This window comes from Telopea speciosissima, chromosome 11, assembly GCF_018873765.1.
Source record: "Telopea speciosissima isolate NSW1024214 ecotype Mountain lineage chromosome 11, Tspe_v1, whole genome shotgun sequence".
Taxonomy (NCBI): domain Eukaryota; kingdom Viridiplantae; phylum Streptophyta; class Magnoliopsida; order Proteales; family Proteaceae; genus Telopea; species Telopea speciosissima.
The window spans coordinates 2,171,172-2,243,260 of record NC_057926.1 but is presented as its reverse complement, the minus strand read 5'-3'; the positions used below and the strand labels follow the sequence as shown (position 1 = coordinate 2,243,260).

The window sequence follows — 72,089 nt, the reverse complement described above, 5'->3', positions numbered from 1 at the left end:
AAATGAAGATCGGGAGGTTGAGGAATCGAGTTGGAATCACGAAACGCTTCCGCTCCGGACCAACGTAGACGGAGAGACTTTCGCGCCATTGCTGAACTAAGGGTTAGGGTTACGCCATTACAATGAGGAGAAGAAGAAGCAGAGTAGGGTTTGGGTTTTCTGGGTTTACTTCGACAGAGAGAGAGCGAGAGAGAGATGAGAGAGAGAGAGATTTGAGTAGAGATTGAACTCACCTAAAGATAAACTTGAGCTTCGTCAAGGTTCTCTTCTCCTCTCCCCACAACAGAGAAATCACAGTTTTTTTTCCTATATGTCTCGATCTTGGCTTCATTTTAATTGTTCTCGTTCTTTACATACTGTCTGTAAAGAACATTCTTTTAATGAATATTCTCTCCGGTTCATTCTAAAAGAACAAAAAAACAAACCGACAACCCAAACAGATTTTCATGTCTTTTTGTTCTCAAAGAACAGAAGAATAGCAAAGAACGGTGTTCGGACCATTACCAAACGTAACCTAAGGGGGAAAAAGTGTAAAATGTAGCCGCACCTATGCTCTACCACCTTAAACTAACATCTAAATTTTAACTGTTGAATTATTATATCAAATCATAATCGTTCATTCTTTTTACCCTTTAACTAGCTAAATTGGTAAAGCAACTTTCGAATGAGGTTAGGACGATCCCTACCATTCTCTCTTCTTTGACAGTGATTGTTGTTCATTAGTGTTGTTATTCCTCCAGTGGTGATTGTCGTTCGTCTTTTGGAACAAGGACAAACCCTCTCTCTCCCTGGATAAAAATCGTCTGCAATGCATGATCTGTACAATGCATTGCGGTGCAACCTCCATAGGGCGCCATGTGGAGGAAGTGAATCATGCAGTTGAAGATTAAGTGCTTCATTTCAAATGCAAAAACCCATTTGACTACCCGATTTGAGAAATGACTTGTCCGACGACTAAATTGGGTCTCGTGAAATCCTAAACTGGTACCATTGCTATTTTGTTTATCTGGTATGCAGCCGACAACGGTCGATTACTCTGCGACTCCTATGCCGCTGCCACCGATGAGAACCAAGCCATGTTTTTTAACTTTGTTCGTTTTGTGATCGACAAAATTGGGAAGCCTCTACAAGCTGTTTACACCCTAAAATTTTAAATTTTACACCCCACTTTCAGTCATTGATCGAAACACTATACATGCTTTAAGGCCTTGCATTGCATGTTACCATCAAAGAGGTTCCTTTTGAATTTGAACAACAAAGTGGGAAGGTGGTGCAGGAGATTGTAGACAGTTACTTAACCACCTAAAGATAATCAAATTCAAATTCAAATTCAAAATGAGAAGTGGAAGCTGTTGGAACTACCACAACTGCCAAAGGAGCAATTATAAAAGAAGATAATGCGAAGAAGAATAGGCTCTCACCAAACAACACTCTTTACAATTTATCTTTTATCTTTCATCATCTCATCTTTTCAGAAGTAGATATTTATTTGGTAATTTTTGCTAGAGTTGGATTCTGACCCCCAATGTCTCATTGGCCTGTGTTTCAGAAGACAATCATCAAAATCAAGTTGCAAGCTTCGATAATTCATTGTTAAGCAAGATGCGAGCATTTCAACTGATGCGCTACTGACAACAAAAGATTTGGTGTGATTAGTGTAGTTTAGTGTAGTTCAACATCAAGTTGTATGTGTTCAACGGTCCATAGACAGCCAGGTGTAAGCGTTTTTAATGGCTATGTTATTACCAAGTTATCAATTTGATTTTCAATCTTCTTCCTTTGCTTCTTCCATTACGATTTTCTTTTCCTTAAAGTCCTTGGAGCAATCGAGGCACTACAAAGATTTCATTTTCATCTTAGTTAGAAGTTGGATTTTATTCCATCACATCTCCTTAAGTCATACGACTCTGGCACGCTCACGCATCACAATTTGCAGCGTTAGTGCCGAATTTGTGGGTAAACACAAGCGCCTGGACAATTCCTTGGAGGAGCTAAAGAGGACAATACGGAGGCCAGTGGAGTCACTTGCCACTCACCTACGCAGGTCCTTAAAGACTTCAATAAGATGCATCGGCTTCGAATTAAGCTCCCTAGTAGAGTTAGGGTTTGATTCTAGTGTTTTACTCAAATGGAGAGCTGATTTTGGTGCCTCCTTTGTTCTGTTCTCTCCCTTGGTACCGCTAAATCCTTGATCTTTGATTGTTGTTGGATTTCAACAGCTTTTGAAGAGCCGTATGGGGCGGCAACATACTATCTTAAAATGAACTACTTTTGAGGATATGGGAAATTGAGGTAATTTTACTAATACATCTTCCTCTATTGATGAACACGACAAAGAATGAATCCTAATTTTCATCTATTTACAGATTCAAAAATGATGTAATGTTTAAATTTTTTTAATGTTTTGAAAGCTCCTGTAGAAATAAATATTATTACTTGCTTAATTGAGTATAATTTAGCTGGAAGACTTTCTTATTTCATCTTATTTTTATATTTTTTCTTAGCTTTTGATCTATTATTTATTTCTTTGATGGGTCTTGCTCTTGCTTCTAAGTTTGAGTGTGACCAAGAATTAAAGAAAAAGACTCCTCCGATACTATCCCTTTTCATTCATCTCTTTCCATGTACCCGGTTCAATGCTTGAGGTTGGGGCAGAGGATTTGCAAGACGAGACGAAGAGGAAGAAGAATAGTCGACCGTTGCAACGCCATTTCCCAATGAACAATGCCCAAAGTCTAGTCAATTTCTCGGTACTTTTAAGGAGTGGGTGGAAGAAATAGACATTCGATCTGGACTGTTTAGGCATCAAAACAGAGTATGTGCCCATAAGAAGAATTGAATAGAAATACAAGAAATCAACAAATTAGAATTAGGTCAAGTGAAGAGAAGATCTTATTAACTCATCAGAGAGCGGTAAGATGATTTCAGCTTCAGAACAGAGGAGAAAAGAGAGGGAAGACGATTTCAGCTTCAGAACGGAGGAGGAAAGAGTTTCCTTAAGTAATTTGAAATCCTAACCAGTTTAGTTTTGTCTGGAGCTTAAAGATCGTAGGGGAAGCATTTAGAGTGGGAGGGAATTTTGAGATCGTAAGAGGGAAGTCAAGATAGGGGAAGAGTTGTCTTCTCTTCAGGGTTCGTGTCACACCCTACTCCCTAAAACTAAGGTAGTGTGACTAAAGCGTACGCATATGCTCTACTGAACCACCAGGATCACTGGCACAATAGCTAGCCCTCATGGTCCACAATCACAGAATCAACATCAGAGTAGCAAAAGATAAAGTAATATAGATAAAATCAGAGCTAAAATCTAAATGTGGTAATGTATAAGTAAATGTGTGTAGTTTATCTGTCATGTACAACCCATTGTATAATCATGTATATAATAATAATACCAACATTTTACTAAAAAATATATATAATAATACCAACAAGTATGCATAAGGAAGGGTGTACATCAAAAGAATGTGAGGGCCACGCCCACCAATACATCAAAATGATATAAACAAAAGTAAAGGACCTTGTCCTCGATCACTATGCCACGTAAGCACAATCATCACATCTGCAACCATCTACATGTGCCTCTGGCTCTAGAGTCCACTAGTCCTCATTGTAGTCCACAGCGGTGGAGGTAGTCTCGGTGACCATTGGCACGGACAAATTTGCATCACAATCTAAAAGGGGGACACCACCGAGATAGGGGAAGAGTTGTCTTCTCTTCAGGGTTCGTGTCACACCCCACTCCCTAAACCTAGGGTAGTGTGACTAGAGCGTACGTCTATGGCTTACTGAACCACTAAGATCACTAACACAATGGCTAGCCCTCATGGTCCACAATCACGGAATCAACATCAGAGTAGCAGAAGATAAAGTAATATAAACAAAATCAGAGCTAGAATCTAAATGTGGTAATATATAAGTAAATGTGTGTGGTTTATCTGTCATGTGCAACCCATTGTATAATCATGTATATAATAATAATACCAATATTTTATCAAAAAAAATATAATAATACCAACAAGTATACATCAGGAAGGGTGTACATCAAAAGAATGCGAGGGTCATGCCCACCAATACATCAAAATGATATAAATAAAAGTGAAGGACCTTGTCCTCGATCACTGTGCCATGTAAGCACAATCATCACATCCGCAACCATCTAGATGTGCCTCCGGGTTTGAAGTCCACTAGTCCTCATTGTAGTCCACAGCGGTGGAGGTAGTCTCGGTGCCCATTGGCATGGACAAATCTGCTTCACAGTCTAAAAGGGGACACCACGTGGTGTGAGCTTCACTAAGATCAATGAGGGATCAAAACATGCAAGCATACACAAATAAATCATGAATGCACATAAATATGAATGTATGAATGAGTTCATTTTATTTTTCACCTAAGCAACAATTCTAAGTCTGGGGTATAGTACTACCATAGTTAGTAAGTTCGGGTATGGCAATAATATGGGAATGGATACGTACGATAATTAATCGGCTCACACGACAATAGTGCGCTTTCAAATATCTGACGCAATAAAATAGGTACAGTAATTAATTGGTACGTGTTTAATACGTGTTTTAATATAATTGCCCTGAAATAGTACAGGAGCAAAAATACGGGTTTATCCTAGTAAAAATCAAGGAGAAATCTATTTTTTTTGCAATTAAATTCTAATCTTCTCATGCATTCATGAACACTTAAAACCAATATGGCTTTCCAATTTGAAATTATTTCCCATTCTTTTGGATCTCTACATCTAATATTAATTAAGTTTAACCATGTCTATCAAAACAAATGTTGATAGGTAATCCATCAACCACAATCTACCATAGCAAATAATAGTATGTATCGGTCAAAAATAATAATAATAATAAGTAGACAACCAATTAATACAATGATTAATACATAAATATGTATTAATACAGCAATTAATACGGCATTTAGGTTTAGGTTTTAGTTTTTTATTTTGTTTAATTAAATTAAAATACATAAATATGTATTAATATAACAATAATACGACAATTAATACGATGATTAATACGGCTGCTTTTAAAAGTTGCGTACAGAATTAAGCTACCCCATAGAATATGGTAAGAGTCAAGAATTTGAATTATATGATCGGGTACGGCAATTAATACGTAAACTTACTAACTATGAGTACTACTGCAACATAGTAGGTAATATCCCTAGTCCCAGAATCGTCCTCGGTTACCCAACAATAACAAACCCTAGTTGCAAACGAAAGCCTGTCGGTCCCCGAATGCGCCATAGGTCTCCCAGCAAGCCCCAACAACTTCATCCTGGGGTTCGGTCCAGGAATCCTCATCGATTACCCAAACTCGGTCTGCCTCCGGCAACAATCACATCATACAGCAGAAATGGTATCTCAGAAAGTCTCATCAAGCCTACTATTGTGGGTTGTCCAACACCTATTCCCCTGTTGGCAAGGGGTTGTAGTACATGGTAGTCTTATCCTAACTGACATACGACTATATGGCATGATTCGCATACATACGTGCATGTTTAGGGGCTGAGATCATGGTATCGGAAACCCATCAGCCACACCATCCTCCCGTCTCCCCTAACATATACACCGCAACCCATTTCTAAGCCTAATGCATACAAGTATCTCTAATGTAATAATTATCCGCTAATATAGTTCGTACGGCGAATATGGTATTAGAACCACCTCGTCCACGTCATAACCCATTTCCAAGCCTAGCCTAGATGCCATGAGCCTACTTAACCGTATGGCGATCACGGGCCCGACATTCCCCTCGACTGTCGGATCCCATTTCACACAACTCAACCATAACATTCGAAAATACAGTAATTTATTAGCATACATAGTGAATTTGAATTAATCAAATGATTATACATAGTGAGAATTATAAATATAGAAATTAAACATACATAGTTAGCATTAAGTATGCACACACAAATAGGAATGAATGTGAAAGCAACATACAAGGTTATCATGCATTTAAACACTCCCAAAAGAATTCAATCAACCCACTCACCTAGCCTGTAAGGCTTGACGATTTGATCCAATCCTTATTTCCCGTGTGCCCGTACGTCCTTTCCGTAAGTTGAAGTTACTCTACAGAGTACAATTAAGTAGCTAATAATGGTGCATTAACCCTCAAGGTCTAACCCCCCCAATCAGTCCTTGAACTATTGTTGATCTGCTCTGAGCGGTAGATGGAGGTAGCAGCAGCTCCTTAAGACGCACGGTTGGTCACTAATTTGTCGCTGGACCTGCCACTCAAGCCCAGTTGCTGTATTTTTAGTTAGACCTCGAGCTCCCATCTTGGTCCAAGTGTTTTTGGGGTATTTGGGGGCTTGTGGGCATGTATCTCACACCCAAGGGGAGGTGTCCCACCCTAGGGTTGCTTCCATTTCAGGGGGATTGGTCCAATAGTATTAGCGTTATGTACTAGGAGAGATCACCTCTGTGTCTCCTATAGAAAGTTTTTCTTCAATCTTTGTTTCCTTCTATTATCGCATGTGATAATGGAAACCATATCATTGTAATCTCACCATTATCACATGTGATAATAGCTGTATTCTCTCTTGTAATTGTGCTATTTAAGTAGCACTTCTATTATGAATCAATTAAGCAATTCAAATTATCTTTTTCCAAATTTAACATGGTATCAGTTTTTTGAAGATCTTGGACCTTCACACATCCGTTTATGTTTCCCTCTCCCTTTCACGTTTTTCAGACTTCTCCTCCATTTGATTCATCATGCCGGACATGGAAAATCTTCCCGTTGAGATCTCTAGTGACCTGTCGGTTGGTACATCACAGGTTCCTATGATTTCTGCCAGTCTTGATCCTTCTTCCCTAAATCATCTCCACCATTCTGACAACCCTGGAGCTTTACTTATTTTGATGCCTCTCAATGGCGACAACTACCCTACTTGGTGTCGTGCCATGCGCATGGCTTTCTTTGCCAAGAATAAGATGATGTTCGTGGATGGGACCCTCCCACGTTCAACTTCACCACCTTCTGCCATTCAGACTTGGGACCGATGTAACTTCATGGTCCTTTCTTGGCTTCTCAATATCCTCACTCGCACCATTGCCAACAGCGTGATATATGCTGAGACGGCTTCTTCAGTCTGGAAGGAGCTTGAGGATCGTCCATGCATACCAGACAGTGGGGCTTCAAATCATATGATTTCTAATCTTTCCCTACTCACCAATGTCACTCCTCTTTCATCACCCATACCAGTCCGCTTACCCACTGGCATTAACATGCCTATTACTCATTGTGGCACACACAATCTCACACCTGATAACATTCTTCGTGATGTATTGTATGTGCCTTCTTTTTCTTTTAATTTATTATCCATTAGTAAACTCACTAATCATCTCTCTTGTGTGGTTCTTTTTTTTCCATCTTTTTGTGCCATTCAGGACGTTCCATCGAAGAAGTTGATTGGAACGGGAACGCTAGGTAACGATCTCTATCACTTTGCTTCAGGCAGTCCTGGCTCTTTGCTGTCATTGCCTCTCACCTCATATGCACTTTCTTCTACTCTTTGGCATATGCGCATGGGTCACCCCTCCCGTGACCGTTTATCTTTATTATCTAATAATTTGTCTGATGTAATTTCTACACCTGGACATTGCGATGTGTGTCATTTAACTAAACAAACACGTTCTCCATTTCCATTAAGTACTTCTCGATGCACTGCAATTTTTCAGCTTATTCACTGTGATATTTGGGGGGGTTATCACACCCCATCAAACACTGGTGCTCACTATTTTTTTACCACCGTTGATGATTTTTCTCGATGTGTCTGGGTTTACTTAATGCGCCAAAAGTCAGAAACTTATGCCCTCCTTATTTCTTTTTTTGCAATGGTTAAGACTCAATTTGGCACCACCATAAAACAAATTCGGATTGATAATGGGAAAGAATTTTTTTCTCGACCCTTTCAGGACTTTCTCTCTAAGGAGGGTGTTCACCATCAGCATTTCTGTGTTGGTACTCCCCAACAGAATGGGGTGGCCGAACGAAAGCACCGGCACCTTCTCGAGGTTGCCCGTGCATTGCATTTTCAAGCACATGTACCTTTATCTTTTTGGGGAGACTGCATTCTCATAGCCGCCTACCTCATCAATCGGATACCCACACCCAATCTGGGGGGCAAAACACCTCAAGAATTATTATTAAATATCCCACCCTCTTGTGACCATTTACGTGTTATCGGGTCCCTTTGTTACGCCCACGATCACCATCCTGGTCGTACAAAGTTTGATCCCCGTGCTATTCGATGCATTTTTGTTGGTTACCCTTATGGTCAAAAGGGGTACCGGATTTATGATATTGCAGCCCAACAGTATTTTGTTTCACGTGACATGGTCTTCCATGAAAATATTTTTCCTTACCAAACCGCACCACCAGTCCCTGATTCCCATTCAGTCCTTCCCCTCCCCTCTCCTGACCATGGTCCCTCCATCGATGGCATTCAACACCCTCCACCACCCGCATCACCCATGGTTTCACCATCTCCATTAATCCCTACTTCTCCAACACCTGTCGCTCAACCCACGGCTTCACCCTCTCCACCCGCAACCACCTCTCCCACCCCACCCGTGGACCCTCTTGTGTTGTGCCGGTCAGATCGCTCCCATATCCCTTCTACTCGTTTGAAGGATTTTATGAGTGGTGCTGTTATGCAAGGTTCCTCGTCTATCGCCTCCGGTTTGGTAGGTCACACACCCTATCCCCTTAGTAATTTTTTATTTTATTCTGGCTTTACTAATCAGCGTTTTGCTTTCATTTCTGCAATTTCTTCTGAATATGAACCCACTTCCTTTCAAGAAGCCATTAAACATCCCCACTAGCAACAGGCCATGAAAAATGAGATTTCAGCCCTGAAACAGAATAACATTTGGTCTTTGTAGACTCTTCCTGCAGGTAAGCGTGCGATAGGTTGCAAGTGGGTCTATAAGGTCAAACGACGTGCAGATGGGTCCATTGAGCACTATAAGGCACGTCTCGTTGCAAAGGGTTATACTCAATAGGAGGGGTTGGACTATAATGAAACCTTTGTACCCGTTGCCAAGCTTGTCACTGTATGCAGTTTGCTGGCTGTAGTTGCTATCCGCGGTTGGCATCTACGCCAACTCGAAGTCAACAATGCATTCCTCCATGGTGCACTTGACGAGGATGTCTATGTGCATCTTCCCCCCGGTTATGGCAAAGATGGGGAGACTCATTTTTGCAAACTTCAGAATTCTCTCTATGGTCTCAAGCAAGCATCTGGGAATTGGTTTGCCACTCTCACTAAGGCCCTTCTAGATGTCGATTTTATTCAATCACAGGTCGATTATTCCCTATTTTTTAAGGTCGGTTTTGCTTCTTACACAGCTGTCTTGGTTTATGTCGATGACATAATCGTGGCAGGTAGTGACCTAACTGCCATACAACGGCTCATTTCATTCTTGGATAACCAGTTTCATCTCAAAGATCTGGGCAGTCTAAAATATTTTCTGGGCATTGAAGTTTCCCGCACCACTAATGGCCTCTTCATAAATCAGCACAAATACGCCCTGGATATATTATCTGAGATGGGCCTACTAGGTGCTAAGCCCGCCACATTTCCAATGGAGCAGAACCATCATTTAGTAGTTGATGTTGGCACTCTTCTACCAGATCCTTCGCCCTACCAGCCGTACTGGGATGCAGCACTCTGTTTGACCATCACTAGGCCAGATATCACCTATGTCGTCAACACTCTGAGTCAGTTCATGCATCAACCACGCCAGCCGCACTGGGATGCAGCCCTCTGTTTGGTTCGATACATAAAATCATCTCCAGGAACTGGCATTTTCTTTTCAGCAGTGAGTTCACTTGTCCTCACTGCCTTTTCAGATTCAGACTGGGCTGCTTGCCCCTCCACACGCCATTCAGTTACCGGTTATATCACCTTTCTAGGTGCCAGCCCGCTCTCTTGGAAGTCCAAGAAACAGGTCACTGTCTCAAGATCATCGGCCTAGGCTGGATATCTTTCCATGGCCGCTGCCACATGTGAACTTATTTGGCTTCGCACCCTCCTCAAAGACCTTGGTGTCATGCTTACCACGCCGATGTGCCTCTTTTGTGACAATCAGGCTACCCTACACATCGCCACCAATCCTGTGTATCATGAGCGGACCAAGCACATAGAGCTTGATTGCCACTTGGTCCGCGAGGGCATTCAGTCCGGTTGTCTAAAGGCTTTTCACGTGTCCTCCAAGTTGCAACTAGCAGACATCTTCACAAAGGCACTTGGGCGTGATCAGTTCCTATTTCTCCTTTCCAAGTCGGGCGTTCATAACCTACACGCTCCACCTTGAGGGGGAGTATTAGCGTGATCTACTGGGAGAGATCACCTCTGTGTCTCCTATAGAAAGTTTTTCTTCAATCTTTGTTTCCTTCTATTATCGCATGTGATAATGGAAACCATATCAATGTAATCTCACCATTATCACATGTGATAATAGCTGTATTCTCTCTTGTAATCGTGCTATTTAAGTAGCACTTCTATTGTGAATCAATTAAGCAATTCAAATTATCTTTTTCCAAATTTAACAAATAGGTTTTCAAACCCCAAATTTACCAAATTTAAGCCATTTACTACCTATGGTCTTTAAGCCTTTGGTGGGGGTGTGTGTTGGGGTTGGGATTGGAGTGCAAGAACTCCATTTAAGTTCCCATATGGGTACCTACCTAGTGTCCATAGGTTTATGCCCCACCCCTTAATGAAATCCTTAAAACCCCAAATATTGGAGCTAATCTCCATTCATGGTGACAAGGCCTTGGTAGGGGGTGATGTTGGGGATGGAAATGGAGTGCAAAGGATTCCATTAACATTCTCATACCAAACTTGCTTTGTGACCCTAGGTCCCCACCCTTAATCCCCAAGAAAATCCCATGAAACCCAAGTTCAAAGGAAATAAATGAAGAGAGAGGGAGAGTGGGAATGCTTACCAAGGTATGTACACAAGGGGGGCGGGGGTAGCTCCAAGCTCCTCCTCTTGTTCCTTTTCTCCTTTATTTCTTCTTCTCTTCTCTCCCTCCCACGATTTGGTTGCTTGAGCAAGTGAGGGGATGCTAGGAAGCTCATATCTATTTATAGACATGGCTTCACTAGGGCCTGTTTGGATGCACACACCTCCAAACCACGTTAAGTGCTTAGTTGGCATAGGTGGACCTGCCAAAATGGCACCACCAAGTGTGTGAGGACTTGGCAAGACCCACATAGCAAAGCCATTAGCCATACATAGGGGTAGGTCCCACTTAAAGTCTAGTGGGGCTCAAAACCTTTTAATGCCATTTTTACCCCTTTACTAGGCTGACAACTAGTTGTGCGACACTCAGTGGCCAGTCGCTCAACCCTTGCTGCACCTGCCTCTCAGGCCAATTTGACCCCAATTGAGCTGGGACTCACTTTTGTACTCATGTACGCTCCCAAAATAGTGTTGTATCACATAATATGTACTAAATATTGTATGCTACTATACTCAACATAAGTTAGGTCATTAGGGATCAGTCACTTACCACTAGTAATGTAACGACTCAGCTCCTCTATTGGCATGATATTGTCCTCTCTGGCCCAATGGGCTTCAAGGCTTTAAAACGCATCATGCCATGTAGAGGAGGCCACTCTTTATCAATAGCTCAGGATCTCCCTCCCTAGCCAATGTGGGACTAAGTTTGCACCCCCTCACCGATCTTCCAAACCCCCTAGTACTTAGCTGTGTCTTGGTGGGGGATACCTCAACGATCTCCCAGGTGGGTCGGTACTAGGCCATATTCTTGGGGAGTTACAAGTCATCTGGAAGTGGGTTTGGGTACCTCCTCCTCCTACCTTCACACCACAAGCACGTACTAGGAAGGCAGTCTACCACTCTGCCACAATCTACGAATGCCACGGGTATCTAAGCTATCAGGGTCCACAGTGTATTGATGTTGACAACTACTGGTGTAGTACCTACACTGCAAAGTCCAAATTAAACCTATTTTGGGTACATGTGTAACATTCCCCCCACCTTATAAGAAATTTCATTCTCGAAATTTGATGTACCTAGTAGTTCAAATAGTTGAGGATACGTCTCCCGCATCTTGTCTTCGCGCTCCCAAGATGCTTCTTGATCAGAGTGATTGCTCCAATGCACCTTCACCTAGGCAACAATACGATTATGGAGGTTATACTCTTTACGATCCATGATCCCTACGGGCAACTCCTCAGGTGGCTCCTGAGTCAAAACATGTATTGAGTCGTGAATGTACTTGTATAGCATCGACACGAGGAATATGTTGTGAACACCACCTGCCAATGATGGGGGCAATGCCAACATGTATGCCACTATTTCGATCCTAGCTAGAATCTTGTACGGTCCAATGAATCTAGGACTCAACTTGCCCTTCTTGCTGAACCGCATTACTCCCTTAGTTGGTGATACTCGTAGAAATACTTTATCACCAATTACAAACTCCAAATCCTTTCGTCTCAAGTCGACATAGCTTTTTTGCCTTGACTATGCCCCCTTGATTCGGTCTCTGATCAAATCCACCTTCTCACAAATGGGAATGAACTCTGGCCCCAACATTCATCACTCACCGCCTTTGTCCCAGTACAAAGGAGTACAACATCTTCTACCATGATGTGCCTCGAACGGTGCCATGCCAATAGTAACTCGGTGGCTATTGTTGTAGGCAAACTCAATGAGTGAAATGTGCTCATCCCAATTACCCTTCAAGACACACAGTGACTAAAAATTGAAGTTGAACTTTCATCTCCACATATTAAACAAAACATATTGGGCTACCAGGCCACACAATAACTAAAGAAGGTATCAGTATTAGTACATAATCTTCTTTTTTATTTTCTTTTGGGTAGACACTGTTAGTGGATAATTAATTACTCTTTTGTTTTCTATTCATCTAGAACTCCCTTGTGGCCATGAAACAAGTAAAAGATAGGTCAGGTAGTGATTTTACCTTAAGCATTCACCACCCATGAGTATGCAATTCCATTGTAATTTAACACAACAAGAACGAAGAAGTTTATTTTGGTAGAGCCTAGAATGTAGAAATTATGGAACATAAATATTGGATACATAATTTACACACCACCTTATTTTATTGGGAAAATGAACTCAATATTAGTATGGTTGTTTCAATGACCTAAGTGTACAATTAAAAAAAAGAGATAATTACTTGGACACCTCTTGTACTATGGTTTAATTATTTATTCTCCTCAATTTTTCAAACAATTGCTTGAACAGCCCTGTAGTTTACCATTTTTTTCAAGTAGGTCATGTCCGTTAGTTTAGTGATGATGTCATCGGTTAAATTTTTTGTAATGCCTAAACTACCCTTAAAGGGTATTGAAGTGACAGATTTACCCCTTCTTCTTCTTCTTCTTCTTCCTCTTCTTCTTCCTCTTCCTACAACCAAAAAAAACCGGTGAATAATGAGGAGCAAAACCAAAAAGGGAGAAGAAGGGAAAGAAAGGAAGAAAGGAAGAGAGAAAGAGAGGAAGAGCGTAAGCAAGGGAGATAGAGCAGAATCGGGTAAGAGTGAGGGAAAAGGAGTTGAAATATTGAAGAAAGGGTTTCAATCTTGTAGCAGCAGTTTGGAAGTTTTGGTGCACTAGGGCTGAGGATTTTGAGCTGGGACTGGAAGAAAAATCAAATCAAATAGGTTTGTGATTCGTCAAGAGGTAAGGTTCTTTTCTCTAGTTATGTTAATGTTAATGCTCTGGTCTTGGGTTCCTATTTGAGGTGGTGAAAAAAATCAAAGAAAAAAAAGGGAAACCTGGGTTTGGGGTTCTTTGTTCTTTCTTTTGGATTTTTGAGTTTTGTTCTTAAAGATTCAAACCTGAAATGGTGAAATAAATAGAAGAAGAAAATGGGAATAAATGAAAGGAAGGAAGAAGAAGTTGGGGATGGAAGTGGGAGCCGCTATTGGTCTGGTCGCACAACAGTGCTGGCCAGCCTGTTGGCTGACCTGAAACAGATAATTTCCCTCCCTTCCCAGTTGCCATCTCTGTGCTTATATCGCTTTCCCTCCTTTGTGAGGCACCTTTTTCCCTTCGAAGCCTCTAATCTAAATAATTTCTTCCCCAGGAAAAACCCTTATGTTAGATCTCCATTGTTCAAGTTAGCCATGTGTAAGATGGTTGGGGTCTTCAATCCTTTAGTGGGCAATGATTTGAAAAGAGAAATTTTCTGAAATCGATTACGGTTTGAAATCAATTAGGGTTTGAAATCAGTAGGGGTAGGGGCGGTGGGGTTGCAAGAAGAAGAAGAAGAAGAAGGGTAAATCTGTCAATTTCACTGTTTTCTATTGAATAGGTGATTAGGGTAAAATGGACATTTCTAATTAAACACTAACAGCAGACTAGCACCGTCAGGTTTCAGGCGGTGTCAAGTAATTGTTTGAAACGTTGGTGATAGTAAGTAATTAGGCCATAGCACAGGGGGTGTCCAATAATTTTCTCTAAAAAAAATACAGAAATGTTAACTACTGGGAAAATATGGACAGAAATATGGAATATAAGAAATCATTTTTTGTACTTCGAGGATGCTTAGTATTGCTAGCAAAGTAGGGCTTGTGTTTTCCCATTGATTGTTGCTTTCATCCCATGGTTCTAGCAATGTGTATTCAGTTATTGAAACTGTCATTGGATATTAAGGTTCAAGGAATAACTATGTTAAAAGTCTACTAAGTTCTTTGAGAAAACAATTAAACAAGCCATAGTAGAGGGTGGGTTGACCTCTATGGCCCCCATTATATTGTTTGATATAGAAACGACAGAGAAACTTGGGTATTGAATTTGAAAAATTTTAATGCTATTATAAGGAAAGATTCTAACTCTTGGATAGTAAGTCTTAAGAATGTTTTGAATTTGACAAAACCTGAAAGAATTGATTAGGAAGGAAGATTAGAAAGGGTTATTGGATCCAAGATTGCATAATTATAAGACTAAGGTTTCTTTTCTACGTATACCAATCAACTAGGTATAACATCAGTATATAGCACTCCATGGAGTGATATGAGTAAAACCAAAATCTAAGGTTCATAATCATTTTTGTACAATCTTGAATCAACGTCTCAAACATGAGTATAAACTCAATCAAGAACTTTAAAAGTTAAACCACAGGCTAGGAATTAGACAGGAACTTTGAAGAACTGATGAATATTCACATATTTTTCTTTTTTCGGGATAAGAAATAGTAGATTTACCCTCCTCCTCCTCCCCTCACCCCCCCCCCCCACCCAAACAAAAAAAGGACCCGGAGTAACGGTGTGAGTTGGCTGAGTAGTTGATAGAGGCTAATCTTTTTTGGACCAAATTTCCCTTCATCCAGTGCGAAGCGAGAATATCTTAATCCATGTGGTGGTTGGATGAGACTCTTAGAATAATGCATTTCAGACACCTCGTAAAATAGGGAGTAGAGGGAATAATGACACCCCAATGATTAAATTCTCTTCACCTATTGGGAAAAAAAATATTCATCATTTTTTTAACAAATATATATTAAAAATTTATTTTAGAAAAGAAACAAAGATAAGGGTGACGGTAAATCGGGGGCGACACCCTTTTCTCGTTGAAAAAAGATCTCCTCCATTAAGAAAAAAAATTTAATTTCCCTTTGAGAAAAGTTATCTAGATAAATTTGGGATAGACCCTAAGGTCTCCTTCCTACATATCAAGTTTCAGTCCAAATAATTAAATGATAAAATAAAACTTTGACTTCATTCTTCTTAATGGTGGTTCTGTTAGATTTTTTGGGGTTGAGAGAGGTCTTCATCAAGGAGATTCTATTTCACCAATCTTATTCATTATCACTGAAGAAGTTCTGTGCAGGAGTCTTAGCACCATGATAGCTTAAAAGAAAATTTAATCCTTTATAGGTCCACAAGGTACATCTGTTCTTGTCCATCTGTTATTTGTTGACGACCTCTTTATATTCATGAATGGTTCTCTCAGGTTTGTCAGAAATCTTGAAGACTTTTTTATTGATGTACCAAGAATTTTTGGGACAGCATATAAACCTTGAAAAAAAGTAAGCTTTTCTTGGGCAATTTTTTTTCTTTCAAGAATGAACCAAATTTCTGAAGCTATTAGAGTACCTATTTGTCGATTTCCGACTCGTTATCTAGGAGTTCAAATTTTCAAAGGTAGAGTTAGGAAGGGGCCTTTACTCCCTCTCATGGAATAAATAAGTTCTTGATTGTCAAACTGGAAAGGAAAACTTTAATCTTCTGCAGGAGCAATGGAACTTCGAAAATCAGTAATAACCAGTATTTCGATTCACAATTTTTCGGTGTATTGGTGGCCTTCATCCTTAATCAAGGAGACTCAAAAGTGGATGTGCAACTTCATTTAGATGGTAACATTGGGGGTTCCAAAGCAATTACAGCCAAGTGGGAATCTCTATGTAAACCAAAGGAAGAAGGGGGTCTTGGAATTAGAAAGTTAAGAGAAGTTAATACAGCTCTTATTTATAACCTTTGTTGGAAAATCAAAACTAAAGATACTCCAATGAGTAAATTTTTCCAAGCTAGGTTCATCAACCAGGATGGTAGTCTTAAAAGGTATTACAAATTATCTTCTATATGGTCAGGAATTCGGAAAATATGGAGCTTTACATCCCAGCATAAGAGATGGATTTTGGGGAATGGAAAAAACATTAATTTCTGGAATGATAGGTGGTTGTCTTCTTCAACTAATGCTGAACTATCGGGGCTGGATTCTTTCTTTTCCCAGAATTTTAAAAGCAAAGTTTCAGATTTCATTCTTGATGGTCAATGGCGGTTTCCTATAGTCAATTGGACTTTCCTTACATGTACTTTCAATGAGATTTCAAAGATCTCTATTCCAAGGCATGACATGGAGGATTATTGTGTTTGGGATCTTTCTTCTTCGGGTTCCTTTACAGTTTCATCGGCTTGGAACAATCTAAGGAAATTTAGCCCAAAGATGTCTTGGTCTTCCATTGTTTGGAATAATTATCTCCATCCAAGACACTCTGCCTTTGGTTGGAGATTTCTAAACCTCAAGCTGCCTACTGATGATTCCATTTCAATCAAAGGAATCCCTTTGGTCTCCCGTTGTGAGCTTTGTAATCAATCATAAGAAACTCTCAATCATCTATTCCCGTAGTGTTTCTTTTCAAAGTCAGTATGGAGCAAGTTCATGGTTTTTTTTGTTGGATTAATTGGTAGCCCCATAAATCCTTTGGAGATCTTCTTATATGGTGGAAATCTAAGGTAGGGATGTAAACGGACCGGATTTGGCTCGGATAGTGCTATATCCGCATCCGCATCCGATTAGCTTTCGGATGGATTCGGCTAGTGCTAAACAGATACGGACACAGATACGGATCGGATATTTTATCCGTTTACATGTAAATATAGCTTTTCGAATAGCTATAGCCTATCCGTATTTATATCCGTTTAGCTTTCGGACGGATTCGGATAGTGCTAAACGGATACGGACACGGATACGGAAACGGATTTCGGCTATTCATTGACATCCCTAATCTAAGGCCAATTCAATTAATTTAAAAGAGCCTTGGCTGGCGGGGCGAGGGTTCATTCTAATCCCATTATTTATTAGGTTAGAAAGAAATACTTGATGATTTGAAGGAAGAAAATCTTCAGCAACTCAAATTGTTAGGTCAGTTGTTAAATCAATGTCTGAGATTAGTTCTACACTGTAGCTTTCGGTCAAATCCTCTATTGACCTAATTTGTTCAAGAAGCCTCAACTTGTCTATACGTCCTCACTTACCACAACGTATCTTGGAAGTCCACTGGTGCATGCTGAATTCAAATTGGATTAAACTCAATGTAGACGGTTGTTCTTTAGGCAATCCAAGAAGAGCAGGTTTTGGAGGAGTATTCAAAAATAACTTGGGACAGGTTATAGCAGCTTTCAATGAGTTCATGGGAAACTCTACAAACTTCAAAGCAGAATTTTCAGGTCTTATAAAAGGCATAATCAAAACAAAGGAATTAAATCTTAATAGATTATGGATTGAATGTGATTCTGCTTCTGTCATTCTCTCCTTTCAAACAAATTCACTACCATGGTTTGTTCAATAGGATTGGCACTTCATTCAACCATACTTAAGAACCATTACTTGGAAGATCACTCATTGCTATAGAGAAGCGTACATAGTAGCTGACTTTCTAATAAAAGAGTCAACAAAGCATTCAACTTCGTCATCCAATATAGTTTTTCCTTCACACATAAAGGAAGAACTTTTTTTCGATGCTACAAATAGACTGAGATTTCAATTTTGTTAGTTTTCAGTTGGATTTAAGAAGAGTCTGCAGATGGTATTGCTGAAGGTGGACTCTTCTTAATCTTTTGTTCTTGTAATCAGGCAGGGTATGCCCTCCTTTCCTCCTCTTAATTATTTTTCTTTTTGATACAAATTGATCTTTAGCCAAAAAAAAACTAGAGACTACAATAGATGGTATGGACTATGGACATAGACAACGTAAAATATAAGAATGCATGGATACAACTGGGTGGATAAGAAGTATTACTTAATACACATTCTGGGAAAAAGAATGCTACTTGGTCCCGTGGCTCCTGCACAGACATAGGAGTGCATGAATTTACCATTCCACCCCCTATGATATAAAAAACCCACCCATGTTGATGCTCTTGTGCACACCCTTATGGCCACATTCTGATGCAGGCATTACACGACCAGAACGACTAGACAACGATCTCTTACCCTTTCGTTTTATATGCTTAATATATGGCTTAGAGGCTTTTGGGAAAGCAACTCTTGCTCTTCATGCGATTGCTTGAGCATAGAAACATGGAGGTGACTGTTAGGCTGTTAGCAAGTATTCTGCTTGACTTTTCTGTTTTACAGTGATTGTAAAGAAATTGATTCTTTGGATGGGCAAAGAGGCTCAATATGTGTTAGGAGTTAATTTTTGCTCGGAAATGATTAATGATACAACCTAGGACAAAGTACTTCATTTATTCATGTTGGATCTCTTTTCTGTATCTATGCTGGATCTCTTCCACCATAGCTATGAGTTCTGCTAGGATGCCATCGTCACCAAGCCAAACTGCCGAAGACCGGAATTGCACCAGATATTCGGACACTATTCCATAAAACACACATCCACGTGGCAGCATGTCATTGGGATCTAATGGTAGTGTTCTTGAGTCTGCCATTATTGGCCAGCACATTTGTCCGAATTCAGCCGTCTCAGGACAACAACATGGGGTTACAGCTATCAATGCTCATCAATCCGTTCAATTAGGCAATAGTTACACATCTCCTAGTGGTAATCAACTTCCTTATCTCTAGTTGGATACTGCATCTAAAGCTCCACAAATATCTATATTTAATGTTCCACAAACATCTACATTTAGTGCTTATCAATTAACATTTGTGGTTAGCGGTTACAATCCTAGTGAAGCAAATGTGGCTTTAAGTACAATATGTCATTCTGATTGATTAGTCATGGTAAGAAAAGATAGGTGGCAAAAATCCAAGTGAAGCAAATGTGACGATCCAGATTGTCAAGCCTAGTGCTCCAATGCTCATAGTGGCTTAACCAAGTGTGATGAATATGGTTAATATATCTTCTTGTTTTGTTAACTGGACTTTCAGTTTTGTTTCTAGGGATATTAATGGTTGTGTTCACTCCCTAGTCCGGAAGGTCTCGTCTATGTTATGTAAGACAAGACCATATTTCACTCCTTGGTTTCTAACCAAGATGTTTTTGAAACCTTGTGTAACACCTCTTTTTATCTGAATAGAATTTCTTTTTACCAAAAAAAAAATATTAATAAATAACATGCATCTTACATTATTAATTGAATATTTCCAATGGGAATTATTTCCCATGCAATGGCTAGCTAATGATGGAACCCACCAAATCTAATAAATATTCTAAAAAATCTTGTCCATGCAATACTGTTGGCCGGCTATTTGGAGGCATGCAGAATAAGGTTGGAACAATGTGCATAATTAAACATGACCAATAATACATGGTCCCAAATATGAGCTCAAAATAGAATAGTAAAGCCAATACAAGATACGCATGTTGACATCTAAGGCTTGGCAACCCAGTCATAGGAAAAGCCCGGGAAACAGAAGCTTCTAATTTTATGGTCATTATACTCAACCAAACTGAATTGAAACAGTAACTCGATCTTCAATTATAGTGGCTTAAAACTAATTAAGGATCCCAAATAAGAAAACCAAAAGATACTACTAATTACCCTTCTAGTGAAAAGTTCCTCATGATAAAGAAGTATACAAGCAAAGAAGCTCACGATAGGGGTACAAAGATTTCAACCTCTCTAAGTATTTGGATCGCTAATTAAATACCTGCAAAATCAACAAAAATGACCAGCAACAAAGTGCTTCCAAAGATAAGGAGACAACACCAATTCTGACCACCTCTTGAACGCAAAGTTAGTTCTTGGAATTTGGGAATATTGTAGTATTTAGGAGCTAAATTTGGGCTCTAGCTTGTTATTGGTGAAGCCTGATCTCAACTTAATCAAAGAAGAACTGGGGGCAATTTTGTATTTTTGGGGATTAAGGTTTCTTTATATTGTACTGCACAAGACGCTATATATAGGGGGTTAGGGCTTGTAACATTATCTATTATTGAAATAGTGGAATCTCATCTTATCGCTCAGTCGTGGACGTAGCCCATCTTGGGTGAACTATGTAAATCTGTGCTTTGTGCATGTTTTTCTTTTGCAAATCGTTGTTCTGCTGCGTTGTTAATTCCTAACATCTCTTACCAATGCCATGGAAAGTGGAAACAGCTCCACCAACACAGACTGCTGTCCCTACTACCTTAGCCATGCTTCTCAGGCTTCTAATTCTATACTTTTTTCTAATAATCTGATCAGTTTATATAGAACATAACAATGCGTTATTAAGTAGAACACTTTATGTATTAGATCGACTTCAATATTTTATGTATTTGCTGCTAAACAATTGTTTCCTAATCTCCTTGATCCGTAGTTCCATGGCACAAAACATTTCTTAGAAACTGGGCTTGTAGAGTCTATTCTTGATTTCTTCCTTCCTTTGTGGGAAAGATAGAATTGCAAGACTATAAAATTTTTTTTTTGTCAAAACCTATGAATTTATTACAAAAAATCAGCATAAAAGAAACTCCGACTGTGAAGAAGATTTACAAAAAAGAGGAGGCCTTAAAGAGCCAGACCCAAAAGATACAAGATCTAGAAGCACAAGAGGCTAGAGAATGAGTCTCCTTAACAAAAGCACGAGATACATGAAAACAACAAAACAAAGCGTAAAGAACAAGACAAACAAACTATATTAGCTACAATGATGGCGGTAGCCCAATCAAGAGAAGTTGTAATGCCTTTTAAGGCCTGAATAACCGAAAGACAATCGGAGATGATGACAATGGAGGTGATCGACAGATTCGCAGCCAATAGGACAACATCTTGTATAGCTTCAGCTTCCATGGCAGAGGCCGAAATAATAAAACCAGCTCCATATTTTTCAGCTAGGAAAAATCCATTTGTATTCTGTAGTATAACAGTGTGGGCAACTCTTCGAGTAGCAGCATTCCAGGCACCTATAGGGAGGGAAGGAACAACAATCTACCTAGTAGAATCTCGAACACCAATGCTAGGTGAAGGGAGGCTAGTATGACATTCATCTATTAAAAGCTGACAAGCAGTCAAAGTAGAACGCAAATCAGAAGTGATAAAATTGAAAATAGCTCTGTTTCTAGTTTTTCATATTTGCCACATTAAAGAAGACCATTCAATAACGAAATTTAATTGATTGGGCATGTTTCTATAGAGACAAACTAATTGGAAAATCCAATCCGTAAAGTGATCGCCTTTAAATCGTTGGCAGTCCATTTGCAAAGGGGAAGCGTGCCAACAAGATGCGGCAAAGGGACATAAGACCAAATCATGTAAAATAGATTCCTTTTGCCCCGGGCAAAAATGACAATAAGGATGAAGGGACAAATTCCTTTTATGGAGAAGTTGTTTAACAACCAAAGAATTAGTGCAATATCTCCATAAAAACAATTTAATTTTGGGAGACAATTTAAGACTCCGAAGCCATTTCCATTGGTTGGAAACTAAAACTTCAACATTATAAAGAAATAGAAACCCAACCAAAATTTTAAAAAAAAAACCTAAAATTCTATTATAATGAAATAAAAATTTAATTTCTAAAACTGAAAAAAAAACCTAGATAATGACATCAATAAAAAGATGATCTTCTATTCAATATCTCTAATGGGTTCTACAAATATCTTCTAATAAACTTGATCTTCTCACAAGGCAGTTAATCTTGAATTATTTCCCACGCAATGACTAATAATGGGTCCTACTAAATCTATCTAATTAAATATTATAATAAGATATTCTCCATGCGAAAAACTGTTCCTAGTACCCACCATATAACTATCAAAATCATCTACTAATAATACTACTAGCCGATGGCTATTTTGGGGCAGAATAAGACTGGAACAATGGGCTTAAACATGACCAATACATGGGCCCAAATATAGGCCTGAACAGTACCATGACCACTGTTCACGTGATACAGTTACACTTGAGTGGCATTTTGTTGTAATTCTCATGAGAAACCTTATGCCACAAACCATGGGCGTTGGTCATCAACTCTCGAAAATTTCTTTTTTAATCATTTTTTATTTTCCTCCCTGCCGATTTGCAAGAACCACATTTTCCTTTAAGCCATGATGAAGGTATTCATATGGCCATCATTGCACTTGGATGGATGACTAGGAACAGTGAATGGCATTTTCAGCCTCCTCATTAGTGGATTTCACATATACGTTATGTTTTGGTCCGACCCTCTCCGGTTTGGCAATTTCTGGGTCCAGGGGTATTCTTATACTTCCTCAGGTAAGGGCTTCTCTATATAATTTTCTTATCTCTAAGAGGGCTGTAAGAGTGGTTTTGTAACATTTCCAGAGAATGGTGAAATTCGTTTTGTTGTTCGGCCGTGGATGTAGCTTCCATCTTGGAGGTGAACCACGTGAATCCTGTGTTTGTGTGTTGCTTGTTCTTCTCTGTTTTTCGTTTTTCTCCTGCAAATCGCCATTCTGGGCGTTGTTTTCTTAACAGTTAATTGGGTGGTCCACAAGCGATCCAAAACAGGTTTTCAAACCCCGGATCCACATCAGGGTGGTGGCTAGGGGTTAACGAAAAACTCTGGTTTACTTCTGATTGTCTAGACCCTTGTGTAGGTCCTGAGGCTTTGGCCTTCTGCTGTTGTTATGCTAGTAATATCTAATGGCATGTCAACCACAGTTACTTATCATCCTCCACACAAACTCCTCCCCCCCCCCCCCCCCAAAAAAAAAAAAAATTTAATGTAACAAAAAGTGAACACCTTGACTACCAATGAGCAAATAAAAGCATTTAGTAAATTGTGTATACCACTCTTTCTAAGTTTGGAAATCAATTTCCCTAATCCTTTAGAAAATATACCTCTAATAAAAATCAATTGAAATATCAAAACGGATTTATATTTTACCTTGTCCAACAAATGATTAGTTGTCTGAGGTGGGGCGCATTTGACATCAAACTATGTGCATGCATCCAGCAAATATTTGTTGGTTTCCTCGCTGGAAAGATCTTTTGGTATGCTGAGGTTGGCCATCTTCTCCAACTCTTCTATCATGTCAATCCTTCTGCAATAGTCAAACACTGTCAATCCTTAATGAAGTTCAAGGTTTCACTAAACTGGCTTCCCAAAAAATCAGCCCACATACCTGAAAGGTGGAGTAAAGTCGATCTCTGTTGGATCACAATCCAACCCATTTGCATGTATTGAATTTTATAGCCACCTGTTAGCTCCTTGACCATACCTGTCTCCATTAAATTGAACTGAAACATGAAAAACCCAGGAGAAAAGTAGAGGCTAAAATAAACCACAATTTTAAATCACTAATGTGCATATGCTTATGCCACACTTACCGCTAAACATTTTCTCAATGAGGTCATTCAAGTCATTGTAATCTTTAGAAGCCATATAAAAATCACACGTAGTGAACTCAGGATTATGAGTCATTCCCTCATTTCTAAATTGCTTTCCTATCTCATACAGACAAACTAATCCACCAACAACCAGCTCTTTTAGATACAACTCAGGGGCAATGCGCATGTACAGCCTCAAGTTCAGATCATTGTGATGGGTAACAAATGGCCGAGCAGCTGCTCCACCAGCAATCATGTTCATCATTGGGGTTTCAAACTATGGTAAGGAGTTAGTATAATTATATTCCAAACAAAAGAACAGTAAGCTCCAAAAAAACAGTCAAAACCATGACATAAAAGAGAGCAAGGACCAAAAACAAACCTCCAGGAAATTAAGATCATCAAAAAATTTTCTAATATATGAAATAATCTTAGCTCCGGTCCTAAATATCTGTCGAACCTCCGTATTCAACATTAAATCCAAATATCGTTGACGATATCGAGTTTCCTACATTAAAAAAAACACAAAGTAACTGAATTAACAGATGATATAAAATTTTGATCAGATGCCCACAGCATCCAAAACAGAAATCAATAGGCATACACATGCAAGAGAAAATATATTCTTTCATGCAGCAAATGGTACAGTAGCACATGAAACTATTGGAAGCCTCAGTTAAATAGCATACTCACCCATGCAGGAGAAACTAGTTGGAATCAAGAGGCTGACATCATATACATTTTTTTACTTCCATTTGTCTCTTGTCTTTCTACTTAGAATTGGATATGTAAACGCCCCATAATATCTGGCCTCGGCACAAATGTCTTTTCAGCCCCAGTGAGAGTGTATATAGATCACTGGGTTGGTCCAAAGTTAGTGTTTTTCCAATGCTGGGCAACCCCATTGCTATCTTTTGCTAGGGTTGGAAATTATTAAGTCTTAATAGTAAAAATTTCTGTTGATAAGTTTAAGAGGTTAGAATCAGAGATTTCATTTGAACCTTATTGCACAACAAAAAGAGGTTTATCTACATAGCATTAGTAATCAAGATTTCTTTGCTAATAAAGATTACTAATCAAGTGGGGTCAATGGCTAGTGATTTTGGTTTTTTTTACCCTTCTGATAAGCAAGGTAACTAGTTTATTAAAATGTAAAAAACAAGACAGTACAGTGCTGTATATTTTTTACATAATTCTGCAACAATGACAACAATTTAGTCCCACAAAATCAAGTGAATGTCATCACCAGAGCTATCAATTCACCAACTCTCTCCAGACCAAGAGCGGAAGGAAGCTATCATGATGAAATTAATCCAGTGGTCTCTTCTTCCATTTGAAGATATATTATAATATAAAAAAAAAGGTGTCAACTTCTTTCCATAATCTCCAACAAACCACCAAAGACAGAATCAATCACATAATCCTCGACTTCTTACCAATGGAAATCCGGAGATTAATGAAAATGTCATTTAATGTTTCTCACAAATAACCATACTAGAAACAGAATCATTTCAAAGGTTAAACTAAATTAAATGGTCAAACTACTGATGTAGGTGTAGATATTTTGAAAATTCTCATTAGATAGACTTACTAAATCCCCTTACAATGTTTCACCAGAGACAACGAGCTCCAACTGCAATAATGTAAATTATTTTAATACATAAACAAGATTGACATGGAAATACACACAAAGATCCATGCAGAGTGAGATACACTATATAGATAGGAATTTTTTTTTTTGGGGGGGGGGGGTGTGGAAATAATATGATTCAAGAAATTCATGGCAACCATTGAAAAAAGACAATGTGGTTTGATGAGCAGCAAATAGCTAGAGAGCATTCTGGAAGAGATGAGAAATACTAGATACCTGATCCCTTAAAATATATGTTTCAAGATTTCTGACATGTCCTGGGATCCAAACATCAGTTTTCTGCAGACAATTGGAGAAACAATCATTATCAACAACATCAACCTGTTATCCAACTACTTGCAAACACAACATCAACACATGAACATGTAGAAATAATTCTCTTTGAAGATTTTTTTCACCTTCACATCGGAAATATCTGCACCAGGACTTGCTTTTTGCCTCGGCATCATATGAAGACAATGGTATAGGACAGTAAACGATCTGGAGAAAATACTCAACTCTCCCCTTTTACTCTTTCCTGTAGGAAATTAGCCAAAATAAATAAATAAATGTGAGCACTTTCCAAGAGCAGAAATATGTCTGCACTCTGCAGAGACAAAGAGTCACCACTAAAAATCAGATCATTAATGCAAGATGCAACCAAAGAATATAAAATCAATGAACCACTAGAAGGAAAAGGAAGGCCAATCTCAGTTAAAGGTTAAGAGTATAGGGGGAACATCCAACAAGGGGGACAAGGAAGAGAGAAGGAAAGTGTCCACTCATCTAGACCACTTGATGATGCAAGCAATCAGAGAAGAGGGCACATTGGGCTGGGTTTATACATAAATTGGGTTCCTGGCCAATGGGTTTTCGGTGTAATGGGCTTCTCTAATGGGTCAATATTATGGCTAGGAAATAGGAATATGAAATTTGTTTTATTTAGGCTGCATCTAATTGCAAGTGAAGCAACATGAAGGGAAATAGCTTAGTTGCAATTAGTTGATTTATCTCAGTACCTGTTCGTCTAATATAACACTATTATGGTCTGGATGCACCACTTTTCTGATAAATTTTCTCTTTCCGAACCTCATTTTCTTCGAAGGTCTCACAAACCCACCCCTTTTCTTCAGCTTTTCCAGTTTTTCTTTCCTGCCTTGTAAATCAGCTCGAATAACTTTATCTCTCTTTTCATCTGACAGTAAAGCTAATCTTGCAAATTTCTTTGGTCGCACTTTTCCCAGTCGCTCGTGTATCTCATTAAAAACAGGTATAAGGCAGCTTCTCATGAAACATCCTTCACTGAGTTGCATTGAATTTGACTCAGGGAGGGATGGGGCATCCTTCAACTCAAGGTCCAAGCAAAACGGGGAGTCCTTCAACCACATCCTTAGGGAATGGCCTTTTGCTACAAGTAGCCCAGTACGTGTTTTACAGGGCAGGAAAGGGGACCCCATCTCCCAGAGGTATGCCTTCAGTGTCTTATTGAGAGAAACCATATTGTATTCTGCAGTCCCAGTTATCAAGACAACTGATTTTGAAGACTCAGGTGAGCCCTGCAAGGATGCATCCTGCCAGAAGAATGCCAGTAATGTTAATCAGTTGTATCTTAAGTATTAGATTCAAAACTGTAAGAATGTAAACTATTTGAAAATTTCAAAAGAATAGGACAGAATATTATGTAGATGAGGTAACAGAAAGCACACTGAGAAGCCTAACAAAACAGGCCGTGACCAAGTTGAATTTTGATGGATCTTTACGTGACCCACGACACCCCTGAGTTAATGAGACTTGGCCAAATCATGTCATTTTAACATTACAATATACAACTTTGAAGAATATTTTATTTATTTGTTTATTTATGACAAGACGAATAATTATTATCACAGAGATCTGTTATTTTTCAAATTTCATGAGGCATCTATGCTGCCATGTGGACAGATGATATGTCCATTCCGACCGTTGGATACAGAGGACATGGTCTAGATTAGTCACATATCAAATTTCAGAGTCTAATTCAATCAAATACCCCATTTTGTATTGGCATGTGTACCAGTACTCTAGACGTTACTGTGCACTCTCCCAGCCAGTCCCATGTGAAGATGTACAAACCCAACCAAAGTTCTTCTTTATTTTATTTAAATATATTTATTAGGTTTGTATACAAGAACAAAATCAACATATTCATTAGTATAGACAATAAATAATGCTTGAACATAGAATGGACCAAACATCATGTAATGAAATTTCTTAGAAGTAAGATATTTTAAGAGCAAAAGTATGGGAGGTTTCAAATTCAAATTCTAAATCAAGGGTGTTGAGAAATTTTTTTAAAAAAATCAACTTCTGGTCTTGTAAAACGATGACAGATTTCAGCTAAATCCTGCAGGATGTGCGTAATATTTTGACTTCAATTTCAGGAGTTGAATTGTCCAATCTCATCGGTTTTGGTTAGGGCCAAAGCTTGAAATACTCATGATCCACAGGATTTGCGATGGCATTTTAGAAGAACTAGCAATTCACAAGATATGTAAAGAGGAAAAGGAAGCACACCTGCATATGGTCCAACCATAAAGTAAGACCAACAAGGGCTGCACCAGGGGATAGCTTTCTAAAATCGGCACCCCAGTCCTTCTCCGATACCCTAGGAGACCAGGATAATGAATCATCATAACACATAATCAAGTTATGGCAAAGAAATATAAATTTCATCGTAATACAGTTAACAATGAGAAAATAAGATTGACATGGGGTACAATCATGGGAGTATTTTAGCTTCTCAATGTTTATTTCCTGCACTAGCTTAGATCTCTCCAGGGTTTTGTCAGCAGGTCAATGCAACATGATGAAACATAATGATTTTGATTATGACGAATTAAAAGTTACCAACTCATGTACACATTATTTTGGTTCTTTCACATTTCATATTTCCCTCACCAACTGGAAATACTTCTAAAATATTGAACCCTTCTTGTAACACCCTTAATTTCGTTTTCTTTTAATATGTTGTAACAAGACAGTGAAGACACACCAAGAAAAGATGTTTCCTATCTTTAGTGAACACATGCTTTAGGCAAACGAAGAATAAATCTATCAGGGGACTTTGACAAAACCATGATAAGCCCCCCCCCCCCCCCCCAACAAAAAACAAAAAAAGGATTGATATTCACCCATTTTTCTGTCTTCAACAGCAAATCAAGAAAGAAATAATTCCTATCCTGAAGAAATATGTACTTTTAGAAGATAACTAGCTACATGTATTCAGGGCAACCTGAAGATATCATGGTGATAAACATGTCTCTTGATTGCAAGTTGGAACAGCCATGAAGCAGTGGCCCGGCGCTCTAATGCCCACAGCAGGTCCTCTAAAGCATTGACAAAGTTAAAGGCTGCATTATCCTCCACAGGTACTAATTGTTCAAGAAAATGGTCGACCTCTGCAACAAGTGACTCAGCTTTTTCTGTCAGAAGCCTGCAAAAGGATGGACTCAATTAATAGTCGACTCACAGAAGAAAACGAAAAATAGAAAGTATTCCTTTAGAGGTATATAGATTCTTACTAGAGCACTGGCACAAAGTCAGTCACCAATATCTACCTGATAGGAAGATCAAATCCTGTATCTCGAAGTGAGTTTAGGAGGATCATGGCTTCACTTGTGATCTGCGACAAACTTGCTGCCCTGATAAAACAAGTCCATATCCTGTGGTCTGGCTCCATGCCATCTTTCCTCATCTCCAAGAGCTTCTCAATTCCCAAATCGTACTCTCGATTTTTAAGATATGCATCAATAACAGAGCTATATGGTAGTGTACTGAGATTTAGACCAGAAGTTTTCAAATTATTGAGCACCTTTTCAGCCTCCATGGGTTGTCCCGCACTACCATATGAGACCATAAGCAAGTGCATTGTGGCAATGGTAGGCTCCAAACCTGCCTCCTTCATCATAACCAGAACATTTTCAGCTTTTGAATGGCTACCAGAATTCCTATAAATTTTCATCATTATATGGTAGAAAGAGCGATCCAATTTCAATCCTTTTAGCCGCAACCACTCAAAAAGCTCTTCAGCTTGTTCCCATAGTTGCTGCTTACCACATGCCGAAATCAGACTTTTGAAGGTGTCCAATTTTGGATCCATACCGTGTTTTTTCATTTCATGCAACAAAGATAATCCTTCTTCTGGTCTACGATCTCTGCAGTACATCAAAATTAAAGTATTGTAAGTATCAGCATCTGGCTTAAGTCCCGAAGCTTGCATTTGTTGGTAAACCTCAGCTGTCTTCCTGAAGTCCTCAATTGTAGTGTATAATTTGAGTAATGAATTGAAAATCTGAAGATCAGGCTTAAATCCAGCTTCCTCCATCTCAGAAACCAAGGATTCAATATCTCTCACTCGTTTTCCTCGGGAAAACAACCCAATCATACTTCTATAAAGATGCATGGTGGGAAAGTATCCAGCAGCCTTCATTCCATGGTATATCTTTTTGACCTCGAATATGTTTCCTGCTCTTGCAAAGGCATCAAGCATCAAAAGGATGGAACTTTTGCTAATCTTAAAATCCATATCCTGCAACTCCTGGATGACCACATAAAGCTCATCTAACCTCCCATCAATAATCAGAGCTTGTAAGAGACCATTAATGGAATCTACAGTTGGGGATGGACAATCTCTGATCATTATATTAAATACAGCCCTTGCTTGCTCATAGCAACCATTGGCTGCATATGCATGTATTAGAGCATTCCAGACCTTCCGGTTAACCATGGAGTGGTGTAGTCTAAGTTGCTCTACCAAGCTCTCTGCCCTCTGCAATAACTTCAACTTCCCATATACCTCAATTAAGTCAACATAAACAGAAAAATCATCAAAGAAGAAGCCCAAACTTTCTGCCAGATCAACCAAATAGTGAGCCGTTTCAGGAAAACCAAGTTTACAATAAATGGTCACTAAACTTCTGAAGATCTTATGTGATGGTTCCACACCACAGAATTTCATGTCAGAATACAACTGAGAACATTCGGCGAGCAATCCTGCCTCTTCACAGCAATGAATCAGAGACCCATATACAGTGCAACTCCAGTTAAAAACACCAATCTCTTTTGTTTTCCTATATTCCTCCATAGCAGCATCCAGTTTATGATCCTTGCAAAACAAGATGATCCGAGCCTCAGTTAATGAATTATGGGATCCGGATGCATGCTCCCTTAAAAAATCAAGCAATGCATGTGCTTCTGTGTGCCTGCCAGAGGAACTATATGAACTGAGAATGGACAACAAGTTCTCACTGTCAGGTTCATGGCCTTGAGTAGCAGCCAATTTCAACATCTTAGCAGCATCATCATAGCATTCCCCTTTGACAAGATGAGAACAAATGATTTCTGGGCTCATACCGCAAAGTTCCATATCCTTCATCACTCTTTCCACATCTTCCTCTCTTTTCTCCTTCATGAGCAAGCTAAGCATGGCTTGGTAGAGGTCGTCTTCTGGTCTGAAATCATAATGAACCATCTCTTGGTACAAACCCATTGCTTTTCTCGTATCATTAGATCTCAAAAAGATATCCAGCATGACAGAATATGCGAGATGGTCTGGCTTAATCCCAGACCTCAGCATGCAATGAAACGTCGCTTCAGCCTCAACTCGCATACCAGCCTTAGCATAACCACAAATCAAAGCACTGAATGTCCGTAAAGTGGGCTTCACACCTGCAGCCAACATCTCTGACATTACCTTTGCAGCTTCAGTTATCTTGTCTGCTTTCCCTAGTGAATTGATCAGAACTGTATAGGTAACTGCATCAGGGTTGCATCCTAACGATTTCATATCTCTGTATGTCTGCAGTGCCAGATCATGCTGGCCCTGCTTCCCATACATATGGATGATGGTGTTATATGTCATCTCATCTCTCCCAAACCCTGCTTCTACCATCTCCTCGCAAATCTCTTTCACCTTGACAACATTCCCCTCTCTTGCAAATGCATATAACAGAGCATTGTAAGTGACTACATCTGGAAAAAATCCTTTGGACCCCAATTCCTTATAAAGCCTCTCAGCCTCCATTGCCATCCCACATTGACCATAAACCGAGATCATGGCATTGTAAGTCCAGATATCAGGCTGGCATTTGTGGGACTCCATATCCTCATAAATCTCCAATGCCTCCTCCAAAGTGGACCCACGAGAACAAGCACTGATGAGAGTATTGTAAGTGATTACATCTGGTCGCAGACCTGATCTCCTCACCTCATTGAGGAGTTCAATAGTGGAACCTGAAGGCATTGAACCAGATTTTGCCCTGGCATTAATCAGAGTATTAAAGCTCACAAGGTCTGGTTCACACCCTCGATCTCGCATCAAGTCAAGCAGCTCTTGGACCTTTGAAAACCGACCATTCCGGGCATATACACCCATCATGGCATTGTACACTTGGACAGTGTTCCCCATAGCAGGCTCTGCCCTGGTGAAGATCTCTACAGCCAGGGCTTCTTGATTGGCTTTCCCAAGCACAGCCAAGATTGTGGCTAGCATCCGCGCATTCGGGGAATACCAATGCTGAAGGTTCAACCATTCGTAAACCTCCAACGCCCTGTGCCAATTTGACTGCCCAACCCATTTCACTAAGAAGCAGAAATCAGTGGGAGTCATCTGGACACTCCGTTTATCCAACACATCTGCAACAAATTCCTCCGGTTGCAACCGCAAAATCTCATCCGTCAAAAACTGGACTCTCTGCCTCCAATCTTTGGCCCTCTTCAATGCCAATTTGGTCATTTTCTTGGCTCTAGTCCTGCTGGGCTTTCCCAGCACTTCAAGGGCTTCATCAGTAGAATCAGCAGAATCGAAGGTTTGGCTTTCCTCTCCTAAGCCCAAATAATCAAGGGGCAAGGATTTCTCAACTCCGTCAACAGCTTGGACGGCTTCCATGGAAGGAGTAAGAGTGTTGGTGGATTGGGTCTGAGGAGCCGTGTCATTCTCTGTGAGTTTCAAGTGTGGCCATCTCACCGTTGGGGAAGCTCTGCTATAACTAAATTTTTGTATATTCTGTTCTGTGGCAGTCTCAGTTGAAGAAAACGAAGAAGCAGAGCAGTTTAACGAAGATTTGGTAGCATCACTACGTACCTTTATACCATATAACTTATCAAAGCGTATAGGCGTTGCTGCAAGCATCAGAGCTGCAGTGTAAGCCATGACCTAGAAGGTTAGAAGATTAGGGTTCCTTTCTCTTATGGTTGAAGATTGCTAGGAGGCCAAATGGAGAGATGGAACAGTTTCCCTGCGAGTCCTGCAACCCAATTGGGGAGATGGAATGGGGGAATGGATACAGAGGACGGATAATGTGAGCCAAGGATTCTATACAGCCGTAGCGGGAGCCGGAGCGTCCTGTCCCCGACAGCAAAAACAGGGGTGGGATGGTCATTTGAGAAGTGGGTCCCACCTGAGTCCCACATGTGAATGACCATCCCACCCCTATTTTTGGATGGTTTCCAAGCGTTGGACCGTCCAGCTCCCGCCACGGCTGAACAGGAGCCAGGTCCATAGATTGTTTGATGAAAGCCTCACTACTAACTTTGACAAATTGGTTTTAAAGACTTTCAACATAATTTAGTTGGGTTCAGTTAACTCAACTTTTGGAGCAAAGGGCTTGAAGTGCACAACGCATCACAATGGAGCCAAGGAGTGGCTTGCGGTAAAATTGTCTAACATACCAAAGACAGGGCCTTCTTAGCTAAGGAATGGATAATTACATATGTCTCCCTAGAAATAGACGAGAAGCGATATTTTTGAAACCCAGTACCAAGCTTTCGGATATCTGCTTCGATGCCAACAATACATAGCGGTGGTAAAGGGGATAACTGATTGATGGCTTGAATGATTATCAATGTATGGTTGTAACTAACTGTAATGAAAGTATGGTAGGTTACTACCAATAGTAGGGAACGTGGGATAGAAGTAATAATCTAAACTACTTGTAAGTTATATATGGAACATGCATGAAGAGAAGGGGCAATCTTTGAACCCTATTCAACTACTTCGATATACAGGTCGAGCTCCCTCGATTTAGCTCACTTATTATTTCTTTTTTTTCTCTTTCTCTCTCTTACCACCTAAGTGAGATCCCTTAATTCTCTCTTGCTCAAACAACCCAAACACCATAGGAAATAGGTGAAAAGTCATGTATATACTAGATTTGTATCAGAGCAAGAGAATGGATGAGTGAGTGGATCAGTTAGAAGGAGCAGTTAGCTCGCTCAACGAAGGGTAGAGGCAGATTTTATCCAAACTTGATGGGCAACAGCAATTGTTGACCAAACTCTTCGAATTTTTTGAGAGATTGGGCTCACCAAGTACACATGTGGGAGAGAGCGGATTGCGTGAAGCTTCTGGATTTGCAAATAGCCTCTTGGGATTGACTGTGCTCTACGCACTACGATCGCCCCCAGGTCAAATGAGATTTTTCCCGCTAGGAAGATACGACCAGCTGGATGTGTAGAGTCGAGTAGTTTTTCCAATTTCATCGTACGCCCGAAGAAGAAAAGGTGGGGTTTGCTTCCTTCCACCTTGAAGGAGATGCGCAACTATGGTACCAATTGTACAAGCCGGATGTGGATGACATGTCTTGGCGGGGATTTAGTAAAGGTTTAACATACTCGCTTCAATCCAACACCATTCCAAGATTTTTTTGGTGAGTTAGCAAAATTACAACAAACCGGGTCTATTCGTGACTATCGGGCTACGTTTGAAAAAAACATTAGTTAAAGTCGAAGCCTTATTTGCAAGCTGACAAGTTAGTATTTTGGTTAGCGGTATGAAGGACCAAATCAAGGCGGACATTAAAGCTTATTGCCCCATAATCTTATTTGCAGTCATTGGATTAACTTGGTTGTATGAGGCTCGCGACCACTCACTTAAGAGAAAGAAAATTCTCCTTGACATAGATCCAATTGAACAAGGTTCCACCCTCCCAGTTCGTCGGTTCACTCCAACGAAGATGCAAGAGAGACATGCGAAAGGATTGTACTATAATTGCAATGAACAGTTTGTGCTAGACCACCATTGTAAAAAATTATTTTTGATTGAAAGGACCTATGAGGATAAAGAAAATTTCACTACTAGGGTGTGCCAGCCGAGACTTGATCTTGAGGACAGGATCATTTCTTAAGGAAGGAGGAGCTTACACGTGCATGGCTCCTATTTTTGTGTGTGGCTCTCTCTCTCTCTCTCTCTTACCACCTAAGCAAGAGCCCCTAATTTTCTCTTACTTAAACAACCCAAACTCCATAGGTAACAGGCGAAAAGTCATGTGTATATACCAGATGCAAAGAGCCCATAAGTTGCATAACCCCCACCCCACCTAAAAAAAATTACAACCTCTGCATCATCGCTGTCATTCACAGAGAGTCAGGAGTCCCAGCTACACCCTGCCTTGCTATTAGTTTTGTAGAGGAAGAAGAACACACATGGATTTTTTTTCTTCAATTGTGCAATTAAACAATTTCAATTTCTTGACTATGGTCTAGCTACTTTCGATCGGCGATTTCTAAGGAATCGAAGGCGATTTCTATCGGCGATTGCATGAAGCAAGGGAGCTTCGAATGGACTAAAGCAAGCGACGAAGGCTTCCAACCTATTTGTTGAAATATTTCAATAAATCAATAAAATTTTGAAATTAAAATCATACTAAAGAGAGCCTAAGAAGAATATGATCTACGATTGGTGGGGCCTAATATGATTTATAGGCATTAAAATTAAGCTTACCTCGTATAGGATACATTAAAAAGTTTGACTCTACATGGTACATAACAACAACATTCAAGGAATTAGGATCAGATCAGTCAAATTGATTGAAATTGACTGATACCGGTCTTGATTCCACCCAATTCAAACCAATTAATTCGAGTTGTTTTTGTTAAATAAAGTAGGACAGCTAATGAAATACTAATTGTGGGTCTAACTCAAAAGCTTAAACTATTAGGTGGAAATGGTCTAAGGGTTTATGACGATAGCATAAGTCCTGACCATAACTAATATGAGACCATACCTCTATAACTCCTAACATCTTAATATTTACACTCATGTATAGCTTCTGCATACCTAGCTTTACACGTGGATAAACAACTTAAAGTGGACAATAAACGAATATGATATTGATACCATGTCCAGGCCAATTTTGGCAGTATCAGAATTGAAATTAGTGGAGATCCATCCCATTACCGATTCTATTTCTTGAACCTTTCATAACAAAACATTACAAAATGTCTCATTATGATTCAAAAACAATTGTGCATTGCAAAAGGATATGCAACCTCAAATCTTTTGAATGGTTTTTTTTTTGTTTTTGGTAATACTATTGAAAGGTCCTTGACTTTAGATTAAATCATGCTCCAATTACCACCCACAAGGCCACAAAAAAAGCCTAACTTACTAAACATTTTATTTTTGGTAAAAACTTACCAAACTAAACACTCAGGGACTTGATCAAAATGCGCATTTATTTGTCTTAGTAGTTTTTCTCCTTGGTCCACATACTCCATTAGGCCAATGAGTGAGGTTCCATATTAATAGACTCCTTAGCGGCTTCCAAAACTTGAGCTTATTAGGGCTAGATTTGATTTGATTTCTATTTCAATTTTGGATTGATTTCATGAAATAGTCAAACACATGAGTTTTTAGTCAAGAAATTGAAATCATTTTGATTGCATCAATCTGAAATATTTCAAGAATAAGAAATCCATTTGTTAGTTCAATTTCTGAGAATACATCCTTTATATTTCTTTGGGAGAGGAGGGTGGTGGCAGGGGCAGGGGCAAGGCCAGGAAGGGGTGGTGGTGGTGGTGGTAGTGGCAGGGTGGTGGTAGCGGTGAGGAGATGGTAGTGGTGGTGGCCGTGATGGTGATGGTGATGGTGGTGAGACCATCAGGAGAATAAAGGTGGTGTTTTATTTTTAATATATAATTACTGCTTTGCCCATCAAATTAACCATGTCATGTGCTCATTAAATAGCAAGAGTGAAATCAATTTCTATTTCAAAATTGAAACATCTCCTCTAACTATTTCAGAATTTCTATTCCAATTGATTTTATTTCACTGAAATAAGGTGCAAAAATCAAACCAAACAATTTCCGACATAAAAATCAGCCCATAAAATTGAAATAGAAATCATACCAAATCAGGCCCTTGTTGATTGATAGCATGACATTGCTGCACCAAAGTTTTGATATTAGTTTCTAATTTCTCATCCCTTACCTACCTATATTGTTTTTCCATCATAGGTACCAACACGATTCACAGCCAAGATTACAGTGACTTAGGGTCCAACGATCAACCCTAGAGATTACCCACCTCATTTTTTTTTTTTTTCAGCAGATGATATCCAATGTTGTGTTTGTTATGCATTCCAAAAATAGAATGAGAATGCCATTTGGAAAGGGCTATTATCCTTCTAAACCAGGAATCGTTATTGTCTCCTGTTCGCTGTCCGAACAGTATCGTCCTGTCCCCTCACATGGGGTGCAAAATGACGACCTAACCCCCTGCCCAAACACACTGCCCAAGGGAGATTAAGTCATCATTTCACACCCCATATGAGGGAACAGGATGGTCCTGTTTGGCCGGCGAACAGGAGAGGATAGAACCAGAAGGCGGAATGAGCTAAATGGATCGCATTCCCTAACATCGATGAACGAGAAAAATAACAGCTTTTTTTTGGATACCAAACAGAACATAACTAACATCATCAAGAATTTCCCTTGTTTGCACATAAAGAAAAAGAAAAAAAGATGGTACCATCATAGCTGATTACAACAAAACATGTTGGTGGAGCAAGCCATGTAATATAGGGCAAAACTCCTCTTGGTTATTTGTTTGGCAAGCATTCACTTCAAGTACCATTTCTAAGATCTCATAAAAAAAAGTACCATTTATAAGAGATTAGAAAACTAGCATTTTAAACAAGTAAAATTAATGGACTGAATTGAATAAGGTGAGGCATTCTCATGCGCCCATCTTACAAAAATTTTATGGCCAAACACTTTTTAATGCAAGATCAACATCGCTAGGAAAAAAAATATAACTAACCCCAGGCAAAAGATCCTAAAGATGGCTGACCCCTACAGGCCAAGATTTTATTAGGGTTTGGGTATAAGAAGCCACAGACGAGCCTATGTTGGAGCTGTCAGGCAAATTGAAATTACCAACCACCTCCCCTCATTCTTTCTTGCATCTCAGCTTCCTTCTCTTCTTTCAATTTCTGCACGACTTCTCGTATCTTGGGATTGAAGAAACGGTCACGGACATACTTCCTCTCTTCAGCCTGTATTTCCTTGATAGCACTTGGATATGGGTTTGGTGGTGGCTTCTTTCCTTGGAGACGTGCAATTTGTTTCAGCCGTTTATATGCTTGCTTCTTTGCTTTCTTTTCCGCTCGGTATTCCATCTACACTCAGAAAAGTAAAATAAGAAAATAGTAGATAGAGAGTAATACAGGACAGGACACTCCTAAAGAAAACAATCTAATATTATGAAAGGATTTATACATACATCAGCAACAGCCATCGCTTCCTCTTCGCTCACTCCCTGTTCTTTCAGCTCAAGTACTCGCCAACCAAAGACACGAGCTGGAGGGGGATCAAAGCCGCAAAACCTGTTGAATTATGGTAACATTATCATTTGCAAGTCCTATCAAACATTAAAAGTACATAATACTACTCAGTTATTTAACCTTTTAGAGTATATGGAGCATATAGGGCTGAGGGGAATCTCACATAGTTGTAACGGCATCTCGGCGACCCAAGGCGACCAAGTCGGCCAAGGCGCCTGGATGCCTAGGCGTCACCTAGTTGACGCCTAGGCGACGCCTTGACAACAATGGAATCTCGATTAGGATATTCCAAACCTAATCAAGATTCACCCCTATATGGCTCCTTTCTTATTTGGATATTACTAGGATTAGTTCACTTTCTGTTTTCCTATTGTCTGTATGTTTGTGGATCCTAACATGATTAGGAGTCCTTTGTATTATGGTCTGAGATATAAATAAAGGCAGTAAGGAGGGGACTGTTTAGTTCGATCATCAGTCTCTAAACAGTCCCTGTTCATCTTCTTCATCTCTACCCTCTCGGCTCTGGTTTTCTAGTGTTCTGATCTGCTACATGGTATCAGAGCACAACCTTTAGGTTGTTGGTGACTTGCGGTTCTGGTTTGAGTCTTATAAACTTTTTTTTCTTCAGAGGATGAAGCACCCTATGCATACTTCTACAGATTAAACCCTAGACAAAGTTTTCAACTGAAAATTAGGGTTTTACAACTACTTCTTACCTGAAGTGCAAGATCGATTGGAGATTCTCAAGTTGAAGCTGCTGTTCATTCTTGAAGCCCACTTCTTCTATTTCTGATCCAATCAGTGGATCACTATTATTATTGAAGGCTGCAGATTCAATTTACTTAGTTCTTCGAAGTATCTCTCTTGTTTACTTCTTGCGGTGCCCTAGAGATGGTATAATATCAAGTTATCTTCTCCAATCGATCCAATAATTTGCTGCAAGTTTTTGGGTTCTGGTTCCCTCCTTGAGGTACAGCACACAACTCATCCATTCTATTGGAATTGGGTTTCTAAAACCTAATCTCTCATCAGGTTGAGATTTGGGTGTTTCAAACCCTAACTCTGCCGATTGTTTTGCTGCTGCTACTTTTAGGTTTTCAAACCCCAACTCTGCCGATTGTTTTACTGCTGCTATTTTTTTTGGGTTTTTTAACCCTAATCTGGTTCTATTTAAGAGCCGATTGTGTTACTGCTGCTCCTACTATTTTTGGGTTTTCTTAAACCCTAATCTGGTTCTATTCAAGAGCTGATTGATTTACAACTGCTGCTACTACTTGGACTTGATCAGTTATCTTTATGGCTGACCCTAAACCACCAACGGACAATGTCTAAGTTCAGATTACTACTATAAAACTCTCCAGAGTTTCAAACTCTGTTATGGGCCCAGGCTGTGCAAGCATATATTCATGCCAAAGGAAAAATAAAATACCTTACAGATGATCCCCCTACTGCTGATCCAAAGGATCCTGCCACTGCCCCAGCTCCTGATGACTAGATGCGTGAAAAATATATTATCAAAATATGGTTATGGAACAATGTTGAGCCTGCTATTGCATCCAATGTAATGTTTCACACCCTTGCTAAGGATGTTTGGAATGATTTGCGTGAAAGTTTCTCTCAAGAAAGGAATATCTCCCACATGTATGATCTCTATGAGAAACTTTTCACTTTCCAACAGGGAGATAAATCTTTGAATGAATACTTTGCCAGTTATAAAGGCATGGTTGAAAACTCCAGATACATCAGCCACTTACTACCAATTTGGATCAATTGAAACAACAACGACTGAGTTTCATGTTGCTAAATTTCTGGTTGGCTTACACCCTGACTATCAGTTTGTGAAGAGTCAACAAATCACAGGGGAGAAAGTTCCCTCTCTCAAAGAAGTATTCTCTAGTATCAATCGTTTGGAAATCCATCCAAACCTGATACTAATTCTAAAGACAGCTCAGCCTTTGTTGCTAGTTGTGGTCGAGGACGTGGTCGTGGCCAATCCAGGGGCTGTGGCACTGGTGGAAGAGGTATTGGTTATTAATCTTTTGACAAGTCTTCTTGCCAATGCTCTTATTGTGGCAAACCAAATCATACTGTGGATACTTGTTGGGCTAAACATGGAAAACCTGAATGGGCGAATAAACTAGCCAATACAGCCATGTCCGACACTCCTACTGAAAAACCTATTAGTGATGTGACTCAGAGTTCTACATCAGGTACTTCATCCACTGTGTCTCGTGATGATTACAACCAGCTAGTCAAACATCTTCAACAACTTGAAGCTGCATCTACCTCCACCTCTATAGCCACCTTAGCCTATAAAGGTAACTCCGTCTTTTATCCTTCTTCTACCTCCTGGCTTATTGATTTTGGTGCTTCATGTCTGTTGAATAATGTACACCAGAACACCGTGGGGGTATTCTGGTCTTTTTACTGCTTTATATTTAAGTGTTTGTACTGCCTAGTTAAGTCGTCTATAGCTAGGGGTATTTTTATCTCTATGATGTAATCTTCCATATTATAAATATATGGCTTGGTTGATTAATTCGATCATTCAAACATTCTCTCATATTTTGTTTTGTTAACATGGTATCAGAGCCAAATTCTTTGATCTAGGTTTTCAAAACTTCCCCTCCATTGTTCTTCTCTTCTCTTCTATCGTTCTCCTTGCTTCTCTCCATCCTTTTTAGGGCAGCTCTAATGAGGTGATCTTCTGATCTAGATGATGCCCTTCATCAGACCTCATTCATCAATGTTCTAAACAACACTTGAGATCGATAGCTGCTGATTTCCTCTTTTGCGATTTTTTGGATTTCTCCTCTTCCTGGAGATTGAGCCTCTATTACCCTGAGGATTGTTTTTACCTCTTGGAGATCCATATTAGCAACCTTGGACAGAAACTATCAAAGGTCTACACCAACAATTGAAGACAATTCCCTAAATCGATCTCTCTTTCAGGGTTTTTTTCAAAACCCAGAAAATACCCTGACTCTAATCGATTTTTAGGGTTACAGGTTTCAGAACTTGCTGATTTTTGGAGGGTGTGTTTCTTCAACCCCAAAGAGCACTCGACATCAATATCAGCCACTTTCAGATTTTTTGAAGACCTCTAATCCCAATCGATCTCCTCTTTCAAGGGTTTTTTTCAAAATCCTGAGCCTTATCGATTTTTGGGATTAGGGCTGTTTGCTACTGCTATTTTCTTCAAGCAAGTTGTTGCTGCCAAGAGGGTTACTAGACCTGATATTCAGCTTCTACTTCTGATTTTTCTGCTAAGGTTTTACCATCATCATGCCAGACTCTGATGTTACCACGGCTACTTCTGGAGGAGATGCTCAGTCCAGGACTGAATTCCTCCCTTATGCTGCTGCCATTAAACATGATGGCACCAATTATCTAATGTGGCCCAGATCTCTCTCTTTGACTATGGCTGGAAGAGGACTCAGTGGCCATCTTAATGGCACCTCTAAACAGCCCACTGAAGAGGGCCCCCTTCAAGCTCCATGGAATGCTACTGATGCTATGGTTATGTCTTTTGTTTTGAGCTCCATGCAACAAGAACTCTCCAGTCAGTACCTTCTCCTCGAAACAGCCACACACATATGGGCTGCTACCAAGGAAACTTATGGACAATTGGGGAATGATGCACAAGTTTATGACATCCGGAAGACACTCCATACCACTACTCAGAAGGAGTTGTCAGTTGTCAAATACTATGCTGTCCATAAAAGCCTATGACAACAATTGGATCACTACGCTCGATTTCAGCCCTCTACAGTTGCCAACATTGCTACCTATAGCAAGTATGTGGACCAGTTTCGAGTTTATGATTTTTTGGCTGGTCTTAATGTTGAATATTATCCAGTTCGTGTGCAAGTTCTTGATAGGGTCCCTTTCCAACATTGGAGCAGGCTTTGTCTTATGTTCACACTGAAGAGACACGTCGAGCTGCTATGATGTTGACTCCTACAGTTGAGAGATCAGCCCTACAAGCTGCTGGTTCCAAATCTTCTACTACTTCTGAGAGTAGTGTTGCTGCTGTTGTTGCTCCTGCAAGAGAGCCTATCAAGTGTGACCATTGCAACAAACCATTTCACACTAAGACTCAGTGCTGAAAATTACATGGGAAGCCCACTGATTGTCGTGGTAAACCTAAAAGCAAGGCTAATCACACAGAAAGTGTAACTATAGCCCCCACTGTTGAATCAGTTTTCTCCCAAGAAGAATTTCAGGCTCTCAGGTGTGTGTTACAGACTTTCGCTGCCTCTACTACATCTACTGCCAGTTATTCCACACCATCAAGTTCTCATTTTGCCCATCCAGGTATTTCCTTTGCTGGTCACTGTGCATCGGTAGTCTCCACTCCATGGATCATAGACTTCGGTGCCACTGATCACATGACAGGTTCTTCTAGCCTTTTTCATACCTATTCCCCTACTTCTGGCAAGGATAAGGTTAAAATAGCTGATGGGTCCCTCTCATCTATTTCCGGGAAAGGATCCATTAGTTGTTCCCCTTCTCTTACCTTGTCTTCTGTGTTGCATATTCCCAATTTCACTACTAACCTTCTATCTATTAGTAGTATTACAAAAAATCTGAATTGTAAAGTGACCTTTTTTCCAACTCATTGTGTCTTTCAAGATCTGGACTCGGAGACGATTGGATCGGGTAAAGTGCATGGTGGATTGTATCTGCTTGATGGTGACCCTCTTGTTACACAAGCTTTACCTTCTCAGCTATGTCAGCTTGGATCTTTCTCCTCTGAAGTACACCAATGACATTCTAGACTAGGACACCCCCCTTAGGAACTTTATCCCATTTATTCCCAACATTAATAAAAAATTGTAATAAGGAAGATTTTTTTTGTGAGCCTTGTGTCTTGGCCAAACAGACACGTCCAAACTATCCGATTTCTAATAAAAGGTCTTCTTCCTTATTTCACTTGGTTCATACTGATGTGTGGGGTCCTAGTCGAAAAGCTTCTCTTTCTGGTCATAGGTGGTATGTCACTTTTATAGATTGTTATTCCTGATTCACTTGGGTCTACCTGATGCACACAAAAAATGAAGTTTTTTCTTGTTTTCAGCATTTTCACAAGATGGTCCAGACCCAATTCAATGCCACTCTCAAAATCTTGAGCAGTGACAATGGGACAGAGTATATGGAAGGTTAATTCCAAAGATACCTTGCTGCCCATGGGATTTTACATCAGACTAGTTGTGTTGATACTCCAGCCCAGAATGGTGTGGCAGAAAGGAAAAACCGCCATCTCTTAGAGGTGGCTAGAGCACTTATGTTTGTTCGACATGTTCCTTCTTTTTATTGGGGAGATGATGTCCTCACTGCGACCTATTTGATTAATAGGCTGCCCAGTAGGGTTCTAGACTCCAAGTCCCCTGTCGAGCTATTACTTGGATCTTCTTCTATTATTGTTCCCCCTAGGGTGTTTGGCTGCATTTGTTATGCCATGGATACTAGGTCCCCTGGTAAACTTGAACCCCGTAGTCTCTGCTGCATTTTTTTAGGGTACTCTGCCACCCAGAAGGGGTACAAGTGCGATTATCCTCCTACCAGACGTACATTAGTCAGTATGGATGTTGTTTTTTATGAGACTGTATCTTATTATTTGTCCCCACCTCTTCAGGGGGAGAGTGTTAGTGAAGATGTGCTAACTATAGAACCTCCCCTACAGTCTGTTTACAATGAGTCTGTTCCTGTTCCTCCTAATCCTAGTCCTCCCTTTGCCTCAAGGGGAGAGGTTCCTATACAAGAAGAGACCATCCCAGATGATATTGTTGACATTCGTATTCAAGGGGAGCAAACTCCAGTCCAGAAAACCATTAGTGAATTTCAGAGGAGGATTAATGAATCTAATGTGCAGACTCATACAAGGAAACATAAGCAGCTTCAACCAACTATAGCACCAGTACCCATCCAATTGCCAAACCGGGTTCAAGAACCTGCCTCTCCACCTAGTAATACTTCTTCTCCTGATTTATGTATTGTTATTCGCAAAGGTGTCAGGGCTTGCACTAAGCATCCTATATCCCATGTTGTTTCATATAACTCCCTTTCTCCATCTTTTCGTGCTTTTGTTTCTTCTCTTTCTTTTGTTCGTATTCCTAACAATTGACAGGAAGCTCTATCAAATGGAAAGTGGAAGGCAGCAATGATGGAAGAAATGGAAGCCCTGAAAAAAAATAACACATGGGAGCTTGTAGTTCTTCCACCTGGAAAGAGAACTGTTGGATGCAAGTGGGTGTTTGTAGTGAAACAGAAGGTGGATGGCATTGTGGATAGGTATAAGGCACGACTCATGGCAAAGGGGTTCACCCAGACATACGACATTCATTACCAGGAGACCTTTGCCCCTGTTGCGAAGCTGAATACTGTTCGGGTTTTGCTATCCTGTGCAGTCAATCTTGGATGGAAATTGCAACAGTTGGATGTGAAGAATGCTTTCCTCAATGGAGAACTGGATGAGGTGTATATGGACATTCCACCAAGGTTCTCTTGTGACAAAAACCAAGGTAAGGTGTGTAAATTGAAGCGTGCACTTTATGGGCTGAAGCAGTCACCTCAAGCATGGTTTGGCCGGTTTCACAAGGCCATGATTTCTGTAGGCTATAAGCAGAGTAATGTTGATCACACTCTCTTTATAAAGAGGGTTGGTGGAAAACTCACTGTTCTTATAGTCTATGTTGATGACATAGTGGTCACTGGCAATGATGGTGATGAGATCAACCGGTTGAAGACCTTTCTTAGGCAGGAGTTTGAGATTAAAGATCTAGGAAAGCTACGGTACTTTCTTGGGATTGAGGTTGCCAGATCTTCTAAAGGCATCTTTCTCTCCCAAAGGAAGTATGTCCTAGATTTATTGGCTGAAACTGGTTTGTTAGGATGTCACCCTTCAGATACTCCTATGGATGCTACTGTTTGTCTCAAGGAAAAAGAGGGTGAACCTGTTGATAAAGGCCGGTACCAAAGACTAGTGGGAAAGTTGATTTATCTCTCACACACACGTCCTGATATTGTTGTTGCTGTGAGTACTGTGAGTCAGTTTATGCATGATCCCTACTCTTCTTATATGGAGGCTGTTCTTCGTATCCTTCACTACCTGAAGCTAGCTCCTAGAAAGGGCATTCTCCTGTCTTCTCATGGTCACCTACGGATAGAGGCATACACTGATGTTGATTGGGCTGGTTCTACAGATTGCAAGTCTATCTCTGGGTATTGTTCTTTTGCAGGTGGCAATCTTGTTACTTGGCGTAGTAAGAAGCAGAATGTGGTTGCTCGTTTCAGTGCCAAAGCAGAATTTCGTGCTATGGCACAAGGCATTTGTGAGTTACTTTGGCTCAAAGGCTTGCTACAAGATCTTGGTGTTCCTATTCGTCTTTCTATGATGTTGTACTCTGACAACAAGGCTGCAATCAGCATTGCACATAACCCGATACAGCATGATCGCACCAAACATGTTGAAGTGAATAGGCATTTCATCAAGGAGAAATTGGAAGAAGGGTTTATTTGTGTTCTCTTTGTGAAGTCTGTTGATCAGCTTGTTGATATTTTGACCCAGGGATTATCTGGAAAGCTATTTCATCCTAATTTAGTCAAGATGGGCATGATTGACATATTTGCTCCAACTTGAAGGGGAGTGTTGAATAATGTACACCGCGGTATTCTGGTCTTTTTACTGCTTTATATTTAAGTGTTTGTACTGCCTAGTTAAGTCGGCTATAGCTAGGGGTATTTTTGTCTCTAGGATGTAATCTTCCATATTATAAATATATGGCTTGGTTGATTAGTTCGATCATTCAAGCATTCTCTCATATTTTGTTTTGTTAACAATGTCATATGACTGGCAAGTCTAGCTTGTTTTCTTCAATGAATCATATTCAAACTCTTCTATTGTTATCCTTGCTGATGGGTCATCCACTCAGGTAACTAGTCATGGAACTATTTCCCCAAAATCCCCAATGACCTTCTCCCCTATTCTTCATGTTCCTAAATTACCTCTATGCCTTTTATCTGTCAATCAACTTACTAAATCTCTTAATTGTTCTGTGACCTTCTATCCTTCTTACTGTGTATTTCAAGACCTTCAGACAAGGAAGATGATTGGTGGAGGGCTTGAGCGTGATGGTCTGTATTACTTGGATGGCACGAGACCTTATACTCCAGCTACATCTACTACCATTCCATCTACATGCAACAGCATTTACGTCTTGGACACCCGTCTCCACCTAAGCTACAGTTACTGGTTCCTAGTTGCAAATCTACATCTCGTCTTAAGTGTAAAGCCTGCGAACTGGGAAAACATCACTGTTCCTCCTTCCCTACCCGTAGTATACCTAGAAGTTCTTCAATGTTTTCGTTAGTACATTCTGACATTTGGGGTCCTTGTCGAGTTCGTAATAGATTAGGGTTTTCTTATTTTGTTAGTTTTGTTGATGACGACTCCTGTTCTACTTGGGTGTACCTGTTGAAAGACAGATCTCACTTTCTTATGGTATTCAAAAATTTTTATCACGAAATAAAAACTCAATTTGATGTGTCCATTAAAGGTCTTACGTTCTAATAATGCCCATGAGTACACTCAAACTGAGATATTTGATTTTTGCCTCACTCATGGTATAATTCACCAGAGTAGTTGCTCGTACACTCCACAACAAAATGGGGTGGTCAAACGCAAGAAGAGACACTTATGGGAGGTAGCCCGGTCTATTATGCTCCACATGAATGTCCCCAACCGTTTTTGGTGTGATGGTGTCCTTACTACCTGTTATCTTATTAATCGTATGCCTGCATCTGTTTTACATAATAAATTTCCTTTTGCTATTCTTTACCCGTCTAGCTCCTTGTTTGCTTCTCTTCCACGCGTCTTTGGTTGTGTGTGTTTCGTTCATCGTCTCCAACCTACTATTGACAAATTATCTCCTCGATCCATTAAATGTATTTTCCTTGGGTATTGTAGGACACAGAAAAGGGTATAAATGTGTTTATCCAATGTCAAACAAGAAATTTATTTGTGCTAACGTCACATTTTTTGAAAATACTCCATATTTTGCTCCTTGCCTTGCTTTACTGTATACTGTGAACAATGAAGATTTTCTAGGTCCACCCCTACCAGTGACCATACCCATAGCATACCATCACCTAAACTAGTTCAGGTCTATCGCCGACGCCGCCCACCTACCTTACCCTCTACCATACCTACTATTCCGGACACCACTATCCTTGATGCATTACCCACTACTACTGGTGTTCCAGAGCTGCCATCCACTACTGCAGACAACGGTCCTTTGTCCATTCAATCTGATCCTGATCCTGATGCTGAGGTTTCCTTCGACTTACCAGTCGCTGTCCGTAAAGATACTAGCTCCTGTACTCGAAAGTCCCACCAATCCTTAACTGTTTATCCTATTGAGCAGTATGTCTTCTTCCATCCCACTATTACCCACTTGTTTCTGCTTTATCTACTAACTTTGTTCCTAAAACCCACCATGAGGCTTTTACTCACCCTGGCTGAAGGCAACAATGGACATAAAGATGGATGCTTTATTATCTCGACACACTTGGACTCTGGTTTCATTATATACTGGGAAGGATCTCGACACACAGATGGGTGATTTATACTATCAAATACAATCCAGAAGGTTCTGTTGAGCAGCTTAAGGCCAAATTGGTTGCTAAGGGCTATACTCAAACTTATGGTTTTGATTGTTTTGAGACACTCTTGCTTGTTGCCCGCTTGAACTCTGTTCGGGTCTTATTTCTCTGGCTGTCAACTTAGATTGGCCCTTGTATCAGATGGATATAAAGAAAAGCTTTTCTTTATGGTGATCTTCAAGAGGAGGTTTATATGGAGCAACCTCTAGGGTATGTTGCTCAAGGGGAGGATTCTACCAAAGTATGCAAGCTTCGTAAGACAATCTATGGGTTGAAACAATCTCCAAGAACCTGGTTTGATAAATTCAGCTCAATTGTCACTCAATTTGGGTTCTCACAGTGTTACTCTGACCATTCTGTCTTTGCTCGTCGCCAGAGTTCAAAGGTGGTTGTGATGGTAGTTTATGTGGATGACATTATTATATCTGGTAATAACACTTCTGGTATCGCTCAAGTTAAATTCTACCTTCATCAGCATTTTTAGATGGAAGACGTGGGTGTTCTCAAGTATTTACTTGGTATTGAGGTTTTGAGGAGCAAGAAAGGTATTAGCTTATCACAAAAGAAATATTACCTTGACCTTCTGTCTGAAACTGGAATGCTTGCTTCCAAACCAGCAGATACTCCCATGGATCCCCATCAAAAGCTTGGGTCCAGTGAGAATGAGGACTTCATAGATGCACATCGGTATAGAAGATTAGTTGGACAACTCATTTACCTTACTGTTACTCGACCAGATATATCCTTCGCCGCTGGAGTTATTAGTTAGTTTATGCAAACACCAAAGAAGATTCACTGGGATGCTACTTGTGTCTCATTTATCGATCTAATCGAAATGTTAACCCGGTTGGGTTTTCTGATGCTGATTGGGCTGGTGCTGATGGTGATAGAGACTTTACGACTAGTTATTGCACCTTTATGGGTGGTCACTTAGTCACCTGGAAAAGCAAGAAACAAACTACTGTTGCTAGATCTAGTGTTAAGGCTGAGTATTGAGCAATGGCTCATACTACTGCTGAGTTGATGTGGGTAAAATCATTGCTTCAGGAGTTGGGATTCCCTATCACTTAGCCTATGCAGATGTTTTATGAGTCTGTGACAATCAAGCCGCCATTTATATTGCCAGCAATCCAATGTTTCATGAGAGGACAAAACACATTGAAGTTGATTGTCACTTTGTTCAGGATGCTGTTATGAAGAAGTTAGTTTCTACTCCATTTATTTCAACTACCAATCAACTTGGTGATATGTTTACCAAGCCGCCATTTGGTCCTGTCTTTCTTTGGAATTGTTCCAAGCTGGGGTCTAGGTTATTTGCACGTTCCAGCTTGAGGGGGAGTGTTGGTAGAACCGTAGGTCAGAAAGAGAGAATAAAAGAATGGAATGGCTTGTTGTATTGATAGAAACGCCCCTCTATTTATAATAAAGGGGGAGTTACAAATAGACTAAACTAGGCGATGTGGGACTAAAACCCACACAGCCAACATAAACTTAATACACTAAATAACATAAAAAAAATACCCCAAAAGGACCATGGTATTCTGGAGTATATATTCTAACACTCCCCCTCAAGCTGGATTATACAAATATTAATGAAAGAAGATCCAGCTTGGACTAAAGAAAAAAAAACTCCATGACAATGCTAACACTCCCCCTCAAGTTAGTGAATACAAGGTACTAATGCCCAACTTGAATAAAATGGGAAAAAAATTGTAGCAAAATCCAGCTTCAAGATGAATGCAGCTCCCAAATAAACCTTTAAGAACTTCGAAAAAATAGATCTTCGAAACTTGGGCAGACTTGATCAGCAAACCCAGACTGGAATGTCTTCCAAAAAAGGCAACTTTCACCAATCTTCTATTGTTGTCCAGTGATGAATCTCTGAATGATAATCTTGAAGATAAGGAACTAGGGTAGCGAGCAGATGAATCAAGCAGCAGTAAAGATCAAGCAGCGGAAAAACAACCCAACTGTAGAACCTCATATAGGCAGGCAATAACCAAACATCTTCAAAACTTTAAGACCAACCTCCCCCTTACGGCAAACTCAACCCAATAACAAAGTACATACCCATTGGCAATGGTGAAACCTCTGACCTTCTATGTTTTGCACCAAATGTTCCTGCAAATTCTGCTTTCTGCAATGGCTGCAAGTATACTATATATAATCCCCCCCCTCACGTGGACATAAGAGAGATGAGGTAAGAGATAGGGCAAAACATAATATTCCAGAATTTTCCAAAAGCTGCCAAGGGTAATGGAAAAATAAGAAATGGCAAAGAAGAGAATACCATAAACTTCCAAGGTGGTCATGGGTTATGGCAAAGGTATGTTTCGGGAGGTGGTGAAGGGAAAATAACAGTGGGATAATGAAGTACGAAGTAAATAATGCAACCTTAAAATTTCCAACCATCTTCAAACGATCAAACAAACACTTTTGATGGAAACTCCTGCAGGGGAGAAACTCCTAACTCCAATATTCAAATCTGATACAGATCTGATTTGAAGCAAGGAAAGGCTCCATTCTTTAAGGCTTAATCATCTTCAAACAAGGAGGAACAAGTGTGCAAAAAACTCCAATGTAAAAACTCCCACATGCTAAACAGTACTAACGAAGATATTTGGACAGCAATGGATGTAAGAAGCATCAACAAAAATTGGATCAGATCTGAATTAGTGAACAATCCTAGGATTCAAGCTCCAAGGTGAGCCGGATATGAACCAGAAAAGCTTCACATAACTGAATAAGTTCGTAGTTGCAACCAATAGCCGTGGAACACACTGTTGTAGTCCCAAATAAGCTGATCTCCAGGGTAGCAGATTCGAGTCTTCAATAATGAAAGAAATTCAGTCTCCAATAGTAGGAAATTCAGTCTCAATAACAGGGTAGCAATATTCCACATAAAGGCAGCAGTAACATGTCAACCAGTCATGCTTACAGAAGCCAATCAATAAAACCAGCAAATATAAGAGAAATAACTTGACAGATCCATAGGGAGTTGAAGCAGCCAGCCATAGAGGAACAAGAAAAAACAGGTTGATAATTGGAGAAACCGAACCATAAGAATGAACTGGAATTTTTCCAAAAAGAATTGATGAATGATGTTGAAATATGGGTTGAATACTCCTCTGATGGTTATAAAACTCTCCTAAAAAAATCAGCACTAGTGGACTGCCCTAACCCTTAGATCGATTATAGTCAGGGTTTTGTAAAAAACCCTGAAAGTGAAGATCGATTGTAGGGAAGGGGGCTTCAACAAAGTGATGATGACTTGTCACAGGTGATGTCTTCTGGTAATAGATGCTGACCACCACTACTGGAATGGATCTCCAGTTCAAATAACCAATCTTCTTGGTAATTGAGACTTGATCTTCACGTGGGAAAAACACCAAAAAATTGCAGAAAAATAGGGCAGCAGCTATCATGTGCAATAAACCTTCTTGAAGCCAGGAATAGTTGAAGTAGAATGTCCTTCTTGATGGTAGAAATACCTCCAAAGAACTCCAATAGCAGCAATCAACCCTAACCCTAAAATCGATATGTGGTAGGGTTTTGTAAAACCCTAAAAACGAGGATCGATTGGGGTTAGGGGTCTTCAAACTCTTGGAAAGAGGCAAATACTGAGGTCGAGTGATCCTTGTAGGTGGAGTAATCATCCCTCCAAAAGGCAGCAAAGACTAAAACCAATCCAGCCATAAAAAAGTGTCCAAATTGAGGTCGATTAAGGCTTGTAGTAGTAGGGAATTATCCCTGAAAAATTAGCTGCATCTGACAGGGGAAGCCCCAAAATCGATTGGAGTCAGGGTTTTGAAAAAAACCCCTGAGAAGGTGAGATCGATTTGGGTATGGAGGTTGGAAAACTTAATAAAAGATGGAGAGAAGGAAAAAAAAAGGGAAGTAAGGCTATGGAATAGGGTAGAAGAGGGCTGGAAGAGGCTGCATAGGATGCTCCAAAAATTCTAGACAGCTCCAATATCGCAGGTATGGCTCCAGCAAATTTCGAACAGAATTTTTTAATAAAAAAGGTAGAAAGGAAGGGGGGGCAGCAACTAAATCATCGATATTCTGTGTTTACCTCAATAATGCTGCCCCTTTACAGGCTGAGAGGAAGAAGAACAGAAGAAGGAGAAAACCGAGAAAGAGAGAAGAAGGGAGAGATCAATTGAGGAGACGTAGGGAGAATTAGGGGTTTTTTTTCCTCTCTCTAACCTAGATCAAACCAGTCTGATACCATGTTGGTAGAACCGTAGGTCAAAAAGAGAGAATAAAAGAATGGAATGGCTTGTTGTATTGATAGAAAAGCCCCTGTATTTATAATAGAGGGGAAGTTACAAATAGACTAAACTAGGCGATGTGGGACTAAAACCCACACAGCCAACATAAACTTAATACACTAAATAACATAAAAAAATACCCCAAAAAGACCAGAATACCTTGAGGGTATTCTGGAGTATATATTCTAACACTCCCCCTCAAGCTGGATTATACAAATATTAATGAAAGAAGATCCAGCTTGGACTAAAGAAAAAAGAACTCCATAACAATGCTAACAGGGAGTGTTAGAGTATATCGAGCATATAGTGCTGAGGGGAATCTCGATTAGGATATTCCAATATCCTAATCGAGATTCACCCCTAGTTGGCTCCTTTCTTATTTTGGTTATAACTAGGATAAGTTCACTTTCTGTTTTCCTATTGTCTCTATGTTTGTGGATCCTAACATGATTAGGAGTCCTTCTTTGTATTATGGTCTGAGAAATAAATAAAGGCAGTAAGGAGGAGACTGTTTAGTTCGATCATCAGTCTTTAAACAGTCCCTGTTCTTCATCTCCACCCTCTCGGCTCTGGTTTTCTAGTGTTCTGATCTGACATAGCCCATGCCCAAGACTTATAAATTAAGGCTACGCAACGCATAATTTCCTAAGTGAATTAGCATTTGTTGTGGCTATGCAACATTTATATCCAATAAGAAATAGCATAAGTAGTAACACACCTAGAGAAACAGGCACTAAACCTAAAGAATACAGTATGTAAACATTGAATGGCAGAAGGATACATCAGCAGTCTTGGGGGGCTTATGCAGATCAGAACATAACTTCAGTCAGTTGCACTGGCTACTAGAATCAAATCAGTTTTCACAGGCTATGAGAATTGACTCTAATTCCATGAGAAAGTTCTAATAAGCAAGGATTTAAGTCTCGGACCGTATCGTATCATCTCGGCCGATACGTCTCGGTATCGGTCATGGTCGATACGATACAGGCCAAGATGTATCTCTTTTTTAAAAAAATGCAAATGTCTCGACTGTATCGAGACGTATCGACCGAGACGTACCGATACGATACGATACGATCGATACGTATCGATACAGCCGAGAGTTTTTAAAAATATTATTTTATTATATTTAAAAAAACGATACGTATCGAGACATATCGAGTCGTCTCGATATGTATCGTTATGTATCGACCGATACATAACGATACATATCGAGACGACTCGATACGTCTCGATACGTATCGTTACTTAAAACCCACATGTCCATTTCATTTCTGAAAACCAAAAAGTCGAACTTTGAACAGGCTGGTGGAAAAAACCTCTTTCCAGCTTTGAGAAACCCTTCAAAAAACACATTTAAACTTGGTTTTTGGGTAAGATTTGTTGAGGGCTTTCAATCTTTTGCCAAAAACGACCCTAAAGCTGGTGAAATCACATCATTTGGTGCATCTAACAGCCCACATTTGAAATCAAAAGCTGTTCTTGAAGGGAAAGGTAAGTTTTTTGAAAAAAACTTGATTCTTTTGCTTAAATCTTTGATTTTTGGTATGAATCGAAGGGAATATGTTAAACTAACATAGAAATTGCATTCTTTGTATACATTTACAAAGATTTGACTTCAAATCCATGTTTCTTTGGCATTTTTTACCCAAAACCGAAAATTCCTTCTTTAAAATGATTTTTTTTTATTTTTTATTTTCTTCTTAAATTTAAAACAAATGCTAATGTATATAGTATATGTAGTACATTATGTATAGATCTATGACATCTCAACAAGATTATACATTTACCCTAAAATCTGTATTTTTTTTAATTTTTTGGGTATTTTCTGAATTTATAAAGTACTTAAAAAAATCTCAAAAATCATGATTTTTCCATCTATACTCTTTCATTATAGTTTGATAAAATGTATAATTGGCTGAAATAGAAGAGAAGAGTTAGACTCATATATGTAGTACATTATGTCATTTTTTTTTCATTATTTGAAAAATTAAATAATGTGTAACTAGTTGTAGAAAATATAAAAATGTTTAAATATTGTTTAGGGCAACTTTGCTAGGTAGTAAATACATGAAAATGATGCAATGCATGACATGCATCATAATGTCTGTCTATATTTGTATAAATTATTGATGTGTGGATTTGAATATTGTTTAATATAGATCTTATATAGTTATCTACTTTTGTTTGGTATTTAGGACGATGCCGCGACAACAAGACATTGGGTGGTCTTATTGTACCAAGATATATGCATGATATATGACACAAATTGCTTGTTTATATTGTTTTTTGTGTCCAAAAGTGTATTTTCATGTGTATTTTGATCATTTTCATGTGTTTCTGCACCGATCGATAAGTATCTCCGATACGATACGATACATCTCTTAAAATCGCCTGACCGATGCGATGCCCGATAAAGATACTTAAATCCTTGCTAATAAGCCTATCAATTGAATCAGAATTAAAGTATCTATTATACAGGTCTACATATAGCTCACCAATTGCATGACATGCAAGTACAATCACTGAATCTTGCGCTTGGCTCAGGGAAAAAAGAAAAGAGTAGAACTGCTGCATCTCATGAAAACTAGATCAAATAGAACTGTGAAGAAGGAAAGACTGAAAGAGAGTGTTCAAGAGGTTAGTTGACAATGCAGCCTCTTAAAGAGAATTCTTTGTGTACCACCCCACCCCCCCCACCCCAAAAAAAGAAAAGAAAACAAAGTTGTTTAGAATACAATAGTCAACAATATAAATTATAATTTGACATTTCAGGGCTTTCCATTGCAGTGATGACTGTGCAAAGAATCCAGACTACTACAGCACCCCTGGCAGTAAGCAAAGTGTAGGCATTGAGGGACTCTATACATACATGGATTTATCATATTGCACAATCTATCCTAATGTTATCTGCTATTATCGTAGTTCAAAATCTTGACAAAATTTCGTCGAGAACTCGAAAATTCTTCTCTGGTGATGGTGATGGTGATGGTGCATATGATGGAATTTGAGAGCAGTATATGGTAGAGCAGCAGGAGCCGGCTGTAGAGCAGATCTGATTCACTGGAAAAACACAGTTTGATCATGACACACAGGATACAGACCATTGTGCACGTGCCACCACACCGGCCACAAGTAAGGGTTACTCGAAAGGGCCTTGTTCCCAGTTCCATCCTAGTAGGCAAGCTGATCTTATGGACATTGATACCTTATCTAGCTCTGTTGGTGGATTGAGCATTGGTGACAAGGATAGCAGATCAAGTGGGCATTGGCGTGCCCCATCTTTTGGCGGAGAGAGCAGTCCATCTCCAACACCATCAGAGTACAGTTCATCACATTCACAACCACATAGGCAGTTTACTGGGGTGGAGGAGCATATATCTTCTACATCCATTCCCAGTTTTGAGTACGACTCCCACTCACAGGGATGTAGTGGATCGTCTTTTGTGGACGACATCTTCTCCTACCTAACCCACCAGCCGTACCCGTACATCCTCCCAGAAGCATCATATCACAATGGATCAGTGGGTAGTTTTTCACAGTTTGGTGATCTATATCTTAGGATAGGTTACCTTCTGTTGAATAATGTACACCAGAATACTGTGGGGCTGGTCTTTTTAAAGTTGTAATATTATGATTATGTACCTCCTAGTTAAGTCGGCTAAGCTAGGGGTATTTTGGACATTAGACTATAATCTCTTTTATTATAAATACAAGGCTTGTTTGATCACATTGATCATTCAAGCAACATTCTCTAATTCAGATCTGCTAACATGGTATCAAAGCAGGTTTCGAATTAGGGCCCTCACTTCTCTTTCATTCTCGATTTCTCCTTCCTCTCTCTTTCATTCTCGATTTCCTTCTTCCCTCCTCTCTCTCTCCTTTTGTTCTTCATTCTCCCACAAGGGCAGCACTGATGAGGTGATCTAAAGATCCAAATGCTGTCCTCCATTACCTCATTCATGATATAAAAAAAGTTCTGCTCGATAGAAGATTGCTCCCTATCTGCGATATTTGTAGCCTTCCAAGTTTTTGTGGATTGATCCTCTCTATAGTAGAAGCACTCGATTCACTTTTTTGAAGTGCAAGAACTGCAGAAGATTATTGTGCAAGCTTCTATCCCTCTTCCTTGATCGATTTTTTTCAAAATTCTAGTTTTTTCCAAAACACGAAATATCGATCCTTGTGTTGCTGGTCTCTGTTGAAGCTGGTTTTTGGAAGGGTGATTCTCCAGTCCTACAGGCACACTCGATCTCAATTTCAGCTCCATCCATCAAGGTTTTGGCACCATTCCCCCCTATATCGATCTCACCAAAACAGGGTTTTTTTCAAAACCCTGATAAAATCGATCTAGGGGTTTAGCCTCTCTGTTGCTGCTGATTTTTTAAGACAATTATTATCACCATTACACAAGTCCCTCCACCAATTTCTGGCCCTTCTTTTGAAGTGCTTCCTTGTTTTTCTCATCACACCAGCCCTTCTTTGCGAATTGGGTTTCTCTACTGCATTATGGGTGACTCTGAAGTCTCTACTGGCACTTCTGTTGCTGATGGGTTTGGTAGGAATGACAAGCGTGACCTTCTCCCTAATCCTATCAAATTGGATGAGAATAATTATCTGATCTAGTCTCGCTCGGCATACTTTGTCATTGCTGGCCGTGGGTTTACTAGACATATTGATGGTACTACTGCTATGCCAACTGCTCCTGGTCCTCTTCTAACCAGATGGATCTCTAATAATGGTATCCTCATGTCTTATTTGATTGGCTCTATGCAATCAAACCTTGCAAGTGGTTTCCTTCTCCTTGATATATCCCATCAAATCTGGTCTGCTTGCAAGAAAACATATAGACAGCTTGGTAATGATGCATAGGTGTATGAACCCGAAAAAGGCCAATCATACTACTCAAGGGGATTTGTCTGTCTCCAAGTATTATGCTACCTTGCGCAGTCTGTGGTAGCAATTGGACCATTTTCTGATTTCCACCCTACTACAGCTGCCGATATTACTGCATATAAGAAGCATCTAGACAAAACCCGAGTTTATGATTTTTTGGCTTGTTTGAATATGAAGTATGACCAGATCCGTGTTCAAGTATTGAGTCATTCCCCTTTTCCCACACTTGAACAGTCCTATGCTTTAGTCTCCTCTGAAGAAAACCGTCGGGCTGCTATGCTCCACTCTCCTGTTACTGAAAGATCAGCCATCTAGACTGCCGCCCAGGCTACTCCTGCACTTGTTGGACATGATTCTCTTGGTGATTCTACTACAGGGACTGTTACTTGTGAGCACTGTCACAAGAAATACCACACCAAAGAGAAATGCTGGAAGCTTCACGGGAAACCAGTTGATTTTGAGGCCAAACGGGCTGCCAAAAAAAAACAAAGAACAAGGCTCATCATACTGAGACTATTACCACAGCCCCTGCTACTGACATTGGTCTATCCCAGGATGATCTACAGGCATTCCTATGTGTGCTACAGTCTTCTGCTGCTGCTGCTTCTACTACATCAACTCCTGCCAATTCCTCTGCTCCTTCAGGTTCAAACTTTGCCCAGTCAGGTATTTCATTTGGTGGTCATTGTGCTTCCATAGCTTCCCATCCTTGGATCATAGATTCTGGAACTACAGATCACATGACTGGTTCCTCTAGCCTTTTCCATCGCTATTCTCCAACATCTGGGAAAGACAAAGTCAAGGTAGCTGATGGTTCCCTTTCCTCCATCTTTGGAAAAGAATCATCAACTGCACTTTCTCTCTTACTTTGTCTTCTGTTTTGCACATTTCTAATTTTACTACTAACCTCCTTTCAATTAGTAGTATTACTCGTGATCTTAACTGCAAAGTAACATTTTTTCCTTCCCATTGTGTTTTTCAGGATCTGGTCTCTGGGAAGACGATTGGATTGGGTAAAGTGCACGGTGGATTGTACCTGCTTGATGATGGTCGTTTTACTCCACCACCATTACCTTCTCCACTACACCAGAACTCTTTGGTCTCTTTTGAACTTTACCAATGGTACTCTAGATTAGGTCACCCTCCATTAGGAATTTTAGCACGTTTATTTCCTACTTTGGTCAAAGAATGTAATGAGGATGATTTTTTTTTGTAGGGCTTGTGTTTTGGCCAAACAGACACGTTCAACTTATTCTATTTCAAATAAAAGTAGTTCTTCACTTTTCCATTTGGTGCATTCTGATGTTTGGGGCCCTAGTCGTAAGACTTCTCTTTCTGGTAATCGTTGGTTTGTTTCATTTATTGACTACCATTCTAGAAACACATGGATTTATCTTATGCATGCAAAAAATCAGGTTTTTCATGTTTTCAGCATTTTCATAAAATGGTCCAAACTCAGTTCTAGGCTACTCTCAAAATTTTGAGAAGCGATTATGGAACCGAGTATACAGAAAATGTGAAATCCGCAATAAATTTAAACTTTTTGGAACTTGTGTGATTTCAGGTTCCAACTCTGTGTCCATGATTGCTTCAATGATTTGGGCTGCACCGGTCGAGGATACAGATGAATCTCTCGACACCCCTATGGAGGATTCCAGGGATTCTTCCCAACTTGCCCTTTTGGAGTCAGAGGACCCCTGTGAAACCCCGCACTGGAGTTACCTGTGTCGGATTTGCTACTTGGAGGCTATGCAGAAGATCTCCCTTCATTAGAACTATTGTAAGTATAATTTAAAAGTATTTATATGATGTTTTGTACGACCAAATAGAATTAGAAGGGTATTTTAATCAAATTGCTTCTGTGGGACCCACGTCCCCAGTGGAAAATCCAGTTCCTAACAATTACCCGTGTCTGGATTACCCCTGATGTCGTATGACGTCACTCTTTGGTTAGAATAGATTAATAAATACAAAATTTTGGTTAGAAACTGTTTTAGAAATCAGTTTTAAAACTGATTTTACCTAGAAAGACCAAACAACCCTTAAATAATTAAACCACTATAAATACTATTCCTACTACACTATTCATATCTAAGTCTAAGAGAACCGAATTTCAGTCTTGGGAATTTTGGAGAGATAGAGAAAGAAGAGAGGAGAAGGGAAAAGGAGGACCTACTTTGGGAAATCCGAACCTGGTCTTCATTTGGGAGCTTGAAAATCTTCATTTGAGAGCTTGGGAGCAGAAATTCAAGGCTGCTTCTTCCCCATCTGCTGCTACACAAACAGGTAGGCTTCAATCCTTGCTGCCTCCCTCCATTCTTCCCTAATTTCTTCTCTAAATCCCCTCTAATTGCAGCCTAAGCTGCTGGCTGCTATTAAAACCCCATAACCAAGCTGTTATACTGAAGATTTAGTGTTTCTGAGACTGATTTAGGTCAATTTACACTCCTTTACAGCAGAAACCCTTGGCAGTCCCTCTAATTATGTTTAATTCTGGTTCTAGGGATCAGATTTTAGAACCCTAACCCACCAATTTGAATTCTATAATTAAAATTCCCTAATTTAAGTTTAATTTTAAGAATTGAACAACCATACAAGCTGACCCACCTTGAATTGGGTCTAAAACCTGTAATTGACCACATGCATGTCAAGATCCATGCCCTACAAGAAAAAGCCCCAATTCTGAGACTTGAACCGGATGCAGAACTAAGGTTTGAACTGGTCGACCGGTTCAGCTTGGGTCTGAATCCAGTTCACCCCTGTTATGCCCATTTTGCCCTCCAATGGTTGGGTACTGTCCCAGACCTATATCAGACCCTAATTCCTACTGTTTCCTACTGTTCTAGGCCTGTCTCTGCTACTTTTCTCCTGTTGTGTCTGACCTGTTGGGATCTGTTGCCTAGGTTAGCCAAATACTTCAGGTAAGGGAATTTTGAACTTAATTTGGGTGTGTTTGTCATTTTAATTTACTGTTGTTCTGGATGCCATGTCATGCATCATCAAAACTACTCAGATGCATATAGTTTATTAGCTTATATTTTGATGCACTAGAATGCATGTGATTTAGGCTGCATTTGACATCTTGCACTGCATTGCATTGATTTTATTGCTATTGTTAAATGTTGATGGTGAAGTACTGTACCTTTATAATTCAGCTATTCATACTTGTATCATCATGAATAGATTGCACTGGGCTAGGTTGTTGATCATTACCCTGTACTACGTCCCTTGCCAACAGGGGAAGAGGTGTTGGACAACCCATGCTTCCGCCGAAGGGTAAATGCCGAGGAGCCATCTTCTGTCCCACGTTAGCGTGTGTACTCCGCTGTGGGAATAAACAGTTAGGGTTTGTCTTTGAGGGTCTGTGGGGTCCGCTGCCTGGTGACATGCTGATCTGGCGGGTCCTCACCGTGGTAGAATAGTTTCACTCGAGTGACCGATGTGTGAATTCCGGGACCGAGGTTAACATCTACCACAGTAGTACTTATGCCTCATGAGACTTAGTATCTATGCTAGGAGCATACTAGACTAGGACATGCATCATGAAATATTGTGCTTGTATGCATGCGTTCCCTTGCTGGGCTCAGTAGAGAGCTCACCCCCGTGGATCCTTATTTTCTTACAAATGAAACTGCTCTCGTTGCTGCTAGTGTTTCTGTGGGGATTCCTCCTTCTCAGGACTCTCCTGCTGCTTATGGAGTTGATACTCCTATCTTGGTTGAGCACGATGCTTCATGTTCCTGTGATGCCTGCGTGTTCTCCTGATCCTCCAAAATGATCAGGCTCTTCCTTCCCTTTTTGATATAACACTTTTGTAGTAGCTATAGTTTATAGTCTTTTTGGGGCTTTGAGTTACTCTTCTGTGAATCACCAATGTAACTCGCTTATATATAAATGTTTATATAAATATAACTGTTATCACTAGTTCTTCTTTATTACTGCTTATTGTCTTATTTAATTGCTTCCGCTACATTTAAATTCTGATTATTGTGAATGAAATTGTGAATAGAGTACTGCACTTGCGATCCTGGTGGGTTGGTTAGATGTCCGAGACATCCAGTCACACTTGCCCTTATAAACCGGGCCGGGGTGTAACAGAAAATCAATTTCAAAAATATTTTGCTGATCATGGGATTATTCGCCAAACTAGTTGTGTAGATACCTCAGCCCAAAACGGTGTGGCTGAATGGAATAACCGCCACTTATTAGAAGTGGCCAGAGCATTGATGTTTGCTCGTAATGTTCCATCCCAATACTGGGGGGATGCTGTTCTCACTGCAGCCTATCTCATTAATCGGTTGCCTTCTCAAGTTCTTGACTCCCGTAGTTCGACTGAGATTTCACTTGGGAATTCTTCCTTTGTGTTTCTTCCAAGGTGTTTGGTTGTGTGTGTTATGCTCGGGATACTAAATCTCCTGGCAAACTTGAACCCCATGGGTTACAGTGTATTTTTTTTGGGTATTCTCTAACCTAGAAAGGTTATAAGTGTTATCATCCTCCTTCTCGTCGTACTCTGGTCAGTCTGGATGTCATTTTTCATGAACACCTTCCATATTATTCTTCACCACGTCTTCAGGGGGAGAGTTCTAGTGAAGATGTGGTTCCTCCTCTTTTATACCCTTCAGATGTTGCCCAGCCCCCTTTGGTTGCTGCTCCTTCATCTCAAGGGAATCCATTACAGGGGGAGATCATGGAAAATAATGGTGGTGATGTTCCTATTCAAGGGGAGTTGACTTCAGTCCAGAGAACCATCAGTGAATTTCAGAAGAGAATTGACAACTCCAACATTATCACCTATAAAAAAAAGATGTTCCAAAATAGGGCAGCTTCAATCCACTGTGGCACGAATACCTATCCAATTGCCGACTCAGGATCCAGATCCTCCTTCCCCTGGTAAGACTTCTTCCTCCGACCTACCTATTGCTCATCGCAAAGGTACTAGGACTTGCACTTAGCATCCCATTTCTCGCTTTGTTTCTTATAGTTCTCTTTCTCCATCCTTTCGTGCATTTGTGTCCTCTCTTTCTTCTGTTTCCATTCCTAAAAATTGTCAGGAAGCTTATGCAGATGGAAAGTGGAAGGCAGCAATGTTGGAAGAAATGAGAGCATTGAAAAAAAACAATACTTGGAGCTTGTAGCTCTTCCTCCAGAGAAAAAACCAGTTGGATGTAAATGGGTGTTCATGGTCAAACAGAAGGTTGATGGGACTGTGGATCGATATAAGGCACGTCTGGTCACAAAGGGCTTCACTCAGACATATGGCATTGATTATCAGAAGACCTTTGCTCATGTTGCAAAGCTGAATACAATTCGAGTTTTGCTATCTTGTGCAGTCAATCTTGGATGGAATCTACAACAGCTAGATGTGAAGAATGCCTTCCTCAATGGAGAACTTGGTGAGGAGGTGTATATGGATATTCCAACAAGGTTTTCTTGTGATAGTAATAAAGGTAAAGTGTATAAATTGAAGCATACACTTTATGGGCTGAAGCAGTCACCTCGAGCATGGTTTGGCAGATTTCACAAGGCTATGGTTTCTGTAGGCTATAAGCAGAGTAATGTTGATCACACTCTCTTTATAAAGAGGGTTGGTGGAAAACTCACTGTTCCTATAGTCTACGTTAATGACATTGTTGTTACTGGCAACGATGGTGATGAGATCAGCCGTTTGAAGACCTTTCTTGGGCAGGAGTTTGAGATTAAAGATTTAGGAAAGCTATGGTACTTTCTTAGGATTGAGGTTGCCAGATCTTCTAAAGGCATCTTTCTCTCAAAGGAAGTATGTCCAAGATTTATTAGCTGAAACCGGTTTATTAGGATGTCACCCTTCAAATACTCCTATAGATGCTAATGTTCGTCTCAAAGAAAAGGAGGGTGAACCTGTTGATAAAGGTCAGTACCAAAGACTAGTGGGGGCTATTCTTCGCATTCTTCACCTACGGATAGAGGCGTATACTGATGCTGATTGGGCTGGCTCTATAGATTGCATGTCTATCTCTGGGTATTGTTCTTTTGTTGGTGGCAATCTTGTCACTTGGCGTAGTAAGAAGCAGAATATGGTGGCTCGTTCTAGTGCTGAAGCAGAATTTCGTGCTATGGCCCAAGGCATTTGTGAGTTACTTTGGCTGAAAGGCTTGCTACAAGACTGGTATTCCTATTCATCTTCCTATGATGTTGTACTGTGACAACAAGGCTGCAATCAGCATTGCATATAACCTGGTATAACATGATCTCACTTAGCATGTTAAAGTGCATAGGCATTTCATCAAGGAAAAATTAGAAGAGGGGGTGATTTGTGTTCCCTTTGTGAAGTCTACTGATCAGGTTGCTGACATTTTCACCAAGGGATTGTCTGGAAAGCTATTTCATCCAAACTTAGTCAAGTTGGGCATGATTAACATATTTGCTCCAACTTGAGGGAGAGTGTTGAATGTACACCAGAATACTGTGGCAGTATTCTGGTTTTTTTACAATTGTAATATTATGTTTATGTACCTCCTAGAGTCCTAGCTAATTCGACTAAGCTAGGGGTATTTTGGACATTAGGCTATAATCTCTTTTATTATAAATACAAAGCTTGTTTGATCACATTGATCATTCAAGCAACATTCTCTAATTCAGATCTACTAACACCTTCAGTATGTCGATGATGCAATTTACATGGCAACTGTGGAAGACTATACTCATTTCTTCTACCAGACTATGACGTGGCATCCATATGTCCTACAGTCAGAGGACAATGCTCGTCGGCTCCATCGGACTATGAGTGAGAATGTGGGATCGATCCTGGACGGCGCAGTAATTATTATTAGTAGACACTTGACTTGTATTCGGAGAGTATATTGATGTCATCCAAATTATGTACTTAATATTATGACTTATGAGTCATTGACTTTATGTTTGTATGATTTGCTTGTTTAAATTGCTTACTATGTTCTCTAGTACTTAAACAATGTGTAATTAACTAATTATACATTAGGATTCGACCGTATACTATCATTCAAGGGTGCAAATCCAAAACACCACTTTGGGTGACTATTGTTGCAATTTGAACATTTACATGTGTTTATATAGCCTAAAATAGGGTTTCATGAAGTTTTAGGCTTTAATTTGGCCTAAAACCCACCTAAAGAACCAACCGAAATCTTACAGATAAAATACCAAATTTCGGCAAAATTTCGGTCAAGCTGAAATGGCCAGCCGAAACGAGATTTAATACTATGGCTATTATGTACCAAGTTCTTTGAAGGCTTGTGTTTTTGGTTTATTGAATAAAGGTCGTTACCATATCCAAGAAAAACAAGGTGTCAAGATCTGAACTGCAAATAATATGAGTTTGAAAATAATGGTAGGCATAGGAGCAATGGAGCATTCCTATTTCCTAATACATGTTATATAACAACATAGGTACTGATCTTTTTTCCTTTTTAGAAAAAGAAAGGTAAATATTTTTGTATGTACAAGTGGTGGAAGATAAACAGATAGAGAAACAAAAAGAGAAAAAGTGCATCTTTAAGGAGGCAATACCTGATAGCATCTTCATATTTAGAATCTGGATGTTTTTGAAAGAACCTCTTGATATAGATATCCTCAGGAAGACTGATTTTCTCAACTTTTCCATCAGTACGAGGGAATGTCACAGGTGGAGCCCTGGATGGTGCAATTTAACCATATGCAAGGGTGTCATATATAACCAATACATAGAAAGAAATAAAAATAGAAACTCTGGCCCCATGTAGGAAATAATTTTTCTTTACCACTTCTGTAGATATCTCAATTTAAGCACATCAAACACGTAATGGAAAGAAAATTAAGCAAGCTCAACAGAATTTTTAAGTTCATAATCTCTATTCTAATTTTTTTTTTCTTCCTTTGTTGGAGAAACCCTATTTCAAAGTTATAACAAAAATTTGACTGCTCAGCACATTTGGTAACATCAGCCCCCAATGCACCCCACACACATATACACACAACAAGGGACAGCTTCAAGTCAATAACCAGGCAGGCAGATCATAAAATCAAATCTGGCAGTTATTAAACCGATGGAGATAGAAACCTAGAGAAATCATGAAAGATTCGAACTTCTCCAGGATTGTGACCGACTTTGTCTTTGAGTGCCGTGACAGAAAACACAAATGTTACTTGGCTCACTACCCTAATAAGAAAGACACCCCTCTGGCTTCTCTCCACCACAACCATTGTAAACACAATTAAAGTTAAACACCCATCAAGCATTTCTTCATCAGAACCACGATTGTACGTCCTAATGTTTAAGCAATTCAAGAAACCAATGACATGTTTCATGTATTCAATCTGTTAAAACTCTTTAGTAAGGACAGAATCACAGAATCACAGAATGCACTATAATTTTGAGAAATGGCACTGGGAAATCGATCTCAATGACAAAACCAAACACACATTAAGAAAATATATATATATATATATATATATAGCGAAGAAGGAGCAAGGTAACGAACTCTTCCATGGCTTTGAGCCATACGGGCTTGGCCTTGGCAAGACCTTTCACGAGCTTCCTAGTTCTTGTCAGAAGATCTCCTTTCATGAACGACATGGTTGATGGTGGATAGTTGATGGTTCTCTCTGTCACAGTCTCTGTCCCTCTGCCTGTCTTCCTCCTCCCACTGAATTATTCAAGCAGTGAAGACAACTAATCTAAATTTCTTACATGGATGATGGATACCCTCCAATTCAAATCTGATGTTCAGAAAGAGAGCTATTGGTGAGGATTCACTCGATGAGGAGCTTATTCAAGAGAGCTAGCACACAAATTTATTAGAAAACTAGAAGCAAAACCATGTTCAACCAAAACTGCCACCCAGGTGTGTGACTTCAATTACTAGACAATATTGCATCGTGTGGCCACTTTGATATTTCCTTCTTGGTTTGGTCCATCATCTATGACATTGTAATTTGAAAGCCAGGTCCCAGGATATCTGACTGGTTAATTTTCATTTCTGGTCCATGAAGAAGCGAAAATTGCAGCTCTATAAATCATAACTCTTAGGCTGCATTTGGATGTGCTGATTTGGGGGTTTCCAATTCCATGAAATTTAGAATACATGGAATAAAAAATCCCTTCAATGATAATTCCAATATTTGGATTAATTTATAAAACCCATGGGATTGAAATCCCTTTCACAAATTATGTTCTTTGGATGCATTGAAATTGTGAGGATTTGGCATATACTACTTTGCCTTATCAATTACCTTACAAACATCTACGTTTCACAAATTCCACAATCTAACACTAGGCCTCAAGTGGTGTGTCACTTAAATGAATAAACCAGGTCTTTCCCATTAGATTTATTTAAGTGAATCAAATGACATACTTACGAACAAAGTTCGTAAGTTCTAAAACTCGCCGAGATCTCGGAAAACTCGACCTGGTGGAGATAAGATAGCATGCGAAATAAAAAAATGCAATGTTTCTAAAAACTCGACCGAGATTTCGAATATTTCGAGAATCTTGACCTCCTCAGTACTCCTAGAGTCATAGTATTGTATTGTTGGGACTTGGGACTATGTAATATGCATTGTGAACTATGCATTATTCATTGTACTTGGGTTGAGTGTCTATGTAATATGCTTTGTGAACACTTCACTATATCTTGTGGTTTGTAGTAGAAACTTTAAATCTTTAACTATTTCTTAAATAATTACTCAATATTATGTGTTTTCATCCATTATTGCATAATTTACTTGTTTACTTGCCAATTATATCTCATATCATTCAAACAATATGTAGAATATGCAATATTACATTAAGGGTTCGGCCTTTACTGCCAGCCAACCAAGGGTGCAAATCCAAAACAATCAAATTGGGTGTTTTTTTTTTTTTCAAATTTGAAGCCTTAAATATGTTTATTAAGACTAAAACAAGCTTCCCTTAAAGTTTCGGAGCCAACTGTGGCCATTTGCCCACCGAAACATAGTTCCGAAACAAAAAATAAAAAGAGTACACTATCTCGCCGAGATCTCGAGAACTCGGAAAACTCGACCTGGTCGAGATGGCTGTTCGAGACTCAACTTGACCCACTTGACTCAGCGGTTAGAGTATCACTTTCATACGGCGAGAGTCATTGGTTCAAATCCAATAGTAGGTAAAACCAGCCGAAACCCCTCCTTTTGCCAGCATGACAGCAAGCACAGACTGGCAGCCAGGTGCTGTAAGCCTGAATGACCAAAGCATCGGTTGCTTCCACTTACTTGATTGAATGATTGATTGGATTGAATAGCTAGGCCTATCTTTGTACGATGAAGAAGCCAACCGTACTCAAATAGCCGGAAGGAAAATAATTTGTGACTGCAGTTCGCGGTTACTACCTGCCCCTAAGACTGCCTTCTTTCTTTATAGGTTGCTTCAGACGAGTTTTTGAACCATGCTTATGAAAGGAAAACTACACCAGGCCAATCCACTCAAACAATTTTAAACATTTATTAACAGGGAAGAAAAATTCAATATGCAGTGGAAACAAGTAGTCACATCCAAAATATCCATGAAAATCCAAGCAATACAAGCTCACAAAGCACCAACCTAAAGATATCCATGGTCCAAAAGGCATTAATAAGGCATTAGCCTAATAATTTAACAACCAAATCGTAGAGCTTTCCTTATTGACCATAGTTAGTCAAGGCGACCAAGGTGTAATCATCGTTTGCGTTGAGAAGATCAAAGATTCGAGATGAAGTTAGGGTTTCAAGCCCAATAAAGGTAAACCCTAAATGCTTTTTCGGTTTATTTTTAGTTTTTGGATATTTTGATCGGTTAGAAAGTTGCATAGTACAGCTGTTATGCTGTAGGAAACTAGGAATAAATTTCGTACAATGAGGATAAGTTTCCACAAAGTTATATGGAAAAGAGCAGTAAAAACCCAAACTTTATGGCTAGGTTTCCCAATTTTGGCCATTGGTTCGACCGTTGGGTCGTCCAGTGTTGCCTAGATGCCCTAGTAGGGCTAAATAGATGATTTTAGTCGAGTCTGGATGATGGGAGATCAGTTCCAATTTTCCACTATTCCAAGAGTATAACTAAGAGCTTAGACTACAAGGCTACCCGCCTAGGCGCCTCAGGCGTTTTAGTAATTTTTTTTATATATCCATTATATCTAGTGTAGCAATGAAATAAATCTCCTTATATGCTACATCAATAATCAACATTCAAGGACCATCAAGAATCAATATAGAAAGTAGAAACCATAATAATGCAATTAGGTACTACAAACTACATCAATACCTTATCAAAGAAACCATGTACCATTAAATTGAACATTATAAAATTAATTAGGGAAAGAGAACTCTGTCCGGGAGTGTGGCCTATGCCAGCACTCTCATGAGTCTATCTCTCTCCACCCCATATGAAAAGACACCTCTGCCCCCTTGTTTTGAGGAGGAGAGAGATAGACACATGGGAGTGCTGGTGTAGGCCACACTCCCGGACAGAAAACTACTTCAAATAATTATTAAATAAGTCGAACAATGGAATAATCAACAATCATCATCCACTAGAAACCATAATTGATCAAAAATCAAAACTGACAAGTGACAAACAGAATTAGAAGAAGAAACGAATAGTTGGAATTAACACTTGCCAAATATGCACTTAACAGAATTTGCAATACGCACAACTAATGACAAAGTCTGCTGGAACTAACACTCAAGTTTGTAGTATACTATTTTTACCACTATGATGCCAAACTTTACATTCCAATAGTCGACTCCTAATCCTTGAACAAAATTTTCTCTCGTTCTCAAAAGCAAGAACTCGATGAGTGGCAGCGACAGTGCCAACCTTTCAAAAGGTCGTTGTAATCATTTGATCAAAATGAACAACGAAATATATGAATGTAAGAAATTACGTAAGCAACCATACTTAAAACAGAAAAACTGATGCAGAACATTTGGGGGCTGCTCCTACAAGCCCTAGCCCAGGCCCAATTAGATACTCCAAGAGATACCATCTCAGGCCCAAGCCCAAGCCCTACCAACCCTACATTTAGTTTTCATTTTAGTTATTACAGAATAGTTAGTTTTATTTCAGTTTATTTTTCACGAGCAGTTTTTTTTTTTTCTTTTTCTTTTTTACATGTCTTTCAGTTTTCATTTTTAGTGGTAGTGTGGTAGGCAGTTATAACCACCCCACAGCAAGTATGTAGACACTTATTTTCTTTAAAAGGGCTACTGCAGCCTCTTTGAGGAGAGATGAATGATGGAATACAGAAGAAAAACAAAGGATTCTGAATTTTCTTCTTCTCCCCCCCCCCCCCTCTTCGATTAGGTTTCTCTCTCTTTAATTCTTTTCCTTCATTAAATCCCAAATTCTGCTACTAAATCTCCTGTCTTTGTTCTTCTCCCTGTTCTTGTAATTCATCCCATCAAAAACAGGGAAGACAGGAACAAAAAACATAAAACTAGAGAAGAAGAGCTTCTTACCTATATACCAAGGGGAAAACCAGAGAAGAAGATTGGCAGAAGTAGGTGAAGAGGGTGGATAACCATATTGAACCATCTAAAAACCAGAATTATGTCAGCAGAACAATATGACATGGATGCTCAGGGTCAGGCCAGAGGCAATGGGGAGCAGAGAAAAGAGGTGGCTTACAGGAAGATGATGAGCTAGACTAATCAAGATTTGAATCCTATTTTCTTTCTAGATGAATCCTGATGTGTAAAAATCATAATTCTTGAAGAACTAATGTCACATGGGGGTGGAAAAGGAAGAAATTGGGACTGCATAATTGAGCAGGGAATCTGAAAAGAAAAAAAGTCATATAAGAAAAGAGACTGCTTTGCTAATTCAGGCACAGCTGCACAGCATACAGGCAGAACCGAGTAGTAGAAGAGGAAGGGGGGTTGGAAGAACCGAGAAGAAGAGGAGGAAGGAAAAGAAAAGTGGGGTGGGGAAGAAGAAGATATACAACTTACCGTAGAGGATGCGGCCAGAGGTATCTTTCTCGGAGGAAGAAGCCGCCAGAGGTATCTTGCTCATGTTCACACCTTCACGGTTCTCTTCACAGGTAGGGTTCATACTTTTGAGTTTCTCACAGCCAGGTTCTCTCCCTACTTTCCCTTGGGTCTTATACGATTTCGTTTCTTTTTTTTTTTTTTTTCAAAATGACAACTTACGATCCAATGCTTCTCACAAGTTGCATAATTAGTACACCAGCCAATAGCATAGTTAGTAGCAGCATTTTTTATCAAATCAAAAATAAATAAATAAATAATGGGAAAGAGAACACCACCCGGTCACGTAGCGCACGCTGCCTCTACACCCTGGCACAGGGGTATGCAAAATGACCGCCGCATCCCCTAGGAACCCCAGAAATGACCAGGGGTGCGTCGATCATTTTGTGCGCCCCTGTGTCAGGGCGCAGGGGCAGCGTGCCTGGTGTGACTGGGTGGCATTCTTTCTCCCATAAATAATAAATAATAATAATTATAATAAATATACATAAGGCAGCTGACCGGGGGCCTAGGCACCCTAGGCGACGCCTTAATGTGTTAGTGAAAGGCGGTCAACCGCCCAGACCCTAAATATCCACCTGGACGCCTTAGCGACACTTTAACAACTATGCTATTGACTACAGTCAGTTCAAATATAAAATGAAGAGTCAGACTCAGGAGGAGAGCAACTAAGAACAATTAAATAAAAGCAATCTTCTCATTCTCTGAGGCAGCTAAGTTGATAAAGTATCTTAAGTAGAAATTCTACTACATTTCAAAAAAAATGTAAGAGGTAGAAAGTAAAATCAAGAAAGCAAGTTGGGCTCAGGCTGGTTTAATTAAACCAAAAGAAAAGGGGAGAGGCAAAAAATAAATCTTAAAATTGAACCTCAGATTATTAGACCTATCTAATTAGTTTACTAGCTAATTATGCAAAACTTGAACATTTGGATTTTAAAACTCTAAACAGCAGTAACTATAGACTATAGAGAAAGAAGCTCAAGATCCCACCTCCCTAGGGTCACACACTAGGACATTAAAAGAGCAATTCAACCATATTTGGAATCACACCACCTCCAAACTCCATGGCCCGGATACAACATTCCACATTGCTGCCATAAATTAAAGAACAAACTAAATGAAAAGGAAAACAAAGGAAGAAAGAAAAAGAAGAAACTGAAGAGGGCTGAGAGTCTTCCACACTCAAGCACTATACAGACCTCTGACCAAAAAATTTATGGCACGAGCTACTCTCAATGAAGGAGTTGCACTATTGATTCTAATTCCTTTCTCGCAGGACTACAAATAGCTGAGATCTCATCTTGAGACTTCATTGGAGCATTCCCTGTTTCAGGACACAAACTTTTGGGAAGAACCCATGTTTGATGCCTACCCCTGAATTCAATTGGTATGAAAACAAAATAATATTGTAAATATAATTATCAGGCTCAAATTAATAGCAAAGTTGCTCCACTTCTCAATCCTCATAATTAAAATATTTCCTGTCAAATAAGAACAAAGTAAAATTGAATCTAACCACCAATTATTTCAGAACCTGCTGGAACTACATAAAACTAAGTAAGCACTAAGCATTAGTTCAAAAACTCGTTTCGGTAGGCCATTTTGGTCAGACCGAAATTATCAAAATTGGAGAAATTTCTGTGAAATAGTGCATTTTTGTCTATAATGTAGACATGACCAAAATGATCAAAATTTTGACTGAAATTTACCAAAATCTTGCCGAAACAGTGCATTTTTTGTCTACAATGTAGACATGACCAAAATTTCGACGACAGTGACCGAAATTTATCGAAATGACCAAAATTTCGCCAAAACAGTGTCGATTCCTTAATTCGCATGTTATTTCGTCTCAGCCTAGTCGAAATCACCAAAATTGCAGCAGTTTTTTGAACTATGGCACTAAGAACCGACAAAAACCTAGATCCATCAGATCCCACATTTGCATCTGACAAAACCCAAAAACCTCAAAAGAAGCTTGCAGCCAATTGTTGAGGATCTGCACATGTACTTTTGTATAATTTTCTATAAGGGCTCCAGGTAGAGAATT

At 39.6% G+C, this 72,089-nt stretch overlaps 2 protein-coding genes and 2 long non-coding RNA genes across 4 annotated transcripts; all 4 read right to left on the bottom strand.

Annotated features, from left to right (window-relative positions):
• Window positions 1–23,638: 23,638 nt before the first annotated feature.
• LOC122646107 lies at window positions 23,639–24,015 on the bottom strand. Its single transcript, XR_006330561.1, has 2 exons — window positions 23,795–24,015; window positions 23,639–23,713 (listed from the first exon to the last, which is right to left on the bottom strand). It is a non-coding gene; the product is annotated as an uncharacterized LOC122646107 (long non-coding RNA).
• Window positions 24,016–26,624: 2,609 nt separating this feature from the next.
• LOC122646102 (pentatricopeptide repeat-containing protein At3g18110, chloroplastic) lies at window positions 26,625–32,913 on the bottom strand. The gene is made up of 4 exons (XM_043839583.1): window positions 29,226–32,913; window positions 28,901–29,101; window positions 28,183–28,273; window positions 26,625–27,200 (listed from the first exon to the last, which is right to left on the bottom strand). The coding sequence occupies exons 1-4, from the start codon at window positions 32,816–32,818 to the stop codon at window positions 26,637–26,639; spliced, it is 4,449 nt and encodes a 1,482-aa protein (XP_043695518.1). The 5' UTR covers window positions 32,819–32,913; the 3' UTR covers window positions 26,625–26,636.
• Window positions 32,914–37,697: 4,784 nt separating this feature from the next.
• On the bottom strand, window positions 37,698–65,778 carry LOC122646106. The gene is made up of 4 exons (XM_043839587.1): window positions 65,539–65,778; window positions 64,589–64,711; window positions 38,168–38,270; window positions 37,698–38,063 (listed from the first exon to the last, which is right to left on the bottom strand). Exons 1-4 carry the CDS (start codon window positions 65,631–65,633, stop codon window positions 37,818–37,820), a joined length of 567 nt encoding a protein of 188 aa, XP_043695522.1. The 5' UTR covers window positions 65,634–65,778; the 3' UTR covers window positions 37,698–37,817.
• On the bottom strand, window positions 40,274–48,805 carry LOC122646108. Its single transcript, XR_006330562.1, has 3 exons — window positions 48,794–48,805; window positions 43,924–43,930; window positions 40,274–40,365 (listed from the first exon to the last, which is right to left on the bottom strand). It is a non-coding gene; the product is annotated as an uncharacterized LOC122646108 (long non-coding RNA).
• Window positions 65,779–72,089: the final 6,311 nt, after the last annotated feature.

Coding starts and splice junctions, on each gene's coding strand:
- LOC122646102 (XM_043839583.1), bottom strand. CDS start 32,818: ATGGCTTACACTGCAGCTCTGATGCTTGCAGCAACGCCTATACGCTTT. Junction 29,102..29,225: donor GGATTTGATCTTCCTATCAG/GTAGATATTGGT, acceptor ATCCTTTTGCAG/GCTTCTGACAGAAAAAGCTG. Junction 27,201..28,182: donor TATGGTTGGACCATATGCAG/GTGTGCTTCCTT, acceptor TTCTTCTGGCAG/GATGCATCCTTGCAGGGCTC.
- LOC122646106 (XM_043839587.1), bottom strand. CDS start 65,633: ATGTCGTTCATGAAAGGAGATCTTCTGACAAGAACTAGGAAGCTCGTG. Junction 64,712..65,538: donor TGGCTCAAAGCCATGGAAGA/GTTCGTTACCTT, acceptor TGCACCATCCAG/GGCTCCACCTGTGACATTCC. Junction 38,064..38,167: donor AAGCGATGGCTGTTGCTGAT/GTATGTATAAAT, acceptor TTCTGAGTGTAG/ATGGAATACCGAGCGGAAAA.